Here is a 69,035-nt window from a genome sequence, read left to right as displayed (position 1 = left end):
AGTAAATGGATGCAAATACACAAGCTATTACGGGCGTGTGGCGTCAAATTTAAAATTACGGCAGTCAACAAGAGCACAACAAAAATACCCATAGGGCGTTCTAGCACAGGCGGAGATTGGGGCTCCCGGCCGGGGCCGTTCTCCCCCGCGACGGTGATTCTATCTATCGCAAGCACCACCTCTTGGCACCCCTCTATCTAACGAAGAGACGTACCGCGCTAACCAGGCCGTTTCGGTCGAAAACTGTTGGGTGGAATGTCAAGCCTATAAATTGTGCAGATGGCGCGACAAATCCCGCTAGCCCCCACTAAGAGCCGCGCCCTACGCTTCTGCTACGTGTTTCGGTGTTATTTAACCTCAGTTCCATTTTAAATGTTCAATTTCTTATAACTCTAATACGAGGGGTAAACCGCAGAGGAAATCAATTGTACACGCTAGAGGAAAGCAAAGGATATCACAGGAAATCAAAAAGGAAATCAGAGGAAATCAAAGGAAATCAAGAGGAAATCAACGAGAAATTAAGAAAAAATCAATGAGAAATTAACGGGAAATCAACAAGAAAACGCGACTTCTCAAAACGATGCGTTTAAATTCTCGCCTACCTATTTCATCCGACGAAAATCATTTGAATAACTGGGAATGGTATCAAATGGGTTTCAGTGACACCAATCTGACATCGTATGTCCAAAACACTGTACATATTATCACAAAGTTAAGAACAAAGTTTTTAAAATCGGACTCAATATTACCTCTAGGGAATTATGTTGCTACAGTTGCTCACCTTGAAATATTAGTAAAAAATTACACCAAAGATCAACATATGCTAACAATAACGGATTTGAAAGCAGACAAAAAAGGAACTATGCAGCGGCAGAAAAAATGTGTAGCCCGGAAGTAAGAAAAATGATAGCCGACAACATTGACAATAGTGCAGGAACAACAGCTTATTTGAAACTAATGTATCTTATATCGGCAGCATTCCTGGACAAAACGTTATCTATTGTAGAAAGGATATATAACAGGGGCGGCAGGGTCGGCCACGCCGTACCAGTCATTTTAAAATACTTCGTAAGCGTTGAAATTACAAAAAAAAAGGAAATAAAGTTTGAATGTACGTTAGGATGGAACATATACAGGGTGTTTTTGAAATACGTTACCAAAAATTAATGAAGGTCTTTGTCATTCTTAAGGAATCGAATTGAGTAAGTCTCAATCTTTTTTTAATGATGAAAAAAATCACCTCTAACCACCTGCTTAGAACACCACTGATGAAAATGTCCACGTAAATTGATTGCATTTAATTTGAATACAAACCTAGCAACGAATTTAAAATTATTTTGAATCAAAATGCATAGTAAGCAAAGGTAAAGTCAGATTTGACAAGTCGAAAATCCTTGGATTTTGAAAAGTAATCTTGCTTTTTAGATTAAGATTGAATAATTACAGAAGCGAGTAGTGAAACGAAAACGATTTATTTTTTATAGAAATTGCTCAAAATGCCGACCATCATTCGCAATGCATGCCCGAGCTCGACGAATTAATGATCCTTGCGCTCTTCTTATCATGTCTGGATTTGCTCTGATAGTAGCCGAAACATCATGAATCCTATTTGTCAATTCTTCAATGGAATTAATAGGTGCCGCATAGACTAATTGCTTCATATGCCCCCATAAAAAATAATCACAAGAATTTAGATCTGGTGACCTAGAAGGCCACCGTACTGGACCGTTTCTTCCGATCCATTTTCTTGGAAATGTTTGATTTAACCATTCCCGCACGTCATGTGTAAAGTGGGCAGGGGCTCCATCATGTAAATACCACATATTCCTCCGGGTAGCTAAAGGTACATCCTCTAAAAGATTTTCCAACGTATTATTCAAAAAATTAAGATATGCAGCACCAGTTAACCGTGGAGGTAAAACATATGGACCTATCAAGTGATGTCCTACCATACCTGCCCACACGTTTACGCTAAATCGTTCTTGAAAGTGCCCCTCATGAATTTCATGAGGGTTTTCATCACACCAAACGTGTGTATTATGACAATTAAATACCCCGTCTCTCGTAAATGTTGCTTCATCCGTCGACAGCAAGTTTCCAATAAACTGTTGATCTTCATCATTTTTTTGTAATAACCACTCACAGAACGTAATCCGACGAGGTAAATCTGCTTCTTTGAGAGCTTGTACTCGTTGCAAATGATACGGATGGAGTCCTTGTTCTCTTAATGTACGCCAAACAACAAATGGGGAAACACCAACTCTGTAGGACAGCCTTCTGACACTGATACTTGGGTTTTCTTCTACCACATTTAAGATCTCAGGTTCAGCAGCTAATGTCCTTCCAGTTCTCTGTCGGCCACGATCTGTCATTTGGGGACGATATTCACCGTTGTCTCTAAGATGCTGAACGGTAGCGGTAAATGTATGATGATCGGGCACAATTCGTGCAGGAAATGTTTCCCTATAAAGACGTTGTGCTTCACGAGCGTTTCCAAGGGCCCTTCCATACAGTAGGACCATATCAGTTAATTCAGCATTTGTGTAAACCATTTTAATACAACTGACACAAAATTGACAACAGTACCCTGACAAATAAAATTTTTATTGTTGCTAAGCGAACAAGATGGCATTTTGAATTACCTTTAATACAGTGGCGTACTGGAAATTTTGACCGAATATTCGATTAATTTTATCTCGAAAACGAAAAAACTTTTATAGAAAGTATTTTTTGTCAATTAGTTCTATTTATCATCACCAATTACCTGCTCTCTTTTGGTAGTGTATTTCAAAAACACCCTGTATATTAAAAAATATATTTTATTATATTGTAGGTACAAAATAAAGCATTTGTTGCTAATTTTAAATGCTGATAAACACGCTTTGCCGGCGAGATTTCGGCACGCCGTATCCAGGAAAGCATAATGCTCGATGTTTCGACTTCGTAGCAACTTACGGTTCCATCGTTCTCTTTGTCTACTACATTGTAGTAGACAAAGACCTGGCGGAACGTATGTTGCGCCAAGTCCGGCGAGATCCTCCTTAGCCGTACCCAGCAATGCGAATTTAGTTTTTAAAACGCCTAATATTTAAGATAGCTAACAAAATTACAAAACAATAACGGCTTCGTTGTTCTTCAGTGCATACTATTTTTTTTTAAATAATAATTGTTGATTTAATACATTTTCCTGGGTATGAATAATAAACGAAAAAAATTACATTAAATTATCTAAAATGTTATTGTTCGTACATAACTTAGCTACAACATAAATGCGCTTTTTCTGTATTTTTAGCATATAAGCGTTTTCAGATATTTCAGAAATGAATTTAAAGTTTTAAATCATTTTAATTTTAATTCAATAATTAATTAAATTTTATTCACAATCGGTATGTAATATGTCATTTGCCAACTTTCTTGAAGTTTGAAAGTGAGAAATTGTTTGTCATCTTTACGAATCTCGTTAGAGGTCGGCAAATTTTTTGCGAACTTCAACGCCAGTGAAGGCTTGATTTCTGTAGTATTGATTGATTTTCAAATAAATTGTTCCTTAGATAAACACCCACTTCTACCCCAGCGTATGGTTGAAAAACAACCTAAATAAAGCTACAGGTGCCCATAACAAGTCTGAAGACATTTTATTTAGCGTATTTGCCTCAAATAATTTAATAAAAAACTTGACAAATTATAATGTCAAGTTTGACGTGGAACGCCTGCTATTATAATTATAAAATGAGTGAAGTGAATTTTTATTTCCATTTATTTTTATTTATAATGATTGTGAATAAAATAGTATACATACACTCGGTGGACGTGTTTCATTCCCGTCTCACGCCTGTTGTTGACCTCGACGTTCGACGGTAATGAAACACTTCCCGCCTCGGTATGTAATATACTATTCTTAGAGCGCAAAAATTGTCACCTAAATAAAAAATGTGCCATTTTTGCTGACATTTAAATGTTGGGACACCCGAGAAAATTTGCTAAGTATACCATGGAAATACAAAACGTAGTAGCTGGTAAATGCTGCCATTATTATATGGATCGTAGCATTTCATACTAGTGTTGGTTTTATTTAGAAAAAATAGTTAGCGGTGTGCTAGTTTTAGTAAAAGTTCTGAAAATAATAATTTCGCAGTACTGCAAGGGAAAATCCATAAGAAAAAGTGCAGATTTGTTCCAAATAGCTTAGTCGTCGATGGGAAACATCGTAAAATATTACGGAGACAGAGGTACCATAGGAATAAAAGGTAAAATTCCCGGTAGACCACCACTTATGAAGCCACGTGATCAACGACAACTGATGAAATTTTATCAAAGTGGACGACAGAGTACTTCAAGAAAAATTACTACTTGGTGGAATAGCGATAACCAACTAAATTTTTCAAGAGAACATTGTGGCGAATGGATATACAAATCAGGCCTTGGTTTTTACATTGTAAATCTTAAATAAAACTATCTTTGATGGACTTTATTATTTATTTATATTACAAGCTGACCCGGTGAACTTCGTTTCACCTACAATTTAATTTTGAATCTGCAAAACCGAATGCTTTGAAAACTTGTAGATGTTTTAAACATATGATAAGCATAATAAATTTTTATTCAAAATATATTTACTTATCCCCTCCAAAAAATTGATGACGTCAGCCCAAAATTTGCCAAATGAATCCTATCTAAAATGTACAAAACAGGATGAGTCTATTCTTGTGATTTATTATTCCATTCATATTTTTTAGATTTGCTTATATAGGGTGACTCAAAAAAATTAATGAATGGGTGAATTAATTTTATTGATTTAATCAGGAACTGCAAAACCGAATGCTCTGAAATCTTGGAGATGCTTTAATGTTATCATAAGCATGGTAATTTTTTGATTAAAATGTATTTGTTCATTCCCCCTAAAAAATTGATGACGTCACCTGAAAATTTTGCTGAATAAATCGTATCTGAAATGCGCAAAATATGATGAGTTTTTACTTGTGATTTATCACTGCATTAATATTTTTTTAGTTTTGCTTAAACGGGGTGTCCCAAAACAATTAATCACTGGGTCAATTTATTTTATTGACTGAATCAAGAATTGCAAAACTGAATATTTTGAATTATTGCAGACGTTTTGAAGTTACTGTAAGCATGGTAGCTTTTTAATCAAAATATATCTGTTTATCAAGCCCAAAAACTTGATGACGTCATCTCAAAATTTTGCCGAATAAATCCAATCTAAAATGTGCAAAATATCATCAGTATATATTCGTCATTTATCATTGCATTCATATTTTTTAGATTTGTTTTTACAGTGACTCCAAAATATGTATGGATCAGTCAATTTATTTTAGAGAATAACTCAAGAGTTGAAAAAATGACTTCTTTGAGATCTTGCAGACGTTTTAAAGTTATTGTAAGCATGGTAAATTGTTAAGAATATTTACTTATTCCCCCCAAAAAATTGATGGAACGGCACACTCGATTTTCGCAGATAATTTTGGGAATACAATACAGTTATTTTTAGTATTACACTGCACCAATCCAAGGTGGTATACGTGTTGATCATAAATGTTGATTAGGTCATCACAAAATTGTGTGAAGAAAAGACTCAACTCGAAAATGCTGAATATGTTTCATTATACTTTTGGTGCGAAGGAAGTTCTGTCGAAACAACGTTCGATCAAATTTTTGACAATGGTTGATATAAATAAAACTCAGTAGATGCTCATACTCGAAATACGAAGTATCTACTCGAATATCAAATCAAAATATTTCTAGTTTTTCTAGATGATGCTAACACTTCAGTAGGTAACAGTTGATGCTCAAGTAGTATCTCGATACAACAAAAACGGAAAACAGTGACAGTGTTCAACCATCAAGGTAAAAATCGAGTCACCAAAATATCAGTTAGTATGGGGTATACACCTTGAGTTGGGAATCTCTATGGTCAGTGTTAGAAAGAACGCACTGCACAATTTATGCATAAATAAAAGCTAATTATCTTACGACTTCAGTTTTAATTTATCGGATTCCGTGATTCCTTCACTCGACAATGTTTAAATTTTGGGAAAATTTTCGAAACGATTGAAGTCGGTTGATCAAAGCTATACATTTGCATGATATAAATTAATAAATTTTAAACATAATTAATATCACTTATAATGTTTAAATATGATAAGCATAAATATATATGATAATTCATTTTGGCGCAAAAGTGGAACGTTTTAGTGAATTTATAGTTTATTATTAATACATATTACGGAAAATATGTTGTGTTAGTGCTGTGAACACGAACGAAAATGGATATTTTTCCGAAAAAGACGGAAAACAGGGTAAGTACGACTTCAGTTTTAATTTATCGGATTCCGTGATTAGTTCACTCGACTTTGTTTAAATTTTGGTGACATTTTCGAAACGATTGAAATCGGTTCATCAAAGCTATACATTTTCACGATATAAATAAATAAATTTTAAACATAATTAATATCATTTATAATGTTTCAATATGATAAGCATCAATATACGATAATTAAACCGAAACTCGTTTTCCTACAAACCCGAAATTATTAAAAACAAATCAATTTGTTTAAACAATGTTAAATTATCCCCGAAAATGTGCATTTTCCCGGCCAAAATATGAAAAATAATTTTTGCAGTCTCATGGTGACGTACGATGACGTCAATATCACGTGAGCTACCTGTATAAAGGTCACGTTTTACGGTCCTTTGTGTTCAGTATTAATTTCTGTTTGATGGCGGCAAGATCGTCGCGTGATTTTGGCGTAAAAGTGGAGCGTTTTAGCGAATTTCAATTTTATTATTAATACATATTAAGGAAAATTTGTTGTGTTAGTGCTGTGAACACGGACGAAAATGAATATTTTTCCGAAAAAGACCGAAAACAGGGTAAGTACGACTTCAGTTTTAATTTATCAGATTCCGTGATTCGTTTGGTCGACAATGTTTACATTTTGGATAAATTTTCGAAACGATTGAAGTTGGTGGGTCAAAGCTATACATTTTCGCGATATAATTAAATAAAATTTAAATATAATTAATAGAATTCATAATGTTCAAATATGATAACTATCAATATATGATAATTTACCGAAATCCATCTTCCTTAGAACACGAGGTTACCAAAAACCAATTAGTTTGTTTAAAAATTGTTAAATTAACCCCGAAAATGTACAATTTCTGATCTAAAATATGAAAAATAATTTTTGCAATCTCATCGTGACGTACGATGACGTCACTGTCACGTGAGCCACCTGATAAAAGGTCAATTTTTCCATCCTCTGTGTTTAGTTTTGATTCCGGTCTGGTAGCAGCAACACTGGAGCTCCGTTTTGGCTTAAAAGTAGCACGTGTTCGCGAGTTTCTAATTTATTGTTAATAAATATTAGCGAAAATGTTTTGTGTTACGTGCTGTGAACACGAAGGAAAGTGGATATTTTTCCAAAAATGCCCGATTTTTTTTTAATATGTTGTTAATAACATGCATTCAGGACTGATAAAGTACGGCTTTGGAATATACAAAGTGCAGCGTTCATAATTCACAAGATACCGTATGCATCATTTTTAAACTACGGCGTCCAAATTTACAAAATACGGTGTCCTTCACCCATGCTATCAAACCCTAGTACTCTCTTTTAATGGCAAGACGCACTCCAGACCTCCTCATATTGTTTGGTTCTTGCTGGGCAACAGCAACGAGCGAGCAGAGTCATCGCTCTTTGTTGGCAAACGTGGAGAAATTTGTATATTGTAACTTTTGTAATTGAAGCATTTTGTACTGTATATTGTATGTGTTACTAACTTAACTTGGGTCTTGCCAATTTAGCTCCAGTGGTGCAAATGCTTTGTTTTCACGGTGCATTTGCTTGGGTTTTAATTTTGCAACAGTGCATTCTTTGGTTCCGGGTTTGAATTCTCCATGTCGTCAGACGCTTTGGCCTGGGGGAGTTCTTTTGGCCCTTAGACGCTGGGTTGCATCGTTCTTTGAGAATGAGGTAAGACGACCTTGGATTTATGCGGCTGCGTTCTCCCTTGGGCGTGTGAGCGCTGCGACCAATAGATTTCGTCCCGAGTTCCATCGATGTGCTTGCTTGGGTTTTCATTTTGCAACATTCTCAATTTTTGGTGCAATTTCTTCCGGTGGTGTATTGGGTACTAACTTTGCATTTGTATTGTATCTGAATTGTATCTGTCTCTGTAGTGTATTCTGTAATATAGCTAGATTGTAGGTACCTGTATTGTATTTCCGTTGTATTGTACTGTATAACGTTCTATCCCTCATTAACAATTCCTAGCCCTCTCCTTTCCTAGCGAGATCTGCTCCAGACCTTCCCGTGGTTCTTGCTGAGCATCAACTATCGAGGACAGAAAATTCAAATTCAAAACCAGCAAAGTTTCACAAAAATCATGAAAATCGCTCGTTGGTGGCCAACGTGGAGCAAAAGAGACTTTTGTAACTCAACTAACTTTGTTAACTCTATATTCTTAAGGAAAAAAAAATATTACATTTAATTTATCATTTATAAGGACAAATAGTCATTTGCCACGCCGATGCTCATTTTTAGATTAAATGCTCACAAAACGCGTAAATGTTCAATTTGTGTCCGGGGAGATACAATGTTTGCAAGTAGATACACAGTACATCGGGTAGATGCTCAGGTATATAAGAGTAATAATGAAGTAGGTACTTCGTACTTCGAATATGAGTATCTACTCAGTTTTATTCATACCGTCCAATGTCTCGCTTCAATGTTTGATTATGATGTTGATTATGAGCACAACGCTGATCAACTTCCGTATCCGAATTACCCTTGAAATAAATCATCGCGATTTGCACCTTAGGTAGTTCGTCGCACATTTGATTGACTTCGTGGACTTATGTCAGCTTGTCGTCTTCTCGGCATTGTAATGAACTTCATAAAACAACACAGAATTATTTTCACAGTCAATCAAATCTGTAAATTTTGTCTTGAGAATTTTAAAATATTGAAAACTTCAAATTAAATCCTCGAATAACTGTAAAGTTTGAAGTTTTGTCGAAACCAACAAAGTGAACATAGGTAAATAGAATGGCAGATCAAAATTAATAAGACACTTTCGCAATGTGTAACTAACTTCACTTTAACTAAGACTTTTCTTAAAATAAACGACGTTTTTTTTTACGAAAAAACAAAGAACGATTTGAAATGCTATAATACTTTTTTCACAATCGCACGGAAGAAATAGTTTTGTATGACACGTCAGTTAGGCGACAGGTCAGTCAGGAACGCCAACTATTCAAATTCATTCGAAGTGGCGATTCCCATGCAAAATTTTTAATTTTTTTTTATCATTTAGCCGTCTTATTTTTTATAAATTTTCTTACATATAAACCTTGTCCTGACAATAAGGTACACGTAAAAAAAAGAATCGTCCAATTCGGTGCAGTCGTTCTGAAGTTATGAGCGTACATACATTTCGGCGATTCATTTTTGTTAATATAGACTAGCTGACCCCGTGAACTTCGTTTCACCTACAATTTAATTTTGAATCTGCAAAACCGAATGCTTTAAAATCTTGCAAATGTTTTAAACATATGATAAGCATAATAAATTTTTATTCAAAATATATTTACTTATCCCCTCCAAAACATTGATGACGTCAGTCCAAAATTTTGCCAAATGAATCCTATCTAAAATGTCCAAAATAGGATGAGACTATATTTGTGATTTATCATTCCATTCATATTTTTTAGTTTTGCTTATAGGGGGTGTCTAAAAAAAATTAAGCACTGAGTCAATTTATTTTATTGATTGAATGAAGAATTGCAAGACTGAATTTTGAAATATTGCAACGTTTGGAAGTTACTGTTTGACATGGTACGTTTTTAATCAAAATACGTATATTTATTTATCAAGCCCAAAAACTTGATGACCTCTTCTCAAGGTTTTGCCGAATAAATCCTATCTAAAATGTGCAAAATATCATAAGTATATTTTCGTAATTTATCATTGCATTCATATTTTTTGGATTCGCTTTTACAGTGACTCAAAAAAATATTTTGATCAGTCAATTTATTTTAGTGAATAACTCAAGAGTTGCAGAAATGAATACTTTGAGATCTTGCAGACGTTTTAAAGTTATTGTAAGCATGGTAAATTGTTAAGAATATTTATTTATTCCCCCCAAGAAATTGATGGAACGGCTCACTCGATTTTCGCAGATAATTTTGGGAATACAATACAGTTATTTTTAGTATTACACTGCACCAATCCAAGGTGGTATACGTGTTGATCGCAAATGTTGATTAGGTCGTCACAAAATTGTGTGAAGAAAAGACTCAACTCGAAAATGCTGAATATGTTTCATTATACTTTTGGTGCGAAGGAAGTTCTGTCGAAACAACGTTCGATCAATTTTTTGACAATGGTTGATATAAATAAAACTCAGTAGATGCTCATACTCGAAATACGAAGTATCTACTCGAATATCAAATCAAAATATTTCTAGTTTTTCTAGATGATGCTAATACTTTAGTAGGTAACAGTTGATGCTCAAGTAGCATCTCAATACAACAAAAAAGGAAAACAGTGACAGTGTTCAACCATCAAGGCAAAAATCGAGTCACCAAAATATAAGTTAGTATGGGGTAGACACCTTGAGATGGGAATCTCTATGGCCAGTGTTAGAAAAAACGCACTGCACAATTTATGCATAAATAAAAGTTAATCACCTGAAAAGTTTTCGATATTCTCGCTCCTAATGTGTTTTTCAAACTGAATGCACCTTTTGACGACGTTCTACGTTCATGAATGTATCCATGTTTAGTCAAAATTCACTCTTACAACGATCCTACTCGTTTTCTAAGCTGACAGCTCAGTCATTTGCCACGCCGATGCTCATTTTTAGATTAAATGCTCACAAAACTCGTAGGTAGATGTTCAATTTGTACCTGGGGAGATACAATGTTTCCAAGTAGGTACTCAGTACATAGAGTAGATGCTCAGGTATATAAGAATAATAATGAAGTAGGTACTTCGTACTTGGAATATGCGTATCTACGTAGTTTTATTCATACCACCCAATGTCTCGCTTCAATGTTTGATTATGTTGATTATGAGCACAACGCTGATCAACTTCCGCATCTGAATTACCCATGAAATAAATCATTGCGGTTTGCACCTGAGGTAGTTCGTCGCACATTTGATTGACTTCGTGGACTTATGTCAGCTTGTCGTCTTCTCGGCATTGTAATGAACTTCATAAAACGACACAGAATTATTTTCACAGTCAATCAAATCTGTAAATTTTGTCTTGAGAATTTTAAAATATTGAAAACTTTAAATTAAATCCTCGAATAACGGTAAAGGTTGAGGTTTTGTCGAAACCAATAATGTGAATATAGGTAAATAGAATGGCAGATCAAAATTAATAAGAAACTTTCGCAATGCGTAACTAAATTCACTTTAACGAACACTTTTCTTAAAATAAACGACGTTTTTTTTTACGAAAAAACAAAGAACTGTTTGAAATGCAATAATACTCGCACGGAAGAAATAGTTTTGTATGACACGTCAGTCAGGCGATAGGTCCGTCAGAATGCCAACTATTCAAATTCATCCGAAGTGGCGATTCCCATGCAAAATTTAAATTTTTTTTTTATCTTTTAGCCGTCTTATTTTTTATAAATTTTCTTATATATAAACCTTGTCCTGACAATAAGGTACACGTAAAAAAAAGAATCGTCCAATTCAGTGCACCCGTTCTGAAGTTATGAGCGTACATACATTTCGGCGATTCATTTTTATTAATATAGATTTTAGGCTAAAGTAAACCACAATTAGCAACTGCCCACAAGAAAATCGGTTAATATGGCCAAAATAAAAGTTGGAGGAAAGTAATATCTAACGCTGAGTCCAAATTTGATGTCTAGGTGATATAATAGTCGCAAAAGAGTTATTAAAATAAAAAAGGAATTTTAATATGGATTATCTCAAACAATCAAGTTTGCAAGCGGAAAAATGGTTTGGGGGTGCATGTCTATTAACGGAATTTAAAGACCAGTTAACAACGTTCATTGAAGGGAAATTACAAATGCAAACAAATGTCAAGAGTCTTTGTAAAAAAATATTAACAACTATTGAAGCAGTCTATTATCCTGTTGGTATTTATATTTTTCAACAGGATGATGCTTCAAGTTACACACCTACAACACTTATTACAAAGAATAATAATATAAATGTACTGTCCTGACCATCGAATAGCCCAGATCCTAATCTAGTAGACGATATGGCGTGAAATAAAAAAATATTTAGGAAATCATCCGTGACAAGCGATTGTCAATCTTCAACAGGAAATTTAGCGAGTGCGGGATACGATAATAACTCTTGTGTATTGCAGAAAATTAGTTGAAAGTATGATGGCAAGAATTTCTGCAGTTATTAAGGCAAAAGGAAATGTGACCAGTTACTGAATTTGCTTTGTCCCAATATTTATGTGTCACAAAATGTTACGTTGTTTTAGAGTTTTATGTCACTGTTTGAGTTAGAGATTAGTATTTATTGTGCTGTAAACATTAACAGCTTTGAAAAACGAATTAATTTTAAAATTGTAATTATCTAAAATAAATTACATTTTTGTTAAAAAGTTTGGTTATTTTTTATAAAAATTTATTGTCGTCCCAATATTTAGTTGTTAGGGCTCGTATAATGATTAAATCAAAATTATGCTGTCAAAAATGACAAGTTAAAATGATAGTCAAAACCGTCTGCGATGTACCAAACTTTTTTAATCAAAATAATTTTCATTTTTTAAAGCACAAATTAACAAATTAGTTGCAAAAAGTGGTAGTGAAAATTAAAGTAGAACCCTAAGGCTATTTTCTCCGCAAAAATCAGGTCTGGTTTTTCACCCTAACAAAAGTTAACATGGGGTCTAAAATTTAACATGGGAATCCCTATGGCCACTTTTAAAAAAGATGCACTGTATAGTTATTAGTTATTAGTATTGTACCTAGTATTGATTTATGTATATGTGTATTTTTTTTTGTAATTGTTCTGTAAGTGGGTGAAGAACCTGTTGGTCTACTGTGCTGTTGGGCAATAAAGTCATTATTAAGACCCGCCACTGACCCGGAAATGACCGGCATTCAGGCAAGACTTCTATCATTACGGGTACTAAGACCAAGTAATGATATGCATTGATTAGATTAACAAAACAACTTTCGAGATTCTAGAATTACAGCATACAAATTAGTCTGCTATTATTCTCTAATCTCACCCCATCCCCAAAAGTCTAGCGTAACTACCGATTCGCGCATCACTTGGAAAGTGACCTACACTACCCTGACCTACTGGTGCTAATCTAATCTGACTGACATGATCAGACTGTTCGAGAAACTTACGAACAATATGACATGTTCCTAACAAAACAGATACATTCTATTTGCCTACAGCCAGAACAAAATTATTGAAGAAATCACCTATATATCTGATGTGTTCAACCTTCAACAAATACGGGAAAAGCTGCGATATATTCTACGATAGCCAAAGATGCATCAGAAATATTATTTGTTTAAAATCGATGGCTAATTTCCAATAGTAAATTATGCTTTTGAATTTTTCTTTTTTCTTTAGATTTCTTTTCTTTAATTTATGTAATTTATGTGTTATCGTTTATTCATTTTTATGTGAAATTATCTGTAACTACGACTGTAATGTCAAATAATATTTGTATTTAGAATTATATTCAGTCAGGTACATAAATATTATCCTGTAATTGGGCCACGGTCTGTTGGATAATAAACATTTATTATTATTATTATAAAACAGCTTTTTGAATTTTGAACTAAGTTCTCAACTAAGCTATTTGGGACTACACCTACATTAGAGATAACTAAGGGTAGAATTGAATTTTTTTTAAGATTCAACATGGATTTCATTTCTATCGATAATTGTAGATATTTTGAAATCTTGGTGTGGTATGTTTGAATAATGTTGTTTGTGTTAGGAATAGCAATGTCAATGAGAATGGCTTCGTTCGTGTGTTTTTTTTATAAGTATGATGTCTGGTCTGTTAGCTGTAATGTTTAAGTCTGTAAGTATTGTGCGATCCCAGTATAATTTGTATTTGTTATTTTCAAGGAACGGAGATGGAATGTAAGTGTAATAGGGTGTCGTATCTTCGATTAAGTTCATAAGTGTTGCTAATTCTTTGTGGATTATTTTGGCGACGTTGTCGTGTCTAGCTTTGTAATCAGTTTGTGCTAGGATGCTGCAAGAAGAGATTATGTGCTGGATCGTTTCAGGTTTTGCTTTGCAGAGGCGACAGCAGTCGTTTCTTATATTCGGATCTTTGATGATGTATTTTCTGTAATTCTTGGTATTGATTACTTGGTCTTGAATAGTAAACACAAATCCTTCTGTTTCGGCATACAAACTTGATTTTTTTAGCCAAATCAATAATTAAGACCAACATGACATCTTCTTGTTGACATGAGTTTCTTCTAAGTCTTTGTAGAATTTTCCATGTGGTTATTTTTGTTTTAGCCCACTTATTATTTTATCTATTGTGTGGGGGGTGTGGATTTCTTCGGTGTTCGACAGATTTAAGGGTGTGTGATTCAAATCTGCCCTTGTGATAGTGCGAAACATTTCATTTCTTTCTGTTCGTTTCAAGAAATACTTCTTCAGATCTGAGACTTGTCTCTGATATAAGGTTTCTAGGTTCTGGAAACCCCTTCCTCCATTCTGTCTTGGTAATGAGAATCTTTCAATAGACGATTTTGGATGATGCCTTCTATACTGTGTGAAGATTTTCCTTGTTGCGATGTTTAAATTTTCAAGATCAGTTTTGGACCATTTAATGACTCCAAAAGAATATGTTAGCAGTGGAACGCAGAATGTATTTACTGCTTTCATTAATTTCTTTCCATTTAACTGTGTCTTCAATATTAATTTTAATCTCGCTAGGTATTGATCTTTCAACTGTGTTTTCGTTTTGGTATGATTGATGTGGGAGGATTGACAGAAACCCAGATATTTGTATGTATCATTTCGTTCTTGACCTTCGATTATTTCGTTATTGTGGGTTATATGTGGTACTTGGTGTTGGACGCTTTTCTGATTGATGTTATTATTATTATTAATAATATTATTAATGTTAAAACATTGCAAGATTTCAAAGCATTCATGTAAATTCAAAATTAAATTGCAAAATATTGTTATAAAATTTAGATTTTTTTGCCAAAAATCTGGATGTCTTGGATAAAAACTCAACACGATTTATAGACTGTACGTTTAGGAGTATGTTATTTTATAAAATTTCAAATCATTTGACTACGTACAATTTTGAGGTGACGTCATCAAATTGTTGGTGGGGATGATTAGACGAAGTTTGGTTAGCATTTTACCATTTACAAGATATTCATGTTACATATATAAAATTTGACAACAATCGAAATTTCGCGGGCCGGAAACCGTGACGCGTACCGCGAGAGCCGGGGGGAAATTCGCATTGCCGCGCCGCCGCGCCGGAAGAAGAGGATTCTTGCCTGAAACTCCAAGGAGTGCGGAAGTGCTGGGACGGTTTTCTGAGTGAAGAAGAGTTTGTTTTGAGAAGTGAGAAGTGAGCAGTTCGACCCTCCGACCACCGTAAGTACCTTTTTGGGTCGCCTGCCTGTTTTGTATCGGTTTTGGAATCGCTGCCCCCGAGCGAAAAACCGTGTCACCGTCACCGCGTTTTTTTTTGTCACCGTCGAAAGTCGACACCGTCGTGCACGCGTCGTTACCGTCATCGCTCTCCCCTCCCGGGTCGCCGTGCCGTCTTCGGACGATTTCCAGATCTCAAGGTCGCCGCCCCCAGAGCCAAGAGGAGCTCGGCCTGAAGGAAGTCGCCGCCCAGGAGGAACGACCGTGCCGGACATTTAATTTAATTTAATTTGTAAAACCATTTTATATTTATTTAAGTTGCTTAGCCGTAAGTTTTATTATTTTAGATCGTGTAGCTGGTGGCAGGGAATAAACCCTATTTATTGTAAAATTTCCTGGCCGTTTTATTTCTTATTCTCGAGTTTTCGCGGCGGCTCATCACCTGAATTACGTGTCTCCGGCTTTAGAGCACCCCGGCGCTCCCTCCCCCGGAGAGGGATCTGGCGCCCGAGCGACCGCCGCTCCTGACCGAAGGCGCCACCCCCGGCGGCGTGAAGGTAGCCGCATAAGCTTGGTCGACCAGACGTGTTACTGATATCAGCGATACTAGTCGACCCAAAGCTTGGCACCCAAGTACGCCGCCACCCCATACGTTATCGGCAAGATTCCGGACTGTCACCGGACCGTCCGTTCCTCCCATTCGGAATTTCGTCGCAACAGACAGACAGACTAACAGACAGAAACGGGCAATCTCTTTTTTTGTACTTTAGGGACCATGATACATCGAGAAAATATAAAATTAGCCAGTCGCCCAATGGACCCCATTGCAATACTTTCTTAGCTTACGCTCCGGAAGTAATAAAATAGTATGTGTTACCAGGGCTATGAAAGCATCAGCTGTTTCCATAAGAAATACATGGGGAGCTTACGGAATGACATAAAGAGGTCACTAGCGTCTCTAAAGGTGCTCCGACCTTGAAGAACATAGTTTCTTTTTCATTTTAAGGTTTTCGGTGATCATTTTGTCTGGTTTTGTCAACAAAAAATGTCATATTAAGTACGGGATCATATGGGATGTTGGGTTATGAGGTTAAAAACAAACGTAAAATTTATTTTAACACATTAATAGATACTTACGATACATGTAAAAAATACTAGAAAATTACTGGCTAAAGTGGTCAACAAACTGCAGGTTAAATTTTAGTGTGTAAAAAAATCTAACTCTATTAAAAAGTGAAACGAGGTAATCAAGAGGAAAGTCTTTGCAGGGGTGGTGGAATGTTATTTTTTTATGGTTCGTTTTTTAGCCGCAAATCAGTTAACGACTACAGTGCATAAATTGGGAAAAACTCACAAAATGTATTACCCATTACCGGAGTATAAACTACAAAATGTTCAGGTGGCATCATTATATCGCCAAAAATCACATCTTCATTGAAGACGTTAAAATGGCACACAATTAAAACAGGATGTACCACTTCGCAAGAATGTGCAAAGTTCACACAAACTTCGCCGAAGTGGTGGTGTAAGAATTTTCGTATTAATGAGTATCCACAAACATACCGTAAACAGTTATGTTCTTTCAAGGTGAGTTTCCGGTAACTCACATCACTTAATGATTGTGGAAGAGGCCAGAATACAGGGAAGATGTGTTGTAGAAGTTTGTTTAAAAGAACACCTTGGCAAATTTTTCATTTCAAATAAAATAGTGTTTCACAGTTCGTTCTTGCACTTGTATCGAAATAATCTGTAGTAAATAGTTTCCGAAACACACTTTGGAAAGGACCCTTTTCCTGTAAGCAAAGTGAGTAGACATTATATAAATTCCAATGATACAGAGTGAGACAACATCGCGCAGGCGAAGTCAGATTTTTGGAGCGCCAAGTTAAAATTAACCAATGAGCGACAGATTACGCATGTGTAGCCTGTCAAAGCGGTTTGTTGTCACAGGGCTTTGCTCTGCTGCCGGAGTGCCGGATACTATTTCCAACGTGGTTTTGAAGATGCGTGCGCACGGAAAGTCACTATGGAAGTTTTATGATCTTACAGGAAAAGGGTCAGTTGTATTGGTGTGGGATTTATACGCCTCACAGAGCCAAACAAATATGCCAAACAATACTGATTTAGTTGCAGCAACCTTTTAGTGAAAATTGTAAACAAATTGTATTCTGTGAAAACTATTAAAAATAACAAAATGTTTATGTTCCTGAAGTTGTTTTTCATTTTTTTGTGAGTGATTTAAAAATATTAAGAGTGAATTAAAAATTTTGCAATTCACTTGTGGATAACAACTTATTTGTCAAACTTGTTAAGGATCACGGCTGTAGAATATAAGGTTGGTACACCAAGGGAAATTTGGTGGAATAAAATTTGGGTGTCCTAGGCGGCTTTGGCACGCTTTAGAGACCCTAAATAAGAGAGTCTGGCCAAAGCCGCCATTTTATATCACAATCAAGCGTATCTGCAACCAGACATACCGTTTTCAATACGTTTTCAAACAGAATGTGATATAAGATGGCCGCACCAATGAAAACCAAGCGACGCTTTGGCCAGACTCTCTTATTTAGGGTCTCTAGCACGCTTTAGATCGTTTTGCCATCTGTGAATTACGATTACACACTAACATCTTTATGAATGAAATTTTCCACTACTGCAATGGCAAATTGACAACTGACAGGCTGCCAAAACTAGTGTTGGGCATAATCGACATATTTCACTAATCGAATGAATCGAAATAATCGTTTAAAATAATCGAATAATCACTCGAAAATTCTATTATTGTCCAATGCGCATGCGTGGCTTGACGAAATCTGAATCGAACATTTAATTACGATTTATTTATTGATTGAAAATAGTTTCACTGTCAGTGGTCCGTATTCTTTTCCCTTAATTAATATTTAGAGACGTTCGTTATTTTTTTTTCTCTTTGATATATGCTTTTATCGTATTCTTTTCTCACTCATTGTAATCAAAATTTTAGAAACCGATTGGCTTAACAAAAGGGAAATCATACGGCCCAATATGTTTGTAAATTATTATATCACACTTGTAACACACTACCACCAACCTAACAAATGAAATTTACTAATGATTTCGATCATTTTCTACGGTTAGTTGCCTGAATCCGAATGAATTATTTCGAAACCTCGAATCGTAATCGGTTCGTGTACTCGTGCGCAATCGAAACGAAAAACGAAACAGTCACTGACGAAACGAATAAACGAATGAGTTCTAAACGATAATCGAATGATCGATTATTCGGGTATAATCGAGATATCTCGATTATATCATTCGTAATCGCCCAACACTAGCCAAAACTGTCATTCTACTTCTAGTTGATGTATTATGATAGAAATTACTGTTTAAATTGGTTTAACGAGATCGCCAACTCAGAGGGGAACGTACATTTATACATAACAAACCTCGGCAACCGCAGGTTTGTTCGATATTTCTAGCACTATTGTTTCATGTAAACAATCATTAAACAAGCATGTGCGATGACCAGATAAACACAGATTCCTTCGAAAAACAAGTTGACAATGTACTGGTTAAGAACTTTTCGGTAATTGATTACATTAGCCACCGCGATTTTGCCGAATCCGCCCCCAGAAAAACCTCATACAACAACCCTGATCACGTTCCTACCTAACCTTCAAATGTTGTACAAACATTTCTCATAACATTTGAAGAGTAGGAACGCGATCAGGGCAGGGGCGTTGTATGAGGGTTCTGCAAAAACGGTTTCAGAGAAGTCGCATAGTAGCTAGTGTAAACAATGGTCAAAGACGCTTCCAAAAGATTGAACGTTTACTGCCCATTCACAATGGACATAAGACATAACAATGTTGTAAGGCCAATATTATATTTATGGTACAAATAGCAGAGTGGGGATGTCACCCGCTATCTTGGACCAAGCAGGTAGTTTTTTAAGGAGTCATAGCGGAGATGTGAAAGACTGTACATGGCTGGGAAAATAAACGTTAAAAAAAGGGAATAAGCGTTTGGCTAATCACCCTCGCGCCGCGAAAAGGTCCTCAAAATACAACAGTCAACAGTGGTGTCAGGTGTGGGGTGTTAGGTGTTGTAGTGCGTATACATCTTGTCGGTTCAAGCAATAAATGAACGAAAACGACAAAAGCACGAAAGCTCCGAAGTATTAGGACGGCGGTACGCGAGTGTGTGCAAGTTCAAGCTAAATTGAAGTGCTACTTTGAGTTTAATAAAAGGTCAGCGAGGAGTGGGCCGATATACAGCCCATCACAGCAACAGCAACCCGTTGAGTTAATTCATCTCCGCGAGGTCTTCCAAGGAAACCTTCTTCGTCGCAACATCTCCGACAGGGCAGCGAACAAGGCTAAGTGTTTTGTTGTGTGATTGTGTTGCGCAAAAATTTTCTACATATTTTATTGCATATATTGTGTTGCGCCAATTTTGTCTGTAAGCTTTAGCTCCTTCTTCTGTGTATTTTTCAAAAAAAGAGGTAAATGTCGGATGACGAAAATCACGAAGATAATAACGAAACTATGACGTATTCTATTGAAATCGCTTTAAAAATGATTCCCGAATTTTCAGGAATCCGGGATGATTTACACAAATTTTTAACATGTGTCGATATTGTTTATGGAATGTGTACTACTAATGCGCATAAAACCAGCTTACTTAATGTAGTGAAAACAAAACTTTCCGGTCAGGCTTATGATTTAATAAAATATAGTACTTTTGCGTCTTGGACTGAACTTAAAACAAAACTCGAAAACCAATATAGTGAGAAAAGATCGATCGCACAAATTCAAACTGAACTCTTAGGCATCAAGCAAAATAAAGATACTGTCCGCGATTTTGCAAACAAAATTATCAAATTGAATTCAGATTTAAACGATGTGTGCATTAAGGCTCAAGGTGACCAAGCAGCCGAATTGATCCAAAATTTAAATAAACATTCCGCCCTTAAGGCCTTTGTGGATGGGCTGAATGACCCTATTAAACTAATTATAAAGGCTTCTCGCTATGAAGTATTAAACGAGGCAATTGAGGCAGCTTGCGAGGAGGAAAAATCCTTAAATTTACAGAAAGGTGTTACCAGGGGCGGCTTGTCCTATGAGGCAGGTGAGGCAGTGCCTCACCAATGAATTTTACGCCTTATTAGGATTTTTATTATTTTATACGGACACATTTCGGCCAATAATTTGTGTCTTTTTTCTAAAATTTTAAAAATAAATATAGAAAATTATATTCTTATTTTTATCTCGGTAGGTATTCGTTGCTCCCTTAATTAAACAGCGCGCTTAAACACTCGGCACAACATGTATTTTTTGACGCGAATGAGGCCGACTCGAAGCTTGCCTCTACAGCATATATAGAAATCATGTCGTTAATAGGCAAGCAACCTGCAATACACTCATAAGCGGTATGAGTTGAAAAAAGACAAAATTGAGGCTAGCCTCATTTCCGTGCTTGCAAAAGAGATGGACAACTATAATATTTGCGCGCGTGGAACGTGCGATTACAATGCAGTCTGCATTCGCAGGAGTATTCAAAATTAGGCCGTTGATTGTTTTGCCACAAATCTGTGTGTGTATAAATTTATTCAAAATTTCGGTAACAGAATTTTGTCTTAAAAGTGCCTACGTTTGCGTGGGTCGCGTTGGTGCTTTGTGCTTGTCATAATTTGATTTCGGTAATCGTTATTTAAGATTACGAGTAAATCGGAATTTTTCTCTACTAACGTTAAATGACAATGGCAGTTCTGTTTTTTCTACTTTCACGTATGATGATAAATTGTATGTAGTTAAGGAATTAAAACCGCCGGTTCCTGATTTGAGTAAATCGTTAATTGATCCATAAAAAAAATTTAAAATAAATCCGTATTTATATTTTATATTTTTTTCATTTTGTTTTTTGTTATAAATCAAATTAGCTTTATTTTATGTTGTATTTGATCTTTTTCGATATGTTTTCTTTATAGTTTATTTTAATTTTGTTTTTTGTTAGAAGTTATATTAGTTTTTTCTGACCACGCTTCCCTTTCCTTTTGTCCTGTCATTCTCATCCTTTCCTTGCAAGACCTCCTTACACCTTCACGTTGGTTCTTTGTGGACAGTTAAATGAGTTTACAAATTTGTTTATTTGACTAAATAGAAAATATTTAAGTAATCTTGATTTATTTATATTTTAGAGCGTTTTGTGCTTTGCCTCATCAATTTTTCAAGTCATGAGCCGCGCCTGGGTGTTACACATACTGGTCAATTGACAAAATGTTCAAAATGCTTTAAAACAAATCACTCTACTTCTCAATGTTACTTTAATAATTCAACTTTTAATAGGCGACATATTCCTTCACGTAATTTGCATACGTCTTTTCCAAATTCTGTCCGTAATAATAACACAAATTTTAATGGACGCCAAGATGTGTTCTGTAATTATTGTAAAATGCGTGGTCACACGATTGAAGTATGTAGAAAACGAAGTTACAATAATAGTTTTCGCACAAATTATAGCCAAAATAATCAGGGTCAAAGTGAACAAAACACCGTTCGACAGAATAATCAGGGTTTCTCTCCTCAAGATCCGGGAAACGGGGCAGGTCCGAGCTCATCGAGCAGTGGAACTCGGATTCGCGACATCAGAACTGCTCATTAATATCTACTAATTTAGACAGTGAGACGTCCGTTTACACAATTCTTAACGACAAATCTCAGAGTTTCATCACGGTACCTTTAGATCTGTGCGCGTCCAAAACGGCAAATTTACTCTTAGACACGGGGGCCGAAATCTGTATTTTTAAAATAAATAACGCCGATGATGATTTTGAAATTGACACAACAAATAAAATAAAACTGAAGGGCATTACTGATGAGTATGTTCAATCGCTCGGGGTGTGCCAAGCTAAAATTTCTTTAGGGGATTCATTTATGGTCCACCCTTTTCATATTGTGCCTGCAAACTTTCCAATACCCTATGCCGGTATAGTTGGTAGGGACTTTTTAGAAAGATATGGAGCGGTAATAAACTTCAACAAAAATCTTTTAACATTTACAACCGGGCATTCATTTGATATTTTTCCAAAAGTAAATTACTCTGTCCCAAATAACCCTAAAAAAACCGTCTCTTTTGAAATACCCGCTAGATCGGAATTTACGGTGCAAGTTTCAATTGATGAAAACAAGTTTAAAAATCCCAAGGTTTGTGTACAAAAGGAAATATTGCCTGGACTGTTGGTACCAAATTGTATTATACATCACACTGACGGGTACTATGCCATAAATGTTATAAACACAAACGAAACGCCTATAAATTTTAATCCTGATGACATTGAATTCCAGGACCTAAATGATTTTCACGTTATTTCATTATCTACCGATGCCACTTTAAATAGATTGAGTACCCTAGAGTCCTTAATTCAAACCGATCACCTAAATCCGGAAGAACGCGATTCAATTAATAATATATGCCGGGAATTTAATGATATCTTCCATTTAGAAGGAGATCAGCTTACCTATACCGATGCTGTTAAACACACAATATCGCTGTTATCAGATAAACCCGTCTTCGTTAAACCATACCGTCTTGCCGAAAACCAAAAACCAGAGGTTCGCCGTCAAATTAACGAAATGTTAAATAATGATGTCATTGAACATAGCAATAGCCCCTATAATGCACCCATATTAATTGTACCGAAACGTGCGGATTCTCAGGGAAATAAACAGTGGAGACTTGTGGTTGATTTTCGCAAATTGAATGATGTCACAAAATCGGACGCGTATCCGCTACCCAATATATCTGAAATTCTCGAACAATTAGGTCATTCAAAGTACTTTTCTGTCATTGATTTAGCCACTGGATTTCACCAGATGTTGTTGTCTGACGAGAGTAAGCCACTTACAGCCTTTTCCTTTGAAGGGCATTATCAATATAAGCGATTACCAATGGGACTAAAGTCGTCGCCTGCATCATTCCAACGCTTAATGAACACTGTACTTTCGGGATTACAAGGAGTCAGATGCCTAGTTTACCTTGACGATATCGTAGTGTACGGATCTTCCTTACGCGATCATAATGCTAAATTAATAGATGTGTTCGAAAGACTTAGAAAAAACAACTTAAAATTGCAACCCTCTAAGTGTGACTTTTTACGGAAAGAAATTACTTACCTAGGCCATTTAATCTCTGAACATGGTATAAAACCCGATCCAGGTAAAATTTCTGCTGTAATGAATTATCCTAGGCCTACAAATGCAGATCAAGTACGTTCATTTCTTGGACTTACGTCATATTATAGAAAGTTTATTGACAATTTTGCCGAAATTGCGTATCCCTTAAATAATTTGTTGAAGCATAATGTTGTTTTTCAATGGACTGCTTTGTGTGAAGACGCATTTATCAAACTAAAAAACAAGTTAACTAACCCACCTATTCTACAATATCCTAATTATTCCGAAGAATTTATTGTTACTACTGATGCAAGCCAAAATGCAGTTGGCGCTGTTCTTTCCCAAGGCCCAATCGGCCACGATTTGCCTATTGCGTATGCGTCGCGAACTTTGAATAAAGCCGAAAGGAACTACTCCACAATCGAGCGTGAACTATTGGGGATTGTTTACGCAGTGCAACATTTTCGTCCATATATTTATGGGAAAAAATTTAAAATTTTAACGGACCATAAACCTCTTACATATTTATTCTCAATTACAAACCCTTCATCGCGCCTCACAAGATTCCGTTTAAAGTTGGAAGAATACGAATTCGAAGTAATTTATAAACCTGGAAAACAAAATTCTAACGCTGACGCTCTTAGCCGTATTTATTCAACAAATGTAACGACAACCCAAGAAATAAATAACGAATACGATCACTACAAAAGGACTATTCAAAGTACCCTAGTATCTAATAAAAATATTATAGACACAAATGAATCTGTTGTCGAATGCACTGACGAATTTAATCTACTTTATTTATCTGACAAGCAATTTTCCAGTGAAAACGAATACTATAATAGTGTAGACGAGTTAAAATCACAAAATGCACAAGTACGTCAGTTAGCGTTTTTGAAATCTGATGAACGATATTATATGTATCTCATTCTAAAGGATTCTGAAAATGAGCAAGTTTCCCTCGAAAATGTCTTTTACGCATTAATAAATTTAAAAACATTTTGTTTGAAAAATAGTATTCAAAAAATTGCAATTCCCAGTTTTACTATAAAAAGCCAACACTTAAGGATCTCAGATGTACGTACTATGCTTCGCTACATTTTTAAATCAACTTCTATTCAAATTTTAATTTGTCACGATAATAAAATTTCCAAATTTTCACCAGAGGAAATACAAAATGTTCTTCGAGAATATCACTTAACACCTTTAGGAGGTCATCAAGGCATAAACAGGACTTTTAGTCGTCTGAAAGCTAACAATTATAACTGGCACAAAATGTACTGTGATATAAAAAACTATATAAAATCTTGTGATAAATGTCAAAAAAATAAAAGTTCCTTAAAAACAAAAATGCCTATGGAAATAACTACAACCTCCTCCAAACCTTTCGAAAAAGTAGCGTTAGATATTGCGGGTCCATTTCCTACCACCGAGAATGGCAACAAGTTTATCTTAACTGTAACCGACGATTTGACAAAGTTCTTAATTGCCATACCAATTCCTAATCAAGAATCAGCAACAGTCGCGAAATATTTTACTGAGAACGTTATATGTCAATACGGTACGCCAGATTCAGTTCTCAGTGACCAAGGATCTAATTTTATGGGGAAATTATTTAGGGATATTTGTAAGTTACTTTCCATATCAAAATTACACAGTACAAGTCACCATCCCCAGACACAGGGAACCGTAGAAAGATCGCACCGAACGCTAAATGAGTATTTGCGAAGTTTTGTAAACAAGGACGCAAATAATTGGGATCAGTTTTTGCCATATGCTGCATTTACTTACAATACGACACCGCACACAGCAACTAAATTTACGCCATTCGAACTTAATTTTGGTCGAACTGCCGTTCTACCTTTATCAGTACAAAGGACTCCTCAAACTTTTTATAACTACGACAATTATTTAATAGATCTAAAGTCAAGATTGCAACATTGTCATGAAGCCGCAAGGAATAATCTCCTTTCAAATAAACAGAAATCAAAAATATATTACGACCGAAACACCAACACTCAAACATTTGAGGTTGGGGATTTAGTACTTCTTGAGGACGAAAGTTCGTCTGTTGGAAAATGTAAAAAACTTCAACCCATTTACAAGGGACCTTATGAGGTAATTTCAGTAGACTCTGGCGTAAATTGCACAATTTTGATCAATAGAAAACAGGTAAAGGTTCATTTAAATAGATTAAAAAAGTTCCGCATCAGTGATTAAGGCACAAATATCATTACTTTGCTTGATGCTTCGTTTTTTCGATTTTCTCTTTTTTTCCTTATTTTTATATTAATATATATTTTATTATACTTGTAAACAAAAAAAAATCCTATATGTAAATCTCATAGTTTCTAAAATTGAAGAATTTTTTTGTATCACCATGTAATTATTTTGATTGTGTATTGTACTGTATTATTTCTCTTTCCACACATGTCTTGTCTATCTTATAACGCTATGAACATTGTACTTTGTAATATTTAAGATTTTTTTGTTACGTATTTCATTGTGTGAATTGTATGTTCACCTGTATGTTGTTGTGTAGTCCACTGTATTTTAATATTTTTTTTTTAGCTCCTACGTATATGTATAACTAAAATTTTGTGCTTCAACTCCAAAATTTTCATTTTGGAGGGTAGGTGTTGTAAGGCCAATATTATATTTATGGTACAAATAGCAGAGTGGGGATGTCACCCTCTATCTTGGACCAAGCAGGTAGTTTTTTAAGGAGTCATAGCGGAGATGTGAAAGACTGTACATGGCTGGGAAAATAAACGTTAAAAAAAGGGAATAAGCGTTTGACTAATCACCCTCGCGCCGCGAAAAGGTCCTCAAAATACAACAACAAGTACATAAAGCTTACATAAATACATAAAGTTGAAACGATGGAAAACGTGTACCCCTGTTCACAGTGGACGAACGTAATTCTTATGCTTATGCACGTTTCATGTAATCCTTGTGTGCGTACACAAAGTTGAAACAAGTTCAACTTTGTGCACGAATTATGTCAAAATTATGTTAAAATCTAGGGACTTTTGAATGCTGCTATTGAATTCCCTTTGACAGTTGGCACTTGGCACTTCACACCTTTGATTATATTATATAAATTATAATCAAAGCTTCACACTGCGAGTCTGTTCTGTACTGCGAGTTGTCAAGTTCGAATATCGTATGAAATTGTAGGTTAGATATTTTGACTGACTCAGTTTGAGGTTAGCCGTTTCTATGTTTAGCCAGGAGTTATTCCGTTCTGCGTTTGCGCAGTTTAACAATTCTTACAGAGTTCACTCTGTCCACAGTGAACGTAGATAAGCATAAGCCAGACACACACCAAAAACGTAAATTATGTTATGCGCTCGTTCTTATGTCTTATGTCCATTGTGAATGGGCAGTTAACATAAAAATTATTATTAATTGCTTGATTAAATGTCAAAGTTGTCATTTATGTCGGTATAATCGTGTCCTTTTGATGTGGCAAAAATTAATGCCTCTAAATACCGTAAGAGGGACCCATTTGAAAACGCGCGTCATGGCCAACTGGTACGGAAAGAAATTATTCCACCTACCGGAACGTGAATGAATGAAAGATACTCAACCTATATTCTACAGCCGTGTTAAGGATTTATTAATAAACGCAGTTTAAAACGTCAAAATTGAATAAAAATGTTTTGCTTGAATATATTAATAATTTACAAAAAAGAAAAAAATCGCCAATGTCACTAGTACATGCCAACCATTTTTATTTTTGTGTATTATATGAATCACATACGAGTGCTACGAAATATTTGAATCTTCGTGTTTCCCGAGAACGGGCTCCCAAGGTCACACCCGTTTTGCAAATATTGCTGAAGTTTCGTTACTGATCTACTGTGACATTTGCCTCGAACGTATGTCGTACAGTGGTTCATACTGCCATTGACTTTGATTTTCAGAAGCTACAGATACGGCTGTGAATTTAAAATCTATATATATAAAAGTGGATGTTGGTATATACAGGGTGTTATTGAAAGGTACGTACAACAAAATGGACAGTTCTTCGCGAAGTCTAAGAAGTCGGAAAAACTTATTTTGTGTTATCAAAATTATAAGGGGAAAATTAACCCTTATCCAACCTTTTTAGACGCTACTGAAGGATAAATAGGTAAAATTAATTTATTTTAGTAAATCCTAGCAACTGTAACAATGATACTTTTGTCAAGACTAAAAAATGTTACTATAGAAACGAAAGATGATCTTTTTATCAGAGGCGTACAAGGAATTTGGACATAAATTTTAATAATTTTTATCTCTAAAAGGAAAACACTTTTACCTGAACTTTTTTTAACTTTTAGCACCTATACCAGTGATGCCTATACTTCGACACCAATTGCCGATTTTATTTTGTACGTACCTTTCAATAACAGGCTGTATATATATCTGTGATCGATAGACTCCGAAATCGTTTGACCGATCACCATGAAATTTGGCACATGTAAGTGGTTTTTCATGGAGAAGGTTTTTGTGGTATCCGCTTTGCTGTAACTAGCCACTAGAAGGCGCTACAGCACATCAACTTCTACACCGTTCAACCGATTCTCATAAAAATTGGTACACGTTGGCATTTGACTGTGGAGAATATTTTCGCCCTATCCATTTTGCTGTAAGTCGCCACTAGATGGCGCTGCAACACATCAACTTCTGTACCAATCAACCGATCCTCATGAAAATTGATATACGTTGGTATTTGACCATGGAGAATATTTTACTACTAGAGATTATTGAAAATGCCACCCAAAAAATCAAACATTGGAAGATCAACCTGACCTCGCAGCAACTGGCAGCCACGAGAGCTGCTGAAACATAGATCGCGTTGGCTGATTCTGCACCTGTCAAAGCATTATGAAATTAGAGAATCAGCGGCATCAATGACAACATTGTCTTCGTTGGTAGACGAGTCATCTGTCTAATGACTGGAGATTATTGAAAATGCCACCCAAAAAATCAAACATTGGAAGATCAACCAGACATGCGCAGCAAGTGGCAGCCAGTAGAGCTGGTGAAACCTTTGAAATACGAAACGCGCGACTGGAAACTGACCGGATTAGGGCCTCTACTTCAAGAATTGCCGAAACACCCGAAGAGCGAGACTCACGAATTGAAAACCTGCGGGTGCGAGCGTCTACGTCAAGAGCTACCGAAACATCTGAAGAGCGAGATGCACGAGTTGAAAACTTGCGAGTGCGAGCTTCTACGTCAAGAGCTGCCGAAACATCACAACAGCATGACGTACGTGTTGAAGATCTTCGAGCAAGAGCGTCTGCGTCAAGAGCTTCTGCAACACCAGAAGAGCGAGACACACGACGTGAAGCAGAACGCTCACGGCAGACTCGATCAAGAACAAGAATCGATCTCAAGAAAGCAGCGTTCAATTACGATAAAGACTATGACTACAAAATGCATCGCGATGTTGTCATTGGTCCGATGACTAAATTGTGTCTACACTGTCGCGCTTTGAAGTTTCAAAAAGAAGCGCCTGGCATGTGTTGCTCCAATGGCAAAATCAATTTGCCACCACTGACTGAACCACCAGAACCACTGCTCACTTACGTTGCTGGAGTTACTCGGGAGTCCAAACACTTTCTACAGCATATTCGGAAATACAACTCATGCTTTCAGATGACATCGTTTGGAGCGACGAATATTGTGAGATATAATAATTTTATGCCCACATTTAAAGTGCAAGGACAAATGTATCATCAGATTGGTTCACTCCTTCCAGTATCCAAAGAAGATCCGCAATTTTTGCAAATTTATTTCATGGACAATGTGGAGAAGGAGATTGATCGACGATGCGCATTTAGTATAGCAACAGATCGAAAGATTATTGCTGAATTACGAGCATTATTCCACGAGCACAACTGTTTGGTCCGAGATTTCAAATCCGCATTGGAGAATGTAAGAGCGGATGACTTTAAACTCATTATCAGAGCAGACAAAACCCCATCGAATGAGCATGAAAGACGCTTCAATGCTCCAATAGCCCCTGAAGTAGCAGCTGTAATTGTCGGTACAGAAATTACTCGGCGAGATATTGTTATCAGCAGGCGAAATCAAACCAAGCAACGTATTGCTGAAACACATCGATCGTACGACGCACTTCAATATCCAATTCTATTTCCGCGAGGAGAAGACGGTTATCATCTCGAATTGTATCAAACTCATCCCGTCACAGGTGCTGCGACAACGAAAAAAGTCAGTTGTATGGATTTTTATGCATATCGCATCATGATTCGAGCTGAACAATCCAACCATATCTTAAAGTGTCGTCATGTTTTTCAACAATTCATCGTTGATATGTACGCCAAAGTCGAAAGCGAACGACTCAATTACATTCGTTACAATCAATCGAAGCTTCGAGTCGAAGATTATTTTCATTTGCGAGATGCAATCGCGAATGATGGAACAATTGGTAATATTGGACAAACGGTTATACTTCCAGCTTCGTATACTGGAAGTCCAAGACATATGCAAGAATATGCTCAGGATTCTCTGACATATGTTCGCAGATATGGACGTCCAGATCTTTTCATCACGTTCACGTGCAATCCATCTTGGTGTGAAATCAAAGATTTACTTTTGCCTGGCCAGCAACCATCTGATCGGCATGACCTCACAGCGAGAGTTTTCAAACAAAAATTGATACGTTTTATGGATCTCATCACTAAGAACCATATATATGGAGAAACTCGCTGTTGGATGTATTCCATCGAATGGCAGAAAAGAGATCTACCACATGCTCATATCTTAATTTGGTTGGTTGAAAAAATTGTTCCAACTCAAATTGATGATATCATTACTGCTGAGCTGCCCAACGCAGAAGAAGATCCAGAATTATTTGAAATTGTGAAAAAAATATGATTCACGGACCATGTGGGGGACACAACCCACACTCGCCATGCATGAAAGACGGAAAATGCACCAAAAAGTATCCACGCCAGCTGCTGCAAGAAACACAAACTGGTGGCGACGGTTATCCGTTGTACAGACGACGAAAACCAGATGATGGAGGATACACCACAACTATCAAAATCAATAACGTTGATTTCGAAGTTGATAACCGATGGATTGTGCCCTACTCTCCTATCCTTTCGAAATCATTCAATGCACATATCAACGTGGAGTCCTGTAATTCAGTTAAGGCAATAAAATACATATGCAAATACGTGAATAAAGGCAGCGATATGGCAATTTTCGGAATTGCGAATCCCAATGCGCCCGTCAATGAAATCGAGCAATTTCAAATGGGACGTTACATTAGCAGTAATGAAGCTGTATGGAGAATTCTTGGTTTCGACATTCATGAACGCTTTCCTGCTGTCATGCATCTCAGTGTTCACTTGGAAAACGGTCAACGAGTCTACTTCACGGAAGACAACGCACCCAAACGAGTTCCAGATCCACCAAATACAACGTTGACCGCTTTTTTCCAATTGTGTGCAACTGACGAATTCGCAAAAACATTAATGTATCACGAAGTCCCGCAGTACTACACTTGGAATCAATCGACGAAGAAATTTTGCAGAAGAAAACGAGGCGCCAGGCATTCTTCTATAGCTGGCATATTTTCTACTGGTGCACTGGGAAGAGTATATACTGTTCATCCAAATAATGGTGAATGCTACTATTTGCGAATGCTGCTTCACGTGGTCAAAGGACCAACATCGTTTCAAGCAATCAAAACAATCGATGGTCAAGAGTGTGAGACATACAGAGAAGCATGTTTTAAACTTGGTTTGCTTGAAAATGATCAACATTGGGACAACACATTAGCAGAAGCATCTGAGACACGTCATGCCCATCAAATACGAACTCTGTTTGCCATAATTTTGACTACCTGCGCACCTTCTGATCCGAAAGGTTTATGGGAAAAACACAAAGAGAGTATGAGCGAAGACATACTTCTCCGAGCACGCAGAAATAATCCCGGCTTGGATGTACAGTATTCGGAAGTCATTTTCAATGAAGCACTGATATCACTTGAGGATGTGTGTATGTCGATTAACAACAAAATCCTCAATCAGCTTGGGCTGTTTTCACCGGAACGTGACAGAAACGATGTTATAGATAGAGACGTATTGCGAGAAAAACAATACGACGTCGATGCGCTACAAGTTTATGTTGAAACTCAGAAAAGGCTCTTAACAAACGATCAACGACTTGCATACGACACAATTATGGAGCATGTGCGAGGCGGAAATGGTGGACTTCTTTTTCTTGATGCACCAGGAGGCACAGGAAAAACATTTCTACTCAATTTGATACTCGCCGAAATTCGAATGAAACATGAGATTGCTTTGGCTGTGGCATCGTCGGGGATTGCAGCAACATTACTCGATGGAGGACGCACGGCGCATTCGGTTCTCAAGCTGCCATTGAATTTAAATCTAGCTGCTGATCCTCTTAGCAACCTTGGAAAAACAACTGGAATGGCAACTGTATTGAAAGCATGCCAACTGATTATTTGGGATGAATGTACTATGGCCCATAAGAAAGAACTTGAAGCACTTGATCGTACTCTGCGAGATTTCCGAAGCGATGAACGTCCACTGGGCGGAGCTCTGATCCTGCTCGCAGGTGATTTCCGTCAAACTTTGCCCGTGATTCCTAGATCAACACCAGCAGACGAGTTGAAGGCATGCCTGAAAAATTCGTCTCTCTGGAGACATGTGAAAAAAATTACACTGTCGACCAATATGCGTGTGCATTTACTTGGAGATGTTTCTGCACAAATATTTGCCAAACAACTTTTGGATATCGGCGACGGCAAACTTTTGGCTGATCCTACAACACAGGAGATAGGGTTTCCTCCGAACTTCTGTCAACTTCAGTCATCAATTGAAGAACTTGAAGAGAGTTTTCTCAAACATCGCCAACAACTTTAGAAATCATGATTGGCTTTGCGAGCGAGCTATCTTAGCTCCAAAGAATGATGATGTCAATCGAATCAATAATAAGATTCAATTAAAAATTCCTGGGATGATTACAGAATACAAATCGATTGACACAGTTACAGAAGAGGACCAAGCTGTAAATTATCCAGTCGAATTTCTCAATTCGTTGGAGCCTCCTGGAATGCCACCGCACATACTGACGTTAAAAGTTGGCTCACCAATACTGCTCCTTCGGAATCTCAATACCCCGAAGTTATGCAATGGAACCAGACTTTCAGTGAAAAAACTGATGCCGAATGTGATTGAAGCAACAATAATTAACGGCAAATGTAAAGGTGAAGATGTGCTGATTCCGCGCATTCCAATGGTTCCTACTGATTTACCCTTTACATTCAAACGACTACAGTTTCCTGTGCGTCTTGCTTTCGCGATGACAATCAACAAAGCCCAAGGGCAGTCTCTGCGCGTTGCCGGATTAAATTTAGGAAATCCATGTTTTTCGCATGGTCAACTGTATGTTGCTTGCTCCAGAGTAGGAACTCCAAAAACTCTGTACGTCTATACACCAAATCGAAAAACCAAAAACATTGTTTACCTACTAGCGTTACGATAGATGTTAGTAGGTATTGATTAAAATGTGTTCAAGTTGTTTCAGTTATATAGCGAATACAATAGTCAAAAATTTTGTTCATTCACGTGAATTACTAATACAAAAATGTATACTAATGAAAATAAATGGAATAGCATCAATATGAGTTATCTTATTATTCAGTTTTCTACAACGCATTCTGCGCTCCAGACCATACATTTATATCCACATATATACAAAGTAAATATATACACAAGCAGGACAACGTCTGCCGGGTTCCGCTAGTAATACATAAAGGAGATCTCATATTTGCAAATGTTTTCAATCAATTGCCAAATTTTGATTTAAGAATCATCATCAATCCCAAGCTTTTTTTCTTTTCACACATTTTTGCTAGAAAAGGAAAAACTTAGCATTTCTGATTAAACCTTTCATGTACAAGTAAAAATCACTTTCATTTTAGTACGAATTGGTCCGAAACACCCATTTAAAAAAAATCACAATTTAAAGAACAATTTATTTCAAAACAAAAAAAAAAAGTATTTTACAATAAAAAATTGCACTTCCTAATGCAAAATCTGATTCACTTTTGGTGAAAAACTGACCCACAAACTGTTTTCTTGATGGGCCATTTAAATAGTCCTCCGACACTAATAGTTCTTCGACACTGTGAAGTAGATTTTCTCCAGATCTTTCTAGTTCAGGACCCAATAGCCAAAGCAGTGCTTCGCTCCCATCAGTTTGTCGTAAGCTTTCATGAAGTTTTACCTCTACATTAGCTGTTTTTAGGCTGGCTTGGGGATTAAAAGAATTTTCAGCGACAACAGCTCTGACCTCAGCTGATTCACTTTTCTTCAGATGTACGTCCCAAGAACGCAAATTATTGGTCCAAAATACCTACATTATAACGTCCATGTAGGGCAAGTGTAGCCATATGGTGACATACAAAATGCATCTCTTGGGGTTTCACATGTTGCCTCTCTTAAGGAATATCTATGCATAATAAAACAAAATACGTCATAATTGTACTTGATACAGAATTTATCAATATACATCAACTTACAATAACCTTATACCTGGCTATTTCGCATTCTAGCTCGAATAAACTCTTCAAGCACATTTAATTCAGTATACCAATTGACTTTCACTACATTATTTGACTGCAAAGAATTTTCTCAGTTCACAATGCATCTCCGATCGTCAACAAAAAAAAAAGGTAATTGCCCCTATTGTTAACACATGTCTTTCTGTCATTATTAATAACAAATATAAAAAAAAACAAGTCCACAGACATATACAACCTAATGTGAGCCAATGTCACAGCACTAATATATCATCCAAAAACTGTGGTATGATTGTTTGTTGTGATGAAAGATGAAAATACGAAATCAACTGTCATATTTTGGGGATTTTGATATCTATACCAGTCTATACACAGAACACTCTGTCTATACTGTGCTAGTGGCCGTAATGCTGCCATTAGAAAGTAAAATTATAAAATCTGGTAGATGTGGTTTTTTAACTGTGTCAGCACGACTTTTAATTTTCCTTCCATTTATTTTGTAATAAACATAATTAACTGTGCCATGCTCTTAATATTATCGAAATGTATTGCAATTTGCTACTATTTTTTGTAAGCGTTATTGAACGCAAATTTGATTTATTGCTTAAACGTGCCTCCAAATTCGCTCCGAAATTCACTAATAGATTGTTGTTTACAACGTCGTATTTTTTTATAGTGATGTAGTCAGGATTTTCACAAACACGTGTTCGAAACAAAATTGCAGCCTGTCCGTAGATTCCTCGTGTTTTAAACCACACGCCAATGGCGCGCATCTCTGTGGTGTTGAATTTTAGAACTACTCACTCTAAATTGTGTTCTGTGGTCTGCATAAACATGTATGTACATGTCATGAGTTGTGGGTGATCAAATTTTTGCAGCCTTGTGAAAATTGTAATCACATTTATGTTTTTGTGCATCGAAAACAAACAAAAAGTTCCTACGATTTAAAGTTGAAGTCTCATCACTCTCATCGCACCAGCTTGTTATATATAATACTCAGAAGATTTAAAAAGTTCGAGGTAACAATCAGCTTGTATTTCTAAACTAACTGAGCGTGTAATAATTTGAATGTGTAGTAAAAGTTCTGAATTGAAACGGTTTAAAACCGTACCATTCGGTATGAAGTGTTGTGCTGATTTTATAAAACAACATTTGTAGGTTAGTTAACTCGTCTATAATCTAATTTCTTTATTACATTGGTATACAACCAAAAATCATCAAGAAAAAGAGTAGGACTTCATTACGTTGGTTGGACCTGCTGATATTAGACCCCAAGTTAATCTTTTTTTAAGGACGTCACATCAAAGAGATAATAGAGATGACCACAGTAACATGCCTTCAGGTTTCAGAAATATGTACATAATTCCAATCAGTACATTTTTGACAAAAATATGATCGCGTCAATGAATTACTTGAAATTTCCGCTTAGTTGATTAATGTCTAGGGTCAACGGATAATAGCAAGATGATAAACCTCTCGTTTATATAACAACCCCTATAACAATTTTCCCAATCATATCAGGTTATGATTTACCAATGAGAATTGCAGTTTTTGTTGACACTCTTTACATAGTCAGAACTTGCAATAAAACCATTTCAAACATTGCTTAGTCAAAACCATTTGAAATCAATCCCATCAATTGACCAATTGAATCCTTGCGAAAATGATTTATTTCATTTACTTGAAACATTTTGTATGATTTTCTGATTATATTTTGAAAAACTATATTTGCTAAAAAAATCTAGAAACAAGTCCGTTTTAAGCCGAAAAAATTGATTAGGAACGTGTATTTTCATTCCTGATGATTACAAAAAGTTTCATTTTATGGACCAGTATTGCCATTTTCTTTTGTTAGTATTACCAAATTGAACTATAATTCACAAAATGTGCTAATAATAAAAAAAACTTCCATATTAGTAAATTAAAGTTAAAGTTTCAGATGGAACATTCAATGTTATAATTTTTTTTATGTACATACCGCCGTCACTCTCTAATGATTATTTTCATTCAGTTTTGATGCTTCCTCTTCATTTGAATTAATATTTAATTCTATTGTGTAATTATTTTGGGTGACTAATGTATACCTGATTTTATGTACATGACTGATTCTAATTGTGTTACTGGCAAAGCGTTACCTTTGCTGAATTTCATAAGTTTTATGAATCAGAGGCAAAACAATACAGTGTTAAATGTAAACAGCAAAGCACGCGATTGAGTGCTACCCAATAAGAAATGTGGTGTAGTGAAATGCCTATTGTCTTTGCCATTTCTATTGAAACGCCACCTGTTGATTTTGGTTAAAATTTAGCAATTGGTAACAGCTTTCGGTTGATTGACAATTTAGTTAGAAAATTGTATGAATATGAACGTTGCCAAATTTACGATTAACAAGTGATGTTTCAATAGAAATGGCAAAGACTATAGACTCATTTGTAGATGAAGATATTTATCATCATTCTTCGTGTATTTCTGTTTCATATGATACTATGATGAAATGTTCTGATATTACTTCCTATAATTTTGGTAAAGCGGATATTGCATCTCTGTATCACCGAATTTTATTACTTGATTGGTCGTTTCTTGTTGATTGTTCTGATGTCAATGTTCCTAAATACAAAAATAAAAAGTATAATGTTCCTGTGTGGTACACGCCTCAAATTATACGTGATATTACTAAAAAAAATTGGTCTAAAGAGTTTAGAGTGTTTAGACAGTACTTCCCTCGCTGTGGGAAACTTGACGACTGCATGCCTATTTTTTTTCACATTACATTTTTCTAGCGGGGCATTTTAAAATAAATTGAATGAATTTTTTCATTTTTGTCATTATTTGGCATTGCTATGATTGGGAATTAAAAAAAAATTAAATTGCACGAAGTCGTCTCTGGGGTGATTAATATGTTGCCTATGCAAAAAATGTCTGGTGTGAACAGATAAAGTGGACAGATAAAATGAACGCCCTGTATAGTACTTGTAATTTAAGACAAATAGCCATAACACTTATCAATCTGTAGACGTGACGGTGAAATACAAACGAAACTAAAACGTGGTTTCTACGAATTGCAATAATCGGATTGACAATGCGACGGTTCAGACTTTTTTAATGCTCTGACTTCCGTTTATTGTATAAAACACTACATTTTATTTGGTTTTTGGATGCTGTAATTCACATTTGGTTAATTATAACTTGTCTATATCTAGGGGAGCATCCCCTAGCTACGGCCTTAAGAAATATCGAGAAACGAGTACCAAATTGACCAATGGACTCCATTACTGTACGTCCTTCGATTATCCTCGATAATTTATTTTTTTAATTTAATTTATTTGCAACGGAATCTCCAATTTACATTTTGAATTATTAAACTAAATTAACTAAATAATACATATTCTAACAGATTATTCCCTAATAAGTAAATTCAAAACAAAATATTCATGGCTTGGCGGTTACTAATATGAAAACAATAAATAATGAACTAAAATCTACTGTTATAAAATAACGAAATTTTGAATTTAAATTTGGTCAAAGGAGAATCAAACATCGATATGTTACTGTTCGAATAATCATTTGCAGCTAGCATCATTCTATGTAAAGGATGATTACGACCTATATTCGACGTCGATGGTGCTACGATGATAAGAAAAACGACTTGTGAAGTGTTTATGATTATACATCGGAAGAATGTCACTTAGAAAGTAGTTTGATTTGAATACGTTCGACCCCTCAAAACAGAAATAAAACAATTGACTTTACTAGTCAGCTTCAATCGACAAAATGTTCTGAATATCATTATTATAACTCTTATTAAATAAAGACGTTTGTATTTTCACATTTTCGAGAAAATGGGATGACTCGTTCTTAATTTAATCAATAAAAAATATGAATGCTATGATGAATCACAAGTAAAAACTCATATTTTGCACATTTTGGGTAGAATTTATTCCGCAAAATTTTGAGATAACGTCATCAATTTTTGTAGTTTCTGATTAACTCAATAAAATAAATTCACACATTCATTAATATTTTTGAGTCACCTGTATATGCAAATCCAAAAAATATGAATGGAATGATAAATCACAAGTAGAGACTCACCATATTTTGGACATTTTAGATAGGATTTATTTGGCAAAATTTTGAGCTGACGTCATCAAATTTTTGGAGGGGAAAAGCAAATATATTTTGATTAAAAATTTATCATGCTTATCATAACTTTGAAACATCTACAAGATTTCAAAGCATTCGGTTTTGCTGATTCAACATTAAATTACAAAATGAAATGTCGTTTTATAATTGTGATTTTTTTCCAGAAACGTCCAGATTTTCGGAAAAAAATTACAATGATATAACAACATTTTGCAATTTAATTTTCAATCCGAAAAACCGAATGAAATCTTGCAGAATCTCCATCAAGTTCAATGAACTTGGTCCACCTATGTTCAAGTGCTCTTATTCCATCCCTATAAGCCCTTTCGTTCAATTAGTCAAAATACTCGTTTGTGGCAGTAATCACATCTTCATCGGACTCATACTTTTTTCCAGCATGAAATTTTTTCAAGTTTGGAAATAAACTAAAATCCGACGAGGGTAAGTCAGGCGAGTAGGGGGCATGGGGTACAAATTCAAACAGTCGAGTTGTTGGAATATCCTACTTACTCACCAGACCTGTCCCCTAGTAACTTTGTTCAGAAAATTAAAAAAATATCTTCGTGGCAATAAATATGGCGACTATGACGAAGTGATGTCTGCCGTAAACGACTGGTTAGACGAGCAACCTAAAGAATTATGTTCCAAGGGAATCCAAGCACTGGTGCATCGTTGGAAAAAATGCCTTGCAGTTGCAAGGGACTACGTAGAAAAGTAGTGATGTAATTTTTGTTATATCTTATGTTCTTGTATGTCAGGGACCGTAAAAATTGATATAAACTTTGAATAATTTTTGTATGGATGAATGTCTAGGTAAGGATATATGAAAACTGTTGTACGTTTCTCCTGATATGTGATATTGTTGTAAATTTATAGACCCGTAGAAATTCATGATGAAACAAACGAAACTAGTCGACTTTTGACGCCGAGTTCTGGTCCTTTCGCACCAGCAGAGCTTTTTTCTACATAATCCTCTTGAATAGGACAGAATAACCTTGGCAGTATTTAAATAATATTTCTCATAACTAAAGTTTCTCAAAATGTCTAGCACTTGAAATAAATACGTCACACCTGGCCGAAACTTGATTAATGGTTTTATACACCCTATTTGGTGAATTTAAGCCTAAATTAGTAGGGTAATTTGAAAGGACTAGGATTTCTACATTCAAGTCTCTGCGTTTACCAACTGTCTCAATCAATTTTGTTAATACTGTACCTGTATAAACTAATAATTACCTAAAAATGAAATACATTTTGATTTGAATCATAGCAAACATGGGCTAGGCGGTGGTGTAAATAAACCTTTATTTTCAGAATGAATCCAGATTTGTTGCAAGCCAGTGACAGCAGCGATGAAGATTATGTACCCCATATCAAATTCGAAGATACCTCCTCCGATTTGGACTCTGATGGAAGCATGCAGCAGAAAACTTCACCGAACAAAGAATCATGTTCCAAATCTAAAAAAAGAAGAAAGAACACTTCAAAGTGTAACAAAAAACTTAAGAATATCGACCAATCAAAACCAAGTAAGTAAAACATGAGAACACTAAATGTTATTAAGTATTATTTTTGTTCTATGTTGCCAAAGGTAAAAGTCGAATTTTTTAAGGATTGAAATTCGTTATCAGAGAATCTACCACCGGTAACTAATTTCGAAAGCTAAAAATTAATTATGACCATCTTATCTCGGATTTTACTTTTCCTGCTCACAGCTTAATTTTTCGTCATATAATAACACTAGCTTTTGCCCATGGCGTCGCACGCGTAAAATTCGGAGTAAAACAATTCCCCTTTCCCTATACCGTGAAGATAAATGACAAAAAATTGTTATTGTGGGTTATCCATAAGAGATAGACATATACCATCGGGGAGTTTTCTGTAGACCTTTTCAAGGTGTACAATACTTAGTACATTATTTTGATAAATCTCGTAGGGTTCAGCCTGCGTTTGCAATGTAAGCGGAAAAAATGTAATTATTTACGACATCACATTAGAAACTTCAAAAATAACATTTTTATTTCTCTACTATATAATATCTATTAAAAAAAAACCGCATCAAAATCCGTTGCGTAGTTTTAAAGATCTAAGCATACATAGGGACAGACAGCGGAAAGCGACTTTGTTTTATACTATGTAGTGATTTACAAGGCAACGAGTAATCAAATCAAAAACACCTCTAGTTATTTCTCGATGCTCAATTGTTTTATGAACGTATGGCGTAGCTTGCTAACGTCTAAAGCTACGTGTCTACTTGAAAGAAATACTTTGGAGATCAGCCCTTACAATTGACCCTTATACTGTAAGTAAAGTGAATAGACATTATATAAATTCCAATGATACAGAATGAGACAACATCGCGCAGGCGAAGTCAGATTTCTACAGCGCTAAGTTAAAATTAACCAATGAGCGACAGATTACGTATGTGTTTCCGGCTGCATTCTGTCAAAACGGTTTGTTGTCACAGGTTTTTATTATTCGGCATGGCATGTGATATTGAAATTCATTTAATTTAATTAACGTTTTCTGCCTCAAATTGCACAGATTTTTTTCTGATTTGTGGTTTACCATATTTTTTGTTATATAAAAGAAGGATTGACACGCAAAAGCCGTTTTGTTAATCTTCATGATTACAATTTTAAATCGTGAATTTTGTAACATATTTTGACCAAGAATTACAGTGATAGTGTAATTTCATTGCTGCTACGTGAGATTTTGCAAATGAACATTTGAGACTGTGTATGTCCTCCCATAACTTCAAATTGAAGATGTCTCTAAAAAAAAAACAAGTGTGATAGATACACGTCGTCCCGCATAGGGTGTCAGGACCATGGCCACCATAACAAGCGTAATTATGGATAGTTATTTTTTTACGGAATAGTTTTAGGTGTTAGATGTTGAAAGCAGTGTATTACATTATTACAGATTCCATTAATTGCAGTAAATAATCGGAGAAGCCAAAGTTGCTTAATTTTATCAGTAGAATTCTGTGCTTGAGTTTGTCAAACGTCTACTTGCTGTTTAGCATTGAAACTATTGGCTACGTATTGGGTGAAACAACTCAAATTCGTTTCAGTGGAACGACCACTTATAAATCCATGCTGGGATTCCGTTAACCAATTGTGCACATTAAATGAGAGAAATTTATGAAGAATCATCTCAAAAATCTTTGAAAAATTGTAAATCAATGAGATGGGTCAGTAATTCTCTATTAAATGTCTCCCCTTTCTTAAAAATTGGAGAGATCACAGATAATTTCCAGACGTCTGGGAAAGATGCAGTTTTTACAATAATATTAAATATAACTGATAAAGGATAAGAAAACACTGAGGCACAGTCATGTAATAAAAAACCTGGTATATTATCATGGCCACTAGTCATATTAGGTTTGATAGTCATCAAGGTTTCAAAGACGTTCCGTAACCGAAATAAAATTAATGGAATCATTGCTGGACGCATCAATAGAAGTTGGACTATAATCCGAATAACTGGAGTGAAAGTGTTCCATAAAGGCATTTACAATGTCTTTGGGATTACCCAAAATATTATCCAAATAAATCATTTCAGAAGGTATACCAGAACGCTTCCAGATTTTGAGTATACAACGCGATTTTGATGTCATGTTTAAGCTCGTTACGAATAGTTTTAAAATGCTGAAGATTTAGTTGGTTTTTGTGGGATTTATATTTACGCCATAGTCTCCATTTTCGCTTGATTTTTCTAATAATATTACAAGTGAACCATGGTGGAAATGAATTATTACAAAAATGATGAGATTTGGGTGCGTAAAGATCCAATATGCTATTAATAAGTTTGTTATAAAAGAGGCAGCAAGCAGTATTAACTAGGGATGTACCGACTAGTGGCCGACCGGTCGGATAAGCCGACTATTCGGCCGTTTTTCATCGTCGGCTGCAGTCGGCGACTAGTCGGCTAAACAGCCGATCGGTCGGCTTTTTTTATTAAAATTAAAATAGTATATAAAACAATTAAACCCGGTTTACAGAACCTCAATTAAATATTTAATTGCGATTTAATTTTTAACCCCGCGTTAAAGTATCATGTGACCGAATCTACGCCAATCAGACGTCACTAATGGCCTTGTTAAATGCGCGATCAACTTAAACTCAGTTAAAATATTATATAAACTGGCCCTAAATTGTGTTATTCTTTATTTTTGCATTGAGTCACTAAAAAAAATTAAATGTTAAAATTATCCAAACAAATTTAACACATTTTTTGGAAAACAAAGGAACTTTAGTTATTCCTTTTATTAAAATAGAACAAACCTTTAAGGTAGCCAGAGAAATAGAAAAAAACACACTGTTTGTCGCATTTATAAACCAGTTTTAGCAAAGCCGAACAGTCGGCCGACTAGTCGGTTTTTACTGGCCGAACAATCGGCTAGTCGGTTAGTCGGCCAGATCTACAGTCGGTACATCTCTAGTATTAACATCATTAACGTTCTCCAAGAAAGACCAACTTATCTCACCTAAATGACGATATAAATTTGGAAAGTCAGCTCTACGAAAATTACAGCGTTTCTGTGAAGATTTACAGTTACTTATAACCTTTACTTTTGGTTGATGATATTCTAAAGAAATAAGCAGTGAGGGGTGGTGTGTGTCTTCAGGTAGTAGATAATCTTCCGCTTTATCGATGTAACACTGTATGTTTGAGAGCACTAACTCTAAGTATCTACCATTGATGTTGGCTACGCTGTTACATTGTTTAAGATCGAGATATATGTGACAATATGACATATTCCTAACAAAACAGCTTTTTGCATTTTGACAATTATTGAATCATTTAAATGTAAATATTTCAAATTCTCAACTAAACTATTTGGTACTACACTTACATTGGAGATAACGAAAGGTAGAATTGAAATTTTCTCAATATTTAGCATTGCTTTCATTTCTATTGATAATTGCAGATATTTTGAAATTTTTGTGTGGTGTGTTAGGAACAGCAATATAAGTAAGACTGCCTTCATTGGTGTGTTTCTTTATAAGTATGATATCTGGTCTGTTGGCTGTAATGTTTCTGTTTGTAAGTATTGTGAGATCCGAATATGGCTTGTATTCGGTGTTTTCAAGGAATGGAGATGGAACATAAGTATAATAGGGTGTAGTATCTTTGATCAAGTTTAGATTTGTTGCTAAGTTTTTGTGAATGATTATAGCTGCGTTGTCGCGTCTAGCTTTGTAGTCAGTTTGTGCCAGGATGCTACAGGATGAAGTTAGGTGCTGAATCGTTTCGGGTTTTTCTTTACAGGGTCGACAAGAATCGTGTGTTATATTTGGGTCTTTGATTATGTATTTTCTGTAATTCTTGGTACTGATTACTTGGTCTTAAAAGCAAACAAAAACCCTTGTGTTTCGGCATAAAAATTTGATTGTTTTTGGCCAAATCAATGACATTTTCACGTTGATGTGTTTCGTTTATAGTCTAGTCAAAATAGGCATTTAACTTAGCCAAAATTCGCATAGAGCTGAAAATTGGTATAGACGTTAAATAAACCATTACAAATGAAATGTCAAAAATCCCCTTCGATCCTAGTTCTGCAAACAATTTTACCCAAGGTCAAAGGTCAAAAATTCAGGTTTTTCCCATTTTTCTCTGAAACCGTAAGTTTTATCCTAAAAATAGGCTAGACAAAAATTGTTCCAATACTTTTTTTCGTACGAAACACCATTCGAAAGATATCGCGGATTTTAAAAGTTAAAATTAATTTTCGTCATAATATGCACACATTTCCGCACCACCTATGAGATAATGTACTTGGCGCATTTTTTTTTTAAAGAACTAAAAGTTTGATCGATGTACAGATCGCATCCTATTGATTGAAAGAGATCGCATCCTATTGATTGAAAGAATGGTACTATTGCTAATGTTCAAAGTGGAACAGGTTGATTCCTCTTAAATTTTATTATGATAGATAATTTTCTACTTCAACAATTATTTCTTCATCTTCACATTCTTCTTCTTCTCCTTGCATAATTTCTCTACGCTGTTCTAAGATGGATCAGTTGTCTCTTAATTGATATCATAGGTATTGTCATCTGTTGTATTTGATTCAATATTGGAGCAAGTCTGACCCTGACAATTGATACATACTGGCGAACAAAATAATCCCACTGTTTGACAACCACAATTCTTACTACAATCCGTCTTGCAGGTTCAAAAAATAGTATTAAGCAGTTTTTCTGGAGCAGGCGGGAGTAGGGTTTGAATTGGTTCCAAAAAATTATCTCTGAGCTGGACCCCATTCTTCTGGGTCCAGCTCATTGCCTAGCCGCACTTGAACTTGATAATACACACGATACAAGTGTTGAAAGGCAGAAGCAGATGTTGGCGGCAGACAAGACAACTGCACTGTTTTATTGTTCCATACAGATTTTACAAACCTTAAATATCTATGGAATCATTTTTTTTTTGGAGCACCATACATTAAAAGAAGAAAACGAATTCCATTTGTGACGATGTCATGTGGAGAAGAGTCAATCTTTATAAATACTTCTGCGCAATCAATTAAATCATTATGTTTTTCGAACAATTTAAATACTGCTGTTTTACCTCTCTTAAAAATAGCTGATGTAGTGTCGCAACCAGTTATTGCATGAAAAATAAAATACGAGTTTTACATTTTGGATATGCAGTCAAACTTTGTGATGAATATATTGTTGACTGTACTTGAGCTTTCCCAGGTTTCAAAAAGTAAATAATTTTATCAATTGGAGTCCGTGCAGTCAGTAGTATCAACAAAACAACATCTTCACCAACGACGACAGTTGTTGTATTTGGTCTTTTGAATTGTTCTATTGCTGTTTCAATTATAAGGACATCAGCATCATTATCAGCTTGTTTTATTGAAATGCCAGCAGCTGTAAACTCTTCACATAGCATTGAAATGAAGCGAGACGTATACAGGCTGCATAGAGTATGAATTTTTCAACGTTTAAAATCGCGATATCTCACGAATGGTGATTTGTACGAAAAAAAGTATTGGAACAATTTTTGTAGAGAATCTACAACTTTTGTCTATTTTTACTATAAAACTTACGGTTTCAGAGAAAAATGGAGAAAACCTGAATTTTTGACTTTGACCTTGGATACAATTTTTTGCAGAAGTAGGATCCAAGCGGATTTTTGACATTTCATTGGTAATGGTTTATTTAAAGAATTTTCCATGTAGTTATTTGTGTTTCAGCCCACTTATTATGTTGTGTAGATCGTGGAGTGTGGAAATTTCTTCAATATTGGATAGATGTTTAAGTCTGCTCTTGTTATGGCGCGAAACAATTCGTTTGTTTCTGTCCGTCTCAAGAAATATTTCTTCAATTCCGAAACTTGTCTCTTGCATAAATTTTCTAAGTTCTGCAATCCCCTGCCTCCGTTCTGGCTTGATAATGAAAATCTCTTAATTGAGGACTACGGATGATGTTTTCTATATTGTGTGAATGATTTTCTTGTTGAGATCTTTAAATTTTCCAAATCAATTTTTGACCATTTAATTATTCCAAAAGTATATGCTAGCAGTAGATAATGTTAACTACCCTTCTCCCCACTCTTCTCCACAGCAAAGACAGAGGGGAAAGAGTGGGATAAAGGAGAGCAGCATCAGAAATAAATAGGATGTAAATGTTTCAAAATTCTCACTTTATATACACGAAAACAGAAATTACGTGCCAAATAATTCTATTCCTATTAATTTATATTTTATTTTCAGCCGATTTCCAATCTGAGGTCCTTACAGAAAATGACAAAAAACAAAAAGAAGATGATGTGTGGGCAAATTTTATGAAAGATACAGGTTTCAAGTCTAAATCTGAATGTGTAGGTAATCAATCGACAAAATTATTATCATCAAGTAATAAGGACGAATATAAAAACACTACAGAAGAAAATAAATCGAAAAAAGGCTCAGCAATAGAAGTTTTTAATTTTGCCGGAGAAAATGTCGTTGTCAACAAACAGGAAAAACGACGATCTGAACCTGAAAATGTTAACCAAGGATCAACATCAAAAAACACAAACACTCAAGCGAATGAATCCAAGACCCACTCCAGTGGAATAGGTGGAATACTTAATCAATTAGGTAAAAGGACAAAAATTAACACTTTGGAAAAATCAAAGTTAGATTGGGATCAGTTTAAAAGAGAAGAAAATCTGGAAGAAGAACTTCAAACATTTAATCGGGGAAAGGATGGGTAATTTGTTTTATAATAATCATGATATTAACATAGCAGGTTTTTTTTTAGTTATTTGGAGAAACAAGACTTTTTAAATAGAGCAGATTTAAGAAGATTTGAAATAGAACGTGAACTGCGAACAATTGAAAGAAGTAAAAGAGGAAATAATTTGTTATAATAAACATCATTGTTATACATATCAAGTATTATGTGTAAATTTTATTACATTCCGTTCAGTTGTAATTATTTAATTTTAATTAAGAAGTTTTGAGTTGGTGGAACCGTAAAGCGTTTTTAAATATGCATGTACAGACTCGATTTAATAAAAGAGAATAACGTAAAGTATAGACTTTTTTAAATATTGGCAAGGTATTGTAAAACTACCAACTAAAACGTCTGAGATATTTCTGTTTCTTTCTTCGTCCGACAAGCTGTATTTTCGCAAATAAAGAATGCTCACATTTCTTAGCATTTTAGAGGCGGAGACGTTTTCAAGCGGATCAGATGTACAATCTTATGTGCAACACGGAATGGGTTTTTCCCATCCTTCCAGGAAGTAAGAGTTGTAAGTCCCACCAACTTATTTGTTAAAGTCTATTCTGGTATCAGTCTTTATCTTATCAGTATTCATTCAATATCAGTACCTGTTCGGTGTCCGTATCATTCATTGTTATTCAGCAGTAAGTATTCCGTATTCGAACTGTGAAATCGATATGTAATTATTAGTGTATTAAAATAAAGTAAAGAAATTGCCGGATGTACGGTAATCTATAACTCGTGCAAATCGGTACCGTCTTCAGAACAGCACCTGAGATTCACTACGTCGTTGTCATTCGGTTAGTGGCTCTCATTCAAATCGCACGTAGTGTAGTCAAAATAGGCTGCATTTTCTTGTTTATTTATTTATTTTTATTTTATTACTTATGTTTTCAACAGGCCGAGGCCCAGTTACAGAAAACTGGACGTATACAAACACCCAGAGCTACAGTATCGACCCCACAACCCAAGGTGTAGCAGGTAGACGCGCAGTCAACACACTTACCTGGTCCGGAACGAACGATTTTAATTACTTTGTCATAATCTATTCGCCTCCCAAAGTCGTAATCTCAATCATAATAAATCTCATTCATTATCTAATATAATGAGTCATATGCTAACCTGTAAAATCTCAAACAACCCTTAATTAATTTTATAATATTACGAAACTATCAGATTGGAGACCGTGACTGGAGAGTCGGCACCAATCATGGGCCAGGCGGAAGTTAAAATCTACATTGATCAGTTGAAAATAAGACATCGCGCTCTCGTAGCTGGCATCGAAGATGACTTCATTCTGGGAATGGATTTGATTAACCGCCATGGATTACAGTTAGAACAGAAATCGAACCCGGATTTGTCCACGGTATTGTTCAACCACCGCACACCCCCAAGGAGAATCTCATGATTGCTAGTGCTTTAATCAATATCGAAAATGACATACCTGTTTTTCCTAAACTCATGATCATCAAGAGTGGGGAGGTTCTTGCCGTCTGTCAACCAGTCACGAAGATAGTTCATCATTACGAAGCACTTTGTGATAACACTGATGAAGGAAGAAAAAGCAACTTAGAAATTCCTGCCCTAGAGCTTGGTCATCTAACCGATCATCAACGGAATGTAGTAAGAGATTTTCTGCTGAAACACAGTGGAATGTTTGCATTTGGAGAGTCCTCTGAGCGTTCACGAAATGGTGCGCCACAAGATCCGGTTGGCGAGTGACAGAATGAAAACACGTTACGACCGTAAGGGTAACTCAGTAGGATTCTAGGCAAGGGATTTGGTATAGCTTTATAATCCCCGAAGAAGGAAAGGTCGTTGCACGAAGTTGTCACCAGACTGTGAAGGTCCAGGTAAGATTGTTCATTTAGACCGCCTCATGAAGTACAACAGTGACAACGTCGACGTTTCTGATCGGGACGATCAGAACTAAGGAGGGGGCAGTGTTACGAAATAAACCCATACGCCGCCCCGATACGACGTCTATGGGTTCCTGAGCTTTCTAATACATACGGCGTTGATGGGTGAGTCATCATCGCTGACGGTGTCGAAGCGGCGTTCCATAAAGGCAAGTCTGAAACGGCTTACCGGAAATCTCGAGTGGGGGCCCAGAAGACCCCCGAAACGGCGTTCTCGATCCATCGAGAAGAACGTTAGGTTTAAAATAGAAGCCACCGTCGGGAACGAAGATCATTCAGCCAGCAGAATCGACAAAAGTACAGTCAAGGTGCGCCGGAATTATGTTGTACATAATCGCTGTGTAATAATCAGTCGTCTAATTCGAGTTATTAAGAAATAAATTGTTGAGTTTAACCCTTGCCGATTTTATTCACCGATCGACGTAACAATATTTTATATTGTCCGCATTTGTGCGGACCCTACTCACATGGAATGGAATTTACGCCCACGCAGACCAGGGACTGAGGGGCTGTTATTTACCCCACTAGAGCGAGGAAAGTTCTGTCAAAATAAACTTCTCGAATTTTTTAATTTTATGCGCTCTGATTATAAATAGTGGTTGAATGTGTTAATTTAAAAAAATAGTTTACGATTTATATAATACTCCTACCTAATTTTTTCTTATTTAGTAAAATAAGTTTTTAGATGACAAACCAACTTTATCTATATTTAACATAATTCAAAACAAAACACCTCGCCGACATCAAAAATAAAACAGCTCCTAATTCAAAAAGCATCTCAATGGAATTGCGTCCTTTTCTAAATCATTTAAAAACTTTTTTCTACTCCCACATAGTAATCCATGAATTACGAACTGTCTAGCCTCATAGTAAAACCATAGTTACACCCACTGGCATGTAATGAATGAACAGGCACGTAATATATATATATTACGTGCCTGTTTAAATAGTTTCCATAGCAACTATAAATATTTGCTTTCCCAAAAAAATTTCTTCGGAAAGTGATTCTTCATTATAGATCGTAGAAAATAGTAATTTACGCAACTAGTTCGGGATAGCCTGCTTCCCGCATGAACGCTTGTTTGAGGCACGACCGAAGGGAGTGCCGCATTTGCGTGAATGCGGGAAGCAGGCTCACGAACGTGTTGTGTACAATATTTTTTGCGACGAATAAACCTTTAAACTGAAGAGATTAACTGTGAGTTATTTATAAACAACGCCATTGACAGCGCCGTCAACACGTCACAATGTTGACACTACCCGAGTATTTTAAGGTTACCATGGCAACGGGAAGTTAAATGCACGTGTGCGGGAAGTTCGACCTCCCGCACTCTGGTGAATGCGCGAAAGCTATCAAAAAAGGTCATGAGTGCAAAAAGTATATGACACAACTCTGGTGGTAAGCTAATTACGAACTCATATTACATCACTCGCTCGCTACGCTCGCTCGTGTATAAACTTCGTTCGTAATTAGCTTCTTACCACCCTCGATATGTAATATACTATTATCAAACGCCGGTAGCATCGAAGCTTGTGTGGTTGATGCATTTTGATTTTTTACACCCGAAAATATCAAAATCTCATTTTCGGAAAAATTGGAGTTACGCACTTTGAAAATTATACCGACGATATTTTCCAAACGCAACATGTGACAAACACTTTTGCGATTACGTAATCGTCGTTTTTCGTGCACTTTATCGTGTGAGGCTTACTGTCAAGGTAGTTTTTTTTTTTTTTTTGAGAAGATTTTGGCCAACCTAAAGATTGCATTAACATCCCTGAACTCAGTGACAGAGGCTTGTACCCGGAATCTCCGGGTCAAAAAATCTTAGTTGGCAACCCTAAATGGGATTTGTTGTTGCTGCAGGGTCGAAATAACTTTCGACCAATTTTTACCTCCCGAACGTAAGCAAAGGAAGTTTTGTAATCAAGTCCGTCGGCTGACTCTCTGCTTTTACGTTTTCTTTACCTTTTATGAGCACAAAGACATAGATCTCCCGTTTCCGTCTGTCTGTCTGTCGTCCCGAACTTTTATTAGATAAATAATCTCCCAAAGTACTGGGCCAATTGTTGTCAAATTTTGTATTTATATTAGGAATATCATGTAGATGGTAAAACGCTAACCAAAATTTGTCTAACCATCCCAACCAATAACACAGTCCAATAATGTGATGACGTCACTTCAAAATTGTACATAGTAAATAAGTTTTAAATTATATAAAATAACATAGTCCTATACATATAGTTTATGACTGCACGTTGAGTTTTTACTCGAAATGTCCAGATTTTTGGAAAAATAAACTCAAAGTTATAAAACAACATTTTACAATTTAACTTTGGAATTGTAAAATCGAATGCTCCGAAAAGTTTGAACATATTAAATTGTTAATCGTTTATGGCTTCCTAAAAAATGATGCTGTCATTTTATAATTTTGCAGAACAAATGTTCCTTAAATTTTATAGACTTAATACTTCGTGTATAGGTAATTTATAATCCGTGTTGAATTTTTCCCTAGACATCGAGATTTTTGGGAAAAAATTCAAAATTGTATTTTACAAAAGCGAATGTACTACTGAAATATTTCAATCGTTTTAAGGTTATAGGAAAGATGATAAATCGTTAATCAAAATTTGTTCGATTAAGGCCTTTGCAAAAAATTATGGCGTCATCTTAGAATTCTACCGAAAGAAATCTTTAAATTTAAAAAATAACGGTCCTGCATACGTGATTTATGAATCCGTGTTGACTTTTTGCCCTTAACATCCAGATATTTGGAGAAAAGAAAATCAACATTGTATAACAATATTTTACAATTTAAACTTTGAAAGTGCAAAAACCGAATGTTGTGAAATCATCAAGATATTTTAAGAGTGAGTCTACGTTGAGGACACAAAATCAACCAAATTTCATTTTCTTTTCACCAATGATGCTTGTCGAATTCGGTCGAAGTATAAACATAAACAGTCGAAGTTAACCATATAAAGAAAAAATACTACAACAGTACCTAGTAAAACCGCTACTTTGAGGGATTGTCGGACCATGCAGGGGGTTAATGAGGCCAATAAAAGGAGCGTGCCGCCAGTGTATAGTGGACTAAAAACATTCAGGGTTGCATTGAATTTGTGATTTATGGTTTTGTGGGTCCAATCTTTATGGTTAACTTTGAAATTTCAATAAAATTTTACTAGTGTATATAGTGTTCTTTCTATACTAAATTGAGAATGTCTATATTTTGTCCCGTTAGTTACTGCTCTGAATATATTTCTTATTTAAAAACACTGGAGTTGCGGGGATGTTAATTACGCCATTTTATAGAGGTTAACAGTTATCACAAATCGAAAATCCCAAAATCTAGTTTTATATTTTTTTACAGAAGCGGAATTTATCGAATTATACTTCAAGGGCGAGGGAAGTCTGTCAAAATAATCTTCCACAATTTTTTTACTAGCTTTGTTTTTCTTGGTAACGTCATCAAAATTCCAAAAACAACATAATTTTTTTAAAACGTAATGTAGCTGGCAAAACGGAAAATAATAATAGTAATAATATCCAAACAACATATGTATACAGTACTGTTACGAAAGAAACTCATACGACGCCTATGGGTTCTAATATGTACGGTGATGATGACTCATCGCTGCCGGACGGCGTTCGTCGGAGAAGAGCCTGGAAACGGATATCGTGACAGGTGTTCGAGAAGAAGCTTAGAAGCAGTGATGGAGACCTTTGAGAAGGACCGCGCGGCTGTTTAAATGGGAACCACCGTCGAGAGCAGTTAGTGTAGTCCAGATAAAGCGAGATGAATTCAGTCGAATCAAGTCCAGCAAAGAGCCAGTCAAGTCGCTGTGTAATTAGTCGTGTAAAGTTGAGTCACTGAGAAATAAATTGTTGAGTTTAACCCACGCCGATTTTAATCATCGATCAACGTAACAATACTATAGGGCCCCACTTTGTAAATTTCCCGGTGAACAACTAGGTCCTCAATCCGACACTGCTCTCCAAGACGAAGCGAATCGACTTATTCATCAAACCATCCTCGTAAGAACCTTCGAGATTCAACCAGCTTTAAAACAAAACAAACCGCATTAAAATCGGTTCATCCGTTTGTAACTACGGTGCCGCAGACAGACAGACAAAGGGGTCAAAGTTATAACACTCTTCTTTCTCAGTCGGGGGATTAAAAATGAGTAGAAAGATAAGCTAGATGATGTACAAATTTTTTTCTTTCATTTATTATCACTCTTTGATCCTATTTGTTCAAAAAGGTAATTTTTCATGCGTTTTCATTTCCATTTCTGTCATTATTTTATATATGTAATTCATATTAAGCGTACCTCCTTCTAACTGCATTATATTATGGTAGTGGAAGGAATTTCCAACAATTGATAAATATTTGCTGTCATGTATCAAAAGTTATTATCTACGTAGGATATGTTTGCTCAAACATTTCGGAATAGTTTTCAAAATTTCTGTTTCTAATATGTAATTATTAATTAATGAACTTGACTTTTACTATATGTGTTAACGTGAAGTTTTAGTTTCGATGCTACAGAATCATTATTTGCTAATGTTCGTCTTTGTCATGGCGTCAATGATTCAACGGATAGTAAAGCAGCAGAACATGCAATTCGTCAAATTTTAAGAAATGTTTTGATAGGTAACAACAGTAAATTCTGGAAATACCATGCTCGGTATTGAATATACATACATAGTTACTTGTAACGGAAGTTTTGAAATAACACAAAATTTAAATAATAGTGAGATCAGCATTACCTTGAATAATACTTTACTAGAAAAATTAGAAGGTTTAAAAGCATTCGTGCTTATCATGCTCGAGGAATTCATGTCCCCAAAAAACAAGTGCTTTGTTAGAACTGATCTGCAGTCAAGATCGAGGAAAATTAATTTATCCTGGAGAAGAATTTGTGGCTTTGAATTTGTGGTGGACATAATAGTGGAAATTTTGCCAAGTCTTCCGAAAGAGAATCTAAATTTTATTATAAAAACTATTGTCTTCTCGTATCTCGTTAACAATGCCATTTTTCGATGTCAAGTCCACTACAAAATTGTTTGTAGTACAATTTTAGAAAAGTTAGTTCCCCTGTTGTGATAAACTTTGTACGATACTTACATGCACAAAGATACATTCAAACTAAAAAAAAACTTTTGAAAGTAAACTGATTATAAAGTAGCCCAAAAGCTATAAGGTTATATGATCATCATAAAAGTAGTTGACCGCAAATAAATACCTCCTTTGTGTGGTGAGCAATAAATCGTCTTCTGAACATTTCTTGCTCACATTTAACAGGGTCGGGTTTCAAAGCGACTGGTTATTTCGGAACCCCCTGCGGCTGCAGGTAGTAGCCGATTAACGGAGTGGTGGATTTAGATATTTAGTGAGACCCGCCCCTGAACGAAACGACAACAAACGGTCGAGCTGCAGTGAACACGATATTTACTACCCCAAAACCTTTTCTATTGTAAACAACTTAATTTCGACACAATGGGATAATTTTATGATGGCCATATAACCTTATAACTTCTGGACTAGTATACCTATTATTTGAAATTGCGTTTATATGTAAATTGTTCATTTTTTATTAAACTAAACATAGGTACAAATATTAGGTAAGAGGCAAAGAAAAAGTCCAGGACAGCAAAATAGATTGTTAAATTTCAAACCATGAACAAACAAATTAAAGATTAATATAGTAGTAAACATGCTTTCTAATTTGCATGTGGGTGATGCTGAAATAAGATGAAGCCATATGCAATCTTCCCAAAAAATGTATATATATTTTTTATGGTAGTTTTCGAGATACTTAACTTTAAGAAGGTAATGGTATTGCTTGAAAATAAAAAGCGTCCAAAATATTTAACTGCACAAAAAAACTGGTCCAAAGTTCTTTCGACAGAACTTCCCTCGCTCCTGAAATACAATGATAATTTTTTTGAGTCACCTGTATACGCAAATCCAAAAAATATGAACGGAATGATAAATCACAAGTACAGACTCATCAAATTTTTTAGGGGGGGATGAGCGAATACATTTTGATTAAAAATTTACCATGCTTATGATAACTATAAAACATTTCCAAGATTTCAAAGCATTCGGTTTTGTAGTTCCTGATTAAATAAATAAAATAAATTCACGCATTGATTAATTTTTTTGAGTCACCTGTATATGCAAATCCAAAAAATATGAATGGAATGATGAATAATAAGTATTGTCTCATCATTCTTTGCACATTTAAGATAGGATTTATTCAGCAAAATTTTGAGGTGACGTCATCAATTTTTTGGAGGGGGCAAGTAAATATATTTTGAATAAAAATTTATCATGCTTATCACATGGTAGAAGGAGACATGGTATAGGCATCCGATGTACCAATTTAAAAATCGTCTGCGCATCCATTTGTGACGTTAGGTGGCATCAACGAACTTGTGAGTCTTGTGAGCTTCGCTAAGGAAGTCTAGGGAATATCAGCTTGAGTTGTGATTGCTCTGTCCAGTACGTCAATTAGTTGTCGGCTAACGAAAGTTAATGAAATTAATAATGATAAAAATGTAATTATTGAAAGTTGAACGGTCCAAAAATGTGGTTTCGTATCAATTTCGATAAATGTAGGACATCAGCAAATGCAAATACCAATTTGCTCTTATCTCTTGAGTGTTGAAAAGAGGTTTTTGACATATTTATGCTCAGTTCTCTCCATAAACCTAAGTTCTGCGATCACATCACACATACGACTGCAACAACTGAATAATCACAAATAAATTTTTGCAATTTAAAGAATGTATTTTAAATTTCGCGCTAATTTCACCCCACTTGACGTCACACCCGATGCGTATGCCTATACTAAAGCACTATATTAATATAATAAAGTGCTTTAGCCTATACCATGTCTCCTTCTACCATGGCTTATCATAACTGTAAATTATCTGCAAAATTCCAAAGCATTCAGTTTTGCAGATTCCAAATTAAATTGCAAAATGTTGTTTCATAATTTTGATTTTTTTCAAAAAATCTGGACGTTTCGGGTAAAAACTCAATTCGGAATCATAAACTACATGAATAGGACTATGTTATTTTATACAATTTAAAACCCATTTACTATGTGCAATTTTGAAGTGACGTCATCACATAATTGGTGGGGATGATTAGGTAAAATTTGGTTAGCGTTTTACCATCTACATGGTATTCCTAATATAAATACAAATTTTCACTCCGGTACTTTCGGAGATTGTCTGTCTAATAAAAATCCGGGACGGCAGACAGACGGAAACGGGAGACCTATTTCTTCGTCTTCTAGGGGTCATGAAAGGTCGAGAAAATGTAAAAGTAGAGAGTCGGCCGACGGACTCGATTACAATACTTCCTTTGCTTACGATCGGGAAGTAAAAACATCATGGAGTTGCCGTGATGAATACGAATTTGTCATTAATAACATCTTTTGTGATAATGAAGTCGACATTTAAGATAAAATGACGTATGAAATACATCGGTAAGTTTTCGTTCAGACACATATTAAATAAATAATTACCTATTTTAAAAAATGTCAGCTCCATGGATTAAAAGCCATCCCTCCACGGAGCTGACATTTTCAAAAATTTATCACGTCCAGGCGCGGTACAATTGACATAATGCATAATGTCAATTAAGCAACATTTTCATAACCACTCTTCAGGTTTTATTACTTCCCGAGCGTAAGCAAAGGAAGTATTGTAATCAAGTCCATTGGCCGACTCCCTACTTTTACGTTTTCTCGGCCTTTCATGACCCCTAGAAGACGAAGAAATAGGTCTGCCATTTCCGTCTGTCTGTCCGTCTGTCTACCGTCCCGGATTTTTATTAGACAGATAATCTCCGCAAGTACTGGACCGATTGTTATGAAATTTTGTACTTATATTAGGAATATCATGTAGATGGTAAAACCAGAGAACATAGTAAAACGCTAACCAAAATTTGTCTAATCATCCCCACTACTAATGCGATGACGTCACTTCAAAATTGTACATAGTAAATGGGTTTTAAATTGTATAAAATAACATAGTCCTATACATGTGGTTTACAACTCCGAATTGAGTTTTCACCCAAAACGTCCAGAATTTTGGAAAAAAAATTAAAATTATAAAACAACATTTTGAAATTTAATTTTGAATCTGCTAACCCGAATGCTTTGAAATGTTGCAGATGTTTTAAGGCTATAAAGAACATCATAAATCTGTAGTCAAAATATATTTGGTTATCCCCTCCAAAAACTTGATGACGTCATCTCAAAAGTTTGCCGAATAAATCATATCTAAAATGTACAAAATATGATGAGTCTGTACTTGTGATCTATCACTCCAGTCATATTTTTTGGATTTGCATATACAGGGTGACTCAAAAAAATTAATGAATGCGTAAATTTATTTCACTAATTTACTCAGGATCTACAAAACCGAATTCTTTGAAATCCACTGCGAAAAAAAAACATAATAGGCATGCAGTCGTCACGTTTCCGACAGCGAGGGAAGTACTGTCTAAACTCTTTAGACCAATTTTTTTCGATATGTTTTCGATTTATGTCGTTATAAACGCTATACAATCTAATATAGAAATTATATGTACAAATGCAGTTTTATTTTGAGACCACGGAGCTGACAACGCTTCTCTGGCGCACAATATTTTGTTGCTTAAAATATTCAAACGTCTAATACATTTTACTTTGTAAATTATGGTTAAATTTTAAATTAATCACTTAAACCGGTTTTACAAATACCTAATACGAAAAAAATTACAGCAACATTTCTTCAAATTGATGCATGTTTTTAAAAGTTTCAATGCATATTTACATTGTTTATGACAACTGCATAGAATCCTGGACCATACGCGGGCACTTTTTAACTTGTTACCTACAAACGCGAGGATATACCCACATGCCTTCAAAAGCTTATTTTGGAATCACCCATGTACGCCTTGCAATTTAGTACTTGTCTCACGGTTGTCCCTATAATATTTATTTTTTCATTTCTTTTTATTTTTTTGCTGACAAGTACCTGGCTCACACATGGACCAATAAAATATTAAGTGGCCCTTAAAAGCTACACCACAGATTACGGTATCCGTAATCTGTGGCTACACGTATAGGCACCCATTCATACATCGTAACGCAGTGCCTCTACAAATCAAAAATAATGTCTTGAACTACGAATACAGCATTACAACGGACCAGAAGTCGGATAAACTGAAACTATATATTTTTGTCACAAAGTCCATGATTGGTTACAATATAATAATACTAATGTATTTTGGGTTGCATTCAAATTACGTGGGAGTCATACATGTTTATGTATTGGCTTATATACAGTACAAAAAATAGTGTAACCTTTTAATCACAGTTTGTATAGTAAGAAGAATGATTTAACAACCGCTTATATAAACTGAATTAAAAGTTCTCTACCAACTAGGTGTTTGTTTCCAAAAGCTACTTAACACAATTCATTATTACTTATTACTTTCGTATTAATCTTTGTGTTATCAACAGAATTGTGCATGAAATCAAATTTTAGCTACAAATATGTTTTGTCTTTTATTTACTCATTATTTTTACAAAAAAAAGATATATGTATAACAACGGAAAAAAAGTGGGAACTATATTGCTACAGATAACACAAAATGTCAATTCAGTATACAGCATGTAGAGATTCAATGTACAATTTAATTCATAATATATATATCAATAATTACAGGTGTTGGTGCTTTTACTAATTATGAAACTTATGGGCATTGTTAATAGCATCTAAAATTTGATACTACATTAAGGTATACATTCACCTAAAATTTACTCCTTGGCTACTACTCAAAACGTTACATAAATTAACCAACACACTGAGTTTTATATAAAAAGACTATTTAGTGTAAAATATGGTTAAGTAGCCAAGAATGACAGCTATATTGTCTATGAAACACATACATCACAATTTTCCTATGACAGTCCTATTTACATGAAACACAGGCCTTGTGAAAATAAATTAAATTATTAATTACAACATTAAAGGCAGCAAATTTCTTCACAAATATAAAAATATATAATTTGGCCAATTCAGCAATTTAAAATTAATTATGACATAATACAAGTGTAGCTTTTAGGCTGTTTGCGAGACACTATATTGAACATGAATACAACTTATAACATTGAAACAAAATGTCCTTCAACTTTTTGCTGTCAAACTACAAGTCATATTCAACCTAAAATGAGGTATAAATTTAGTGTCGTTTCAAACGGGCCTTAAGTAATCAATCTAGAAACAATTTTTGTAAGGCAGTGCTTTACTACAAAGGTGATACAACAGCAATGAAGCTAAAAAAATACAATAAACCAATTTTGACTTTAAATCCAAATGCTATGTTAACAGTATCTATTCACTTGTTGAGCCAAGGATGTTGAAGACATTCAGCAGCAGTTGCCCGTTTATTTGGGTCGAAATCCAGCATTGGTTTTAAAAATGCTGCAAATTCTTCTGCATCTTGCCGACTCCACTCATACTTTTCAATTAAAACATCTTCTAGTCCCCAAGGTTTTAGCCCTGTAATATGTCTCAATTCATTTTTTTTATTAAATATTAATTTTGAATTTCTTCCACTCTGGGCAATTCTTCGCGGTATATTGCCCAACAACTCAATAATATGAGCTAAATGATCTTCATCTCTGCAATAATCTTCACCTGAATGAGGTTCAAATAAATAATCACCTGTTGCTAATTCAAATGCCATGCAAGCTGTACTCCAAATATCTGCAGAAGTACCATACTCAGCTCCTAGTAAAACTTCCAGTGACCGATACTGTCGCGTCTGTATGTCTTCAGTAAAGTGTTTATCAACCCAACAAGCATTACCTAAATCGGCAATTTTAACTTCAAATTCGCATATTATGAAGGCGGGATCTGCTTCCATCTTTATTTCATTTTTTGCAATTAATGACGGTGGATCATCCTCAGACATATGAATTACTGGTTCATTATTACAATCTTCACCACTTGTTGGGGGAACTTCACCTCCTGCTAATTCATCAACACAGCCATTTGTAACTTTCTCATCAGTTTTATCATGAACCATCTCCGGACTAGGACTTGTACCATTGCAGTCATTATCTGTAAGAGTGTCACCATTTTCTTTCACCTTTTTCTGTTCTTCTAATTCTATAATTTGTTCCATTTGTCGTTTAAGTAATTCATTAAGTCTTTTAGCTTTCTTCTTTAGCTTTTTCTTTTTATTTTTACTCATTTTTGTTGGTTGCACTTCTTGAACTGGTGCAGTACTTATTAATGATGTTGGTAATTTTAATCCTAAATTATGCATTTCAGCAGCTTCACATGCCAATTTTCTGATGTAATCCTCACTCACACAAATGAGAACATTTTCTGGTTTGATGTCAGTGTGTATTATTTTACATTTGGTGTGCAAGTAGTCAAGACCTTCTAAAACTTGTCGCATTATAGTACGAACATTATCTAAAGGAATTCCACGATAATTTGATTTAATAATTAATTTTAATAGATGATGTCCAAGGACTTCGAAGACCATACATACATGTACACCGTTCACGCCACTGATTTTGAAATCATTTAATAACTGAACAGTCTTGTTACGTTTTGGATCTGTAGGATCTGATTCCCTTACTGCTTTTAAAATTTTGATCTCATCAAGAGCAGTTTCTGTAAAATGCTCTGCTGACTTAACTATTTTTAAAGCGACAAACCTTCTATCTTGCAGGTCCCAACATAGCCATACCGTGGAAAAGTGGCCCCATCCGAGCTTCCGGGTAACATGGTATCTACTAAGAAATAGATCACCAATTTTAACTGGATGATAGCCTCCTTTTCGATAATCATTGCTGTCTTCTTGTTCTTCTTCTTCACTAGTGTACGTGTCATCTTGATCTTCAATCGTTTCATTGCTTGAACTATGTGAGGGCTCACTTTTGGAATTTAAACGATTTTCACCGTGACCATTCATTTCGTTCTTACTTTTTTTCTTAGACGGCTTATGTCTTTTCTTTTTTGCTTGTATAGCCAAGACCCGTCGATTTACGTCCAATTTTGCGCTCATTTGTAAAATCGGTTGAATTAAAACCACGGAAAAATCAATAAAAATGTCAAATAATCAACATTTCTACCAAAACAGTTTTGTTTAAGTATGGCCGCCAGGCTCGACAAATGGTTCAACATGAACGACCAGCGACAAAAACGCATAGTGAACTGCGCAATACTACGAGCGAAAGTTCATAACATATCTATCGCCAGTCTTATTCCTAAAGGCATTGTATATATACTAATGATGTTTTTTTATTGGTATATAAAATCAACGCCATTTCTATCTGTCCACTCCCTAGTGTACATTTTTGAAAATAACTGGGTGTTAGATATTTTTTTGGACTTTACGGTAAAAATTGGGGGAAAACTTGAGTGAGGTTAAAACGTCAAATTTTTTTAAATATCAAAAAATTTGAACGTAAAAATAAAATTTAGATTTTTTTAAAATAAAACTTGTTAATTTAAAGTTACCCGCTTTATTTAAAGCATGCGCATGTTGATCTGTGTGTACATGGTTGTCTATTTGTACAGTATTGTCACAGATTACGGATACCAGATAGTTCACTCAGCTGTCGGCACTTTGAAGTCGGTGTCTCGAGATTTCAAGCGGTATTCACGCTACTACGCACGCTCTACCAAAATTGGTTCGCAAGCTTTGAATTTAAAAGCACGGCGGTCAGAGAAAAATTACAGCGATGATGCAAGGGATGAGGTTCTAAGTGAAGAAAAAACGAACAAAATACTTATTTGCCTTACACAAAATGATTTATCATTATTACAAATGCTTAACATTTCACAATTTCCTCTGAAAAGAATTGCGGACACAGCCATCGGCATTAAAAAATTTTAGAGCGTAAAAAACACGTATTCTCGAATATAGTGCTAACAAGAAAATGGTGTTAAAATTTTTGCATGGTGAATAAACGTAACCTCTTTAACTATACGGCTTAAAGGGTTACCGAAAGTTAGAAGAATTGGAGGGCATAGTTAATGAAATTTGCTGCGCTTGCCTTTCTGAATTTTGTTGTTACAGTTTTCTAATCTACTCGTTTTTATAGTGATCTTCGATTTTTGGTGGTTATTTAAGATTGAAACGAGTTTAAAGGAAAAGAAGGGAAAATGTTTTATTCTCTTATTCATTTACAAAATCAGACATTATGGACAAGATATATTTACTAAACGATACTATAATACAGTTTAATGCAGGTAGGTATTTATTTAACTAATTTTCTGATTATTTTAAAACTTTTAAAAAATCCCTTCGTAACCAAAAAACGTAGAAATTAATCCTTGTAATGTTATTTATTCCCTGAATTATTACCTAAACTTTTATTCTTATATCTGCTTCATTGTAAATATTATTTTGCGTGTTAATCTGTCGAACCAGTTTCAAAGAGATTTAAAAGTGCTGAACCAATTTTAGTGTCATGCGCACGGAAAATTTGCGGACAGTTACGCCCACAAGTGAACCATCTGGTATCCGTAATCTGTGGTATTGTAATTATTTTTGGAGCAACTGGCAGTTGCGCACAAAAAAAAACGGAAACCTAAACACCAAACACCAGCTAATGCTAAACCAAATGAACAGTAGAATGTTGTCTTTGACTTATTGTGAGTTTTGTGTTACAAACAATATGAAATAATCACGATTTTATCGTAATTTGCTGTTAATTACATATACACAGAAACAATCACCACATCCGCAATTAATATAATGTGGCACACCACAAATTTCTATTGCGTTAAAGGTGTGGGTATAAGCTTAGATCATATAATAATATTATATGATCTAAGGGTATAAGTATTTACCGTGAATTTATATGGAAAAAGTAAACCTTAATTTTTGCATTAAAAATTGTAATTTATAACTGTTTATGTTGTAATCATCGTCGTCTAGTTACGACAAGATTATTATAGTCGTTAAAATGTTATGAAGTAAGTTTAGCCCATTTCTGTCATCTTCAGTTCCCAATGTAAATTTGGTAAAATTGCTTGGGTGGAATAAATATTTGTTTTGGACCATTTTGGGGAGAAATTAAAAGTGGCATAGTGATATTATGCAACTACAAGGTTATGGTTCGAATGTTGAAATCTGTCAAAACGACCAATGAGAATGAAATCATCATGTGTGTAGCTCTCAGGCCCATTTAGGTTATTTTAGCGGAGAAGACAGAAGACCTCATGGGAGTTAAATATGGAAACTGAAATACTAAGCCTCTTAGTGGATTCTTCTTTTGCCAAACTAATATTAAAATACAAAATGTAGCCTGCTGTCACAAGCTGGGATTGAATTTTTTTGCTCTATTATAGAAATTGAACTTATATCTACAGGCTTATTCAGCTAAGATGACCCATTTATATTTTTAAAATAGGCAACCCAAAATACCGATTCCACCTGAACCTGGATTACAAAAAATGTTTCAAAATTGACTTGTATCAAAGTTTGCTTATAAGTGTATAGAAACGTCAGTGTCAGAAAAATGCCTATGCATTCTTACAATAATAACTAGACAACCGACATGATCCTTATTTATGGACAGTGTCGCAAAAATGCCAGACATGAAGCACAATTATATGCAAGAAGATACGCTGACCGTGTGGCCCCAACACCCAATCTTTGTGGTTGGTTTGTGGGTCGAAGTGCATGCTCCAGCTGCATATGGTTAGAGCGGTTAGGATGAAATTTATTTATTTGTCTAGCAATAGCAATTTGTACCATAACCCCCTTATGAGGATTCTCATTAACTTGTGCGAGAAGTTATACTTCATTTTCCAAGCTAGTCGCAGTCTGGTTCCGTTTCCTCTTGTTAGCAGGCCACTTTCTTACGCAACGAATTTTCTAGCCTCTTGAAAATTTTGGGTGTTGGGGCCACACGGTCAGGGTATCTGCGGGCATACAATTGTGCTGTACCCCTAGCCTTTTTCTGTCATTCTTCATAACGTGTCCATAACTAAGGATCATGTCGGTTTTCTCGTTATTATAATAATATGTTTATTGTGCAGATAAATGTGATACATTTTAGCACAATAAACATGCATAGGCGTTTTTCTGCCACTGACGACTGACGTTTCTATACATTTAGCAAACTTTGATACAATTTAATTTTAAACCATTTTTTGTAATCCAGGTTCAGGTGGAATCGGTATTTTGGGTTGCCTATTTTAAAAACATAAATGGGTCATCATGTATATATAATTTTTTCAAATTTGTTTGAAGTTAAATAGGGGTATTATGTTATAGGTAAGCAGAGAAAAATGTTGTGCCTCGGTGGGATTCGAACCCACGTCTCCAAGCATTCCGGGCTGGTATGCTGACCGCTACACCACAAGACAACTTATCTTTGCTCTGCTTACCCATGTGTTATTGTGCCGCTACAATGTATTTAGAACAAAAGAAATTATTTCAAACTAGATTGACTTAAACAGATTCAGTAAAAAAAAATGTGTATACGTATTTCTAAAGTAACAATGTTTTCTAGTTAGATAAGACTAACGCTTAAATGTAAAGACAGAGGAAAATTACAACAGTTATATCAAAAGACATGGTTATAGTCCGGTCAAAATAGACATTTCAAATAACAAAAACTCCGACAGAGCTGAATTTTGGTAGAGACCTTAGGTACACCAGTAGAAATAAAGGGCAAAAGTCCCCATAGATCCCATGTGTGCTAAAAAAGTTATTCAAGGTCAAAGGTCAACATTTTTGGTTTTTTGGATTTTTCTCGAAAACGGTAAGTTTTATCAAAAATATAGTTCAAACAAAAATTGTAGATCATAAAATTATCTACAAAAATGATCCTTATACTCTTTTCCCTAAGAATCACCATTCCCAAGATATCGCCGTTCTAAAAGTTGAAGGAGTTGCATTCTACATGATATGCACACAAATTCCACGTATATACATAGTCAGACTCCTAATATAACTAAAAATGCCCTTCGTGTCTCTTACATGTATAAAATAACTACGAACAATATAATAAATAGCTACTAACAATTCTGAGAATATACACTCAAAGGAAATTCAGTCCCTTAGTCAGCTCCTTGTACTATACATAGATTGATAAAATCATTTAATTTTTAAAATCTGGAAAGGCTCAACAGCGAGCAGAAATATATTCTTCAAGCGGTTTATCTTTTTATCAAAAATGCCAAAACCATATTTTATTTTTACATGTAATAACCGGCTGCGATACTACATCAGCACTGTTCAGAATGGGTAAAACATGAGTACTGAACTTACTTGATTGCCCTAAAGTATTTGAAGAAATTGACGCGTCTTCTCAAACGATAATCGCAAAAGGAATTTGCTTTCCCCTTACGGAGCTCTAAAAAAATTAGTTGTTTCGACAAGTATAGATATTTAACTTAAAAAAAAAAAACGAAACAAGAAACAAGTACAACTATCTTGTCTTCCTCCAACATGGCTTCTGCTCATCAACACTTGTAGGTATACTATCAAGTTCAGACATGGCTAGGCTATCAACTGAACCCCGAAGACTGAGGTTGGAAATTAACAGATAATACTTTGGAACCGATTCAAACTACATATACACTGCACGTGCACTAATTGCCAAGGTCACTCTTGCTCGAATGTTCAGTGGAATCCAACAGACGAAGATTCATGTGATATTGTGATATCGATGAAGAGGAAACTAATTCATCTTCAGTTTAACAATTTATGAACATCCAGCAAGAAGAAGAGGAAGAAGAAGAAGAAATTGAAGAAGACATGACTGTTGAAGTCGAATTTGAAGAGTATGAATCAGATTAAAATGTTAACAGAAATTAGAAACCATAGTTTAAATCAATCAACTATGTCAATATCAAAATCAATGATCATCATGCAGAAATTACAGTATTTTCCCATAAAACTCCGTCATAACAGATCGTAGGCCTACTGGGGAAATCACGTTAAAAAAAACGCGCCAAGTACACTACATCACAGGTGGTGTGGAAATGTGTGCATATAATTTTTTTCGAGCTCCGTAAGGAGAAAGCGAATTCCTTTTGCGATTATCGTTTGAGGAGACGCGTCAATTTCTTCAAATACTTTAGCGCGATCAGTTAAGTCCTTTTTTCAAGTAATTTCAGTACTCATGTTTTACCCATTCTGAACAGTGCTGATGTAGTATCGCAGCCGGTTATTACATGGTTTTGGCATTTTGGATAAAAAGATAAACTGCTTGAAGAATATATTTTTGCTCGCTGTTGAGCCTTTTCAGATTTTAAAAATTAAATGATTTTATCAATCTATAGTAGAAGGAGCTGACTAAGGGACTGAATTTCTTTTGAGTGTATATTCTCAGATTTGTTAGTAGCTATTTATTATATTGTTCGTAGTTATTTTATACATGTAAGAGACACGAATGGCATTTTTAGTTATATTAAGAGTCTGACTATGTATATATGTGGAATTTGTGTGCATATCATGTAGAATGCAACTCCTTCAACTTTTAGAACGGCGATACCTTAAGAATGGTCATTCTTAGGGAAAAAAGTATAAGGATCATTTTTGTAGATAATTTTATGATCTACAATTTTTGTTTGAACTATATTTTTAATAAAACTTACCGTTTTCGAGAAAAATCCAAAAAACCAAAAATGTTGACCTTTGACCTTGAATAACTTTTTTAGCACACATGGGATCTATGGGGACTTTTGACAATTTATTTCTACTGGTGTACCCAAGGTCTGTACCAAAATTCAACTCTGTCGAAGTTTTTGTTACTTGATCACTATTTTTATGTCTATTTTGACCGGACTAGTTATTCAGTTATTTCAACTGTGATAATTTCCACATCATTCTGACTTTCATCCCGTTCTATATCATCGTCATCACTTATTTGCATAACGTCACGTACCATAATTTCTTCATTTGCACTATACTATATAACCATTCAAGCTTTCATTCTCAACTACAACTATTTGAACTGTTTCACTCCACTGTATATCACCTGTAACTTCTGATCTAAAACTTGCAATTGATTCATCATCAGTCTGCAAGTGAACTTAATAATCGGTGGAATGTCTTGCACATTTTCTGTTTCCACCAGTCTTTTTCAGTCATCCTTCATTAGTGTTTCACAGTGTTTAACACTTTTCTCTCACCTTTCGGGTATGTATTGTTACGAAATACACCGTTACGCCGCCCCAGTACGACGCCTATGGCCGTCGAGAGCTTTCTGGACGTACGCACGGCGCTGATGGGTGAATCATCACTGCTGACGGTGTCGACGGCCGAGAGGCGGGCACATAAAGACAGATCTGGAGCCGTCTCGAAGCAGCGTCCAGCGGAGTCGCGAAGCGGAGTCGCGATGGATGTTCATGAAGGATCTCGATCAGAGAATATGAGTTTAAATAGAGGCGACCGTAGGTAATGGATTCATTCATCCAGTGAAGACAGTCGAGAGCGCCGGAATAATTTCTGTACATATTCGTTGCTATAGATAGTGTTGTAATTCCAACTAAAGAAATAAATTTTTGAGTTTTACCAACGCCCGATTTATTATTCGCCCGTCAATCGTAACAGTATTTTGCCCACGCTGCTGTATCACAGCATACTGTATAGAGATCATTCAGTAGGGACAACTCGCTATTTTTAGTGACCCGTTTTCGACATCCTAAAAAGCAGTCTCGGCTCCTAAATCTGCGCATGCGTTAAATATTTACATGGTAAGTTCAAACTTTATTATAAATATTTCCCATTTATGGGGGAGCTACTTACTACTTACTACTGCTCGGCGAGGGGGAACATAGTTGGCGGAACCATGGCCAGAGAAAATTTCGATTTTGAAAATTGGCAACGGGTGCTAGGGCAGTCTGGCTAATCCGATTAGAGCATTAGGAATCGAAGGTTTCATTTCGGTGCGAAAATTCCAAACCTTGGTATAAATACGAGTGATTTGCAGTACATACAGTGCATCTTTTTTAAAAGTGGTCATAGGGATTCCCATGTTAGATTTTAGACCCCACGTTAACTTTTATTACGGTGAAAACCTAGAGATAATTTTTGTGGTGAATAGCCTTAGGGTTCTACTTTAATTTCCACTACCACTTTTTGCAGTAAATTATTAATTTATGCTTTAAAAAATATAAATTATTTTGATAAAAAAATGTTTGTACATCATAGAAGGATTTGACTTGTCATTTTTGACAACAATTTTAATTTAATAGTTAATTAGTAATTTACGCAACTAGTTCGGGATAGCCTGCTTCCCGCATGAACGCTTGTTTGAGGCACGACCGAAGGGAGTGCCGCATTTGCGTGAATGCGGGAAGCAGGCTCACGAACGTGTTGTGTACAATATTTTTTGCGACGAATAAACCTTTAAACTGAAGAGATTAACTGTGAGTTATTTATAAACAACGCCATTGACAGCGCCGTCAACACGTCACAATGTTGACACTACCCGAGTATTTTAAGGTTACCATGGCAACGGGAAGTTAAATGCACGTGTGCGGGAAGTTCGACCTCCCGCACTCTGGTGAATGCGCGAAAGCTATCAAAAAAGGTCATGAGTGCAAAATTAGTTATTTTCCTAACAAGTGTGGGAAGTCAGCGATTCCGAAACGAGTGCAGGTGTTATGAAACGAGCGTAGCGAGTACCTGCACGAATTTCGGAACCGCACTTCCTACGCGCGTTAGGAACAATGTTTTTCCTAACGGCGTCTTTTAGATCTTTCAGCAATTAAGTTTTTCGTCAAATTTTAAATCGCAGCCCTTCGAAAATCATATCGTTGAGTAGCCAAGGTTTTTGCGAATGCATTTGTTTAAACACAAACAAGTTTTTAGCTAAATATTTGTCAATAATACCTAATCGTATTGTGTTCTGTGTGTTCAATTGAAGATGGAAAACAAAGATTCCTCTAGCGATTCTATTCCTTCGGATATAGTTGCTGAAGCAGAGAACGCAATTCAATACCTAATACCGACAAAATGTAAGGACCGATATGAGAAGGCTTATAGTTCTTCATCTCCAAAAAGGGCTATATTCACAGATATATTACATTTCAGACACCTTAAGATATAGGAAAAAAAACACTCGCGAATTGACAGACATAAGGCCCAATTCTGAATCAAACCCGTTAAAATTTAAAGGTTGTTAAAAAAGAAACAGCCAATCAGATTTACGAATTTAACTCGTTACTATGGAAATTTGCAATTTAACACCCTTTAAATTTAACAACTTCGATTCAGAATTGCCCCTATTCACATATAAAAAACGAACAAACGCAAAATCCTATACATCTGTTTGGAATCAATGCAAATATTTGAATATCACAAATTTAATAAAAACAAAGCAAAATC

General features: G+C 35.4%; 5 protein-coding genes and 1 long non-coding RNA gene across 7 annotated transcripts; 4 read left to right on the top strand and 2 right to left on the bottom strand.

Annotated features, from left to right (window-relative positions):
• The first annotated feature begins 29,236 nt into the window (after positions 1-29,236).
• On the top strand, positions 29,237-30,673 carry LOC135135292 (uncharacterized). Its single transcript, XM_064064316.1, has one exon. It carries the CDS (start codon positions 29,237-29,239, stop codon positions 30,671-30,673), a length of 1,437 nt encoding a protein of 478 aa, XP_063920386.1.
• On the top strand, positions 30,670-32,697 carry LOC135135291 (uncharacterized). Its single transcript, XM_064064315.1, has one exon. The coding sequence runs from the start codon at positions 30,670-30,672 to the stop codon at positions 32,695-32,697; it is 2,028 nt and encodes a 675-aa protein (XP_063920385.1).
• Positions 32,698-32,791: 94 nt separating this feature from the next.
• LOC135135290 (ATP-dependent DNA helicase PIF6-like) lies at positions 32,792-33,319 on the top strand. The gene has a single exon (XM_064064314.1). The coding sequence runs from the start codon at positions 32,792-32,794 to the stop codon at positions 33,317-33,319; it is 528 nt and encodes a 175-aa protein (XP_063920384.1).
• Positions 33,320-33,798: 479 nt separating this feature from the next.
• LOC135135133 (uncharacterized) lies at positions 33,799-34,792 on the bottom strand. Its single transcript, XR_010281443.1, has 2 exons — positions 34,359-34,792; positions 33,799-34,288 (listed from the first exon to the last, which is right to left on the bottom strand). It is a non-coding gene; the product is annotated as an uncharacterized LOC135135133 (long non-coding RNA).
• Positions 34,793-35,167: 375 nt separating this feature from the next.
• LOC135135058 (craniofacial development protein 1) lies at positions 35,168-49,042 on the top strand. 2 transcript variants are annotated; one of them, XM_064064001.1, is made up of 5 exons: positions 35,168-35,377; positions 39,813-40,027; positions 46,231-46,711; positions 46,763-47,258; positions 47,630-49,042. In XM_064064001.1, exons 2-4 carry the CDS (start codon positions 39,814-39,816, stop codon positions 46,869-46,871), a joined length of 804 nt encoding a protein of 267 aa, XP_063920071.1. In that variant the 5' UTR covers positions 35,168-35,377; position 39,813; the 3' UTR covers positions 46,872-47,258; positions 47,630-49,042. The 2 variants fall into 2 exon arrangements, with proteins under 2 accessions (XP_063920071.1, XP_063920072.1); XM_064064002.1 differs by lacking the exon at positions 35,168-35,377 and adding an exon at positions 35,430-35,516.
• A 9,904-nt stretch (positions 49,043-58,946) lies between these two features.
• Positions 58,947-60,870, bottom strand: LOC135135079 (SRSF protein kinase 1-like). The gene has a single exon (XM_064064035.1). It carries the CDS (start codon positions 60,741-60,743, stop codon positions 59,058-59,060), a length of 1,686 nt encoding a protein of 561 aa, XP_063920105.1. The 5' UTR covers positions 60,744-60,870; the 3' UTR covers positions 58,947-59,057.
• Positions 60,871-69,035: the final 8,165 nt, after the last annotated feature.

This window comes from Zophobas morio, unplaced genomic scaffold (genome assembly GCF_036711695.1).
Source record: "Zophobas morio isolate AGI-343-1 ecotype UQ-CSIRO unplaced genomic scaffold, CSIRO_AGI_Zmor_V1 ptg000024l, whole genome shotgun sequence".
Taxonomy (NCBI): domain Eukaryota; kingdom Metazoa; phylum Arthropoda; class Insecta; order Coleoptera; family Tenebrionidae; genus Zophobas; species Zophobas morio.
Note: the sequence above shows the minus strand (reverse complement) of the source record. Positions and strands in the feature narration are given on the sequence as shown.

Bases quoted from the DNA above. Each gene is read 5' to 3' on its own strand.
- LOC135135292 (XM_064064316.1), top strand. From the start codon at position 29,237: ATGACTAAATTGTGTCTACACTGTCGCGCTTTGAAGTTTCAAAAAGAA.
- LOC135135291 (XM_064064315.1), top strand. From the start codon at position 30,670: ATGATTCACGGACCATGTGGGGGACACAACCCACACTCGCCATGCATG.
- LOC135135290 (XM_064064314.1), top strand. From the start codon at position 32,792: ATGATTACAGAATACAAATCGATTGACACAGTTACAGAAGAGGACCAA.
- LOC135135058 (XM_064064001.1), top strand. From the start codon at position 39,814: ATGAATCCAGATTTGTTGCAAGCCAGTGACAGCAGCGATGAAGATTAT. The intron at 40,028-46,230 runs GTAAGTAAAACA...TTTTATTTTCAG, and splicing joins TATCGACCAATCAAAACCAA to CCGATTTCCAATCTGAGGTC. The intron at 46,712-46,762 runs GTAATTTGTTTT...GTTTTTTTTTAG, and splicing joins TTTAATCGGGGAAAGGATGG to TTATTTGGAGAAACAAGACT.
- LOC135135079 (XM_064064035.1), bottom strand. From the start codon at position 60,743: ATGAGCGCAAAATTGGACGTAAATCGACGGGTCTTGGCTATACAAGCA.